We start from the raw sequence: 61,101 nt of genomic DNA on the forward strand, positions 1-61,101 counted from the left end.
ATCTTGGAGCTGGACCTCTGGAGCTCAGATCTAATTCTCCAGTACCATACAACGACTGGGTGAAGGTTGATGTATCGAGACGAGGATATGAAGTAAACCTATCTGTAAGTACAGAGAAGGATATTGGTAACATTGAGACGGATACAGTCAGCGACTACCTTCCTTATCTGGATGACAAAGGACAACCATTTGGATCCGTGTTCAACCTGCATCAGGAGTACTCTAGAATATTTGTTGGAGGGTTTCCAACTGAGAAGAAGGTTCAAAGTAAGATCACCTCCACAGATATGGAAGGACAGGTGGAGGGATTGAAGATTAACGGGAAACCTGTCGGACTTTGGAACTTGAAGAGCTCTAAGATGATATCTGGAGCTTCTACCAGGTAAGATATAAAATTCAGTGATGGTGATGGACCAAACCTCTGTAGAGTAAAAAAGTAGATGTTAGTTCCACATTTATTGAAAATATATTTCGGTCTGGGTTGACCCTCGTCAGTTCTAACGATATAATAACCATCAAAATCGATTAAAAAAAATACAAAAAAATGTAAAAATCACAAGAATATAAACAAACAAAAAGATTATTCAAAATAAAAATTTGGGCTGTCAAATGGACATAAGGGAAAAGAACTCAGATTATGAGATGGGAAAAAGATAATTTGCAAATATTCACTTTCTAAAAAAAATGTTTTTAGACAATTATTATTCCTTGAGATTGTTTCTTCACAAAGATTAAAAACAAACTGTGTAGATGTGTGAATATTAGATAAGATAATTAGCACGACATTTAAAATGATTTTTACAGAGGAGCGTGGCTGATTCCCACTGATACCCTTAAACCTCTATCTGATCAATAATGCAGAAGATATAATTTTCATAGATAAAATTATGGATATCCTATGTATCCTTGATCAGTTTTTTTATGGTACCGTTGTGAATCAGACATACCACTCTGTCCCTGGGGAATCGCTTAAAATTAAGTCTTTTGTCCCTGCAAGGATATTTTGATATCTGATTCCTGATAGTCATGAAAAAAACATCTATATCTATATTTCTTTTATGGAGATTGTCATTCACAGTGGTACTGAAGGAAATTCAAGCCTTTTTAAAGGGACTGTAAAGGAAAAATATAAGGGTGTATAGGCTGAAATCTAATCACTTTAGCTCTTGATCGCGACCCATGAAAGTCATATCTGATGTTCCTGTCTCGAGAAATTGATATAAAACTGTGTCAAATTTATATGAAAATTCAAATATATACAATTTTGTATAGAAAGTAGGTTTAAACAGATCATATTCAGCAAATACATGACCAATATGAAAACGAAGATATCGCAGAGAAACCTAATTGTAACTTAGGTTTTCTCCAATTACGATTTTATAGTATTTATTTCTGTTAGATATAATTGATAATATTATTTAAAAGTCCATCACCAAGAAACAGGAAAATCAGATATAACTTTCATGAGTCACGATCAAGAGCTAAAGTGATTAGCTATCAGCCTATATCTCCTTTCATTTTTCTTTTACAGTCCCCATCTATATATAAATTTGGCTTGTCTGTCTGTCTGTCTGTTTGTATCCAATAAACGTCAAAACGGCTGAACCGATCGGGCCCAAATTTTTTGTGGGACATCAAGGGACCACAGGGAAGGTTTATGAATGATCAAAATTTCAAATATGTGTCTCCATCAAAATTCGATCTTCATTAAATTTTTAAAAATTTTGAAAATCCACGAAATTTTTTGTGAAAATCCGCGAACTATTTTTGTTTTGTTTTACGTTGTAAACAAAGAGAACATGTTCACAATTAATATATATATAAATTTGGCTTGTCTGTCTGTTTGTATCCAATAAACGTCAAAACGGCTGAACCGATCGGGCCCAAATTTTTTGTGGGACATCTAGGGACCCCAGGGAAGGTTTATGAATGATCAAAATTTCAAATATGTGTCTCCATCAAAATTCGATCTTCATTAAATTTTTAAAAATTTTGAAAATCCACGAAATTTTTTGTGAAAATCCGCGAATTATTTTTGTTTTGTTTTACGATGTACACAAAGAGAACATGTTCACAATTAATTTAGAAGATGGGAGCGAAGCGCCTTTAAGGCTATAGCCTTATAGCTAGTAAGGACTATATTTAAAAACTAATAGATTGTATCAAACAATGATAGAACAAAAAAAATTTTGGAAATAATTTAATTTATAAAATTAGGTCAAAATTCAAAACTGTTGGAGGATTTCAGAATTAGTGAATTAGTTTTATAGAGCTATGTAGTATTAGAAAAAAAATTCCCCAGGGCAGATGAAAAAAGTCCCCAGGGCCTGGTGAAAAAAGTCCCCAGGGCGGGTGAAAAAAGTCCCAATGGCGGGTGCAAAAAGTCCCCTGGGCGGGTGCAAAAAGTCCCCAAGTCGGGTGAAAAAAGTCCCAAGGGCGGGTGAAAAAAGTCTTGATGTCCTTCAATCCAACTGTGCAATGTTACTTCTAATACTCTAATACTCTAATACTGCTGTACAAATAAATCAGATTTGAATCGTATAAAGATGGAACCGAAAGATGTCAACTTTTAGATAAAATATCAAATTAATTTTTGCGTTATTAGTGTTCTTTATTATAAAATCGTCAAAGTTCTGTCTTTCAAAGGTTTCCGGATTATTTGTCAACCAAAAATTAAGATAAAACATCCTAAAAATAATAATGTATGTAAAATGTTCGTATAAAGTTTATTTAATATAATTAAAGTGGGTTTAAAGCTTGTGGACGGGGAGAGGGGAGTAATTATAAAAGAGTACAAAGTTGTTCTAAAAGTAGGGAGGGGCAACAATAAAAAATGTTTACATTTTTATTAATTTAGGAACAAGTTTAACTCTGTGAAGGAGAATGAGGCTAGGTTTAGTGGAGATGGATACATATCTCTAGACCCAACGAACTACTACACAGAAGGTGTCACATCCTCTATTTCCTTGAGAGTACGACCTCAGAGCCTCAACGGACTAATCTTCGTCCTGCTCCGAGAAGGTGGGGATCAATTCCTGGCACTGGAGCTCCAGGACGGATATCTATCCTTGAAGTTTGCAATGGAATCAGTTGGATCAGTAGATATTAGGTCTCCTCTACCCTTGAACCTGAACTCCTGGTACACCATAAACCTAGACAGGACAGGGATGATCGGATCCATCAGTATTGATGGTGTCCCTGTAGCACAGAACGGTTTGTCTGATGAGGACGGAGAGTTCATGCTGATGACTGATCTGTTCATTGGTGGAACACCACCTGGATCCAGCTATCCTGTTCTAAGCCAAGGATTCTCAGGTTGCATTTCTCATGTAAAAATTGAACCAGATCATGTGGACTTAGAGAGAAACCTGGACTCTGTTAATACATCTCCGTCCTGTAAGGTTCAGAGTAAGAACACAATATCCTTCCTGGAAGGAAGTCCAGGCTATGTTAGAATGCCGGATACTGAGACAAACGGATCCATCAGCTTTAGTTTTATGTTTAGAACTTCGGCTGTTCAAGGACTTCTCTTGTACATGGTGGACGATACTGGTATGTTCTACGTGTCTTTGTCAATGGTAGATGGAGCTCTTCATCTTTACACTCATCCTGACAATGAGTTGGTCACCACTGATTTACAAAACCAACCTACAAGGTTTAATGATAACAAATGGCACATTGTCTCTGTATCTATCACAGCTAATCCTGAACTAAGTATTAAAATGCATATTAATGATTACTATGTAGTTGCTCCCTATGAGGTTCAGAATATACCTCTTGTGGTTCCAGGTACAGGTTACTCTGTGTACTATGGAGGACTACCGGAGAAACTCCGACCTCTTATGTCTGGAGTATCAGCTCATGAAGGACCATTTATTGGATGTATCAAGGACGCCATAATGATGAATATATACCAGAACTTCCATGATGCTGAGTCTATGACTGGGGCAAGCTTAGGGGAGTGTGGATCTATGGATATCATAACAAGGATTGGACCTGATGTAGCAACTGCTGTTGAAACTGTTGAACCGGTTGATCCTGAAGATGCAGGGTTGGACGAATATGATCCGAAGGAACTCTACAATGAGAGAATAAACACAAGTCCTGAAGTGTATGGACAATGTAAACTTCCATTATCCCCAGCCTACGACACTGATCTCTCTGCTGAGTCCGGAATGAGGTTTGGAATGAAGAGTGACAGTTTCATAGAGTACATGAAGAAAAAGTTACCAGAGCAGATGAAAGAGAAATCCAGATTTGATCTTGAGTTCAAGACAACACACGATAATGGTCTTCTTCTCTTTATGAAACATGAAGAGAGATCAGACTTCTTAGCGCTGTTTATCAAAAATGGAAAACTGATCTTCAGTTTTGATTGCGGATCCGGACCCTCACATCTGGAGACTCCTTTCACTGTAAATGATGGACAGTGGCATACTGCGGATATTAGTCGGGTTGGAAATGAAGGAAAACTAGTGTTTGATTCCAGGGAGGTCAAGGTTCCAGACCATGGTAGGTATTCATCTAGTAACACCAAGATTATGGAGGTTTCCCCGAACCTATATATGGGAGGACTGGATGAGGAAATGAGGACAAACGTAGATATTAAACGTAAGCTGGAGTTCAACAACTTGGACATTATCCCAGGATTCATCGGTTGCATGAGAAAGGTTAGGTTTGAGGTTACAAAGAGTAACAAGAGACGAATGAAGTCTCTAGGTAGGTGGCAGAAGAATAACAATGTTATTCCTTGCTCGGAGAAGGTTGAACCTGGATATTTCCTTGGACCGGAGGGAGGACGAATCAAGGGGTTCCGAAGATTCAGAGTAGGAATAGATTTCGACGCTAGTATGATGATTAAACCGAGAAATATCTCCGGTCTTCTCCTGGCTGTCAGAGGGAGAAGAGATTACGCAATCCTGCAAATGGTAGATGGAGCTATTCAGTTTATGGTGGATAATGGCCGAGGTCCTATTAGTGCTACTTTTAAGCCTGATGACAGGTTCCAGTTCTGTAACGGAGAGTGGCATGAAATTCATGGTAAATTATCTTTATAATTCTATTTTTCTATAAAGGAACTAAACAACATGTCTTTTCAACCTGCTGTTTTAAACCTTCGATATTTTAAGTTGCAAAGATATAAGGATGTGTTTCATACAAGTCTTTAGTTCCTTAAAGGTACTGTAAAGGAAAAATGAAAGGGGGTATAGGCTGAAACCTGAGAATCTCAGGAGTTGATCGAGACATATAAGAGTTCTATCTGATGTTTCCTGTCTCTAGAATTGATATGAAACTGTGTCAAAATTATACCAAAACGTATATGTAAGATTTTGTATACGATTCGTAGTATTAAACAGATCATATTCAACAAATACGCAACCAATCTGAATACAACGTTATCCCAGAGGAGCCTGAGAAACTCAAGTTTGCTCCTATTATTATTTGAATTCAATAATATTTCATTTTTAATAGATAAATTGATAATATAATTTATGCGTCCGGAACATGTCACCAGAACTCCAACCAATGGCAGTGCAGCATTTTTGTCACGTGTCTCCGTCAATATCACTTGACTGCCATTGATGTACGTGATACGGAAGTATATCTTAAATGGAATACTGCTATTAGAATTCTTTTTAATGTACCTAGAGATACGCATAGGTACTTGATTGAAAGTATTTCACAAGTTTTACATGTAAAAACTATGTTAGCTAGCAGATGTGTGTCTTTATATGAGACTATTGAAGCAAGTTCTAAGTTTTGCATTAGATTTCTTTCTAATTTATGTAAAAATGACCTTAAGACAGTTCTTGGCAGAATTTTATTTTCTATTGCAAATGATTGTTCTGTAAATCCTTCCGATCTTAGTAAAATGTTAGTTAAGAAACAAATGAAATATTTTGATGTCCCATTGGAACATGAATGGAAAGTTTCGGTTTTACAAGAACTTTTAAGTACAAGAATGAATAATTTATATGTTGAAGGATTCGATGATTACGTAATAACTGAAAAAATAAATATGTTATGAAGTGAGCAAAAATTTATGTTTTCTATTTGTGCATAATTTTGCATATTTTTTCTCTTTTCTTTTGGAAACCTGTATTTTCAAAAAAAAATTATTTAAACAAATTTTAACTACACCATTTATATATGTATTTATATCTTTGTGTGTGAATAAATCTTTATAATAATAATAATATACGTTTTGGTATAATTTTGACAAAGTTGTATGTCAATTTCTCGAGGTATGAACATCAGATAGATGTCCTAAAGGTATCGCTCAACTCCTGATGTTCTCAGATTCAGTCTATACCCACTTTCATTTTTCCTTTTTCATTTTTTATATTTTTCTACTTTATAATTATGAAATTATAAAATAGAAAGAAGGAGACAATCAAATTTATCTGGCATTAATGGAACGACTTTGTGGGGGTCACAAAGTCGTTCCTCTAGCTTTGATTTGATGGCCAAGGATATTTATCCGTTTAAAAATTCAAACATTTTTGTTTTTCTAAATTGCTTTTTAATAAGAGGAGTTATGATGGCAAACATGAGATTTCAATCTTCCGCGTAGTTTACTTTAGTTTCACGTGGATAATCTTAAGTTTTTTCAACTCATACAATTTCATACTATTTTTCATCCTTTCAGTTTTCTAAAATATCTAAAAACTTTCTTTAAAAACAAATATTTTAAATAAATGTTCTTTCAGCTGTGAAAGCGAAGAACGTGGTCACACTATCGGTTAACAAGATATTTGCCCAGCCCGGAATAGGTAAAATTAATTTTTTTTCTAAAAAAGTTTCAAAAAAAAAATGCAGTTAATAACCCGGTGTGAAATGTAGGTGTACCTGGAGTAAGCTCTACAGATACTAACAACCCGTTGTTTTTCGGTGGACACCCCTACCCTGCCCGTCTAGGATTAGACTACTACACTCCATTCGTTGGTTGCATAAAGGATATTAGTGTAGAAGGAAAACAATTGAAGATTACTGATGATATGCTCTCTGGAGATGTACATGCTAACGTCTGCCCTACTATTTAACACTGCCAATATTTAAGTTTAAAATTTGTACTATTCTACTTATGTAATTTGTACTCTACTACTCATGTAATTTGTACTCTTCTACTCATGTAATTTGTACTCTTCTACTCATGTAATTTGTACTCTTCTACTCATGAAATTTGGGCTCTTATACTAATGTAATTTGTATACTCTTCTACTCATGTAATTTGTACTCTTCTACTCATGTTATTTGTACTCTTCTACTTATGTAATTTGTACTCTTCTACTCATGTAATTTGTACTCTTCTACTTATGTAATTTGTACTCTTCTACTCGTGTATTTTGTACTCTTCTACTCATGTAATTTGTACTCATCTACTCATGAAATTTGTACTCTTCTACTAATGTAATGTGTACTCTTCTACTCATGTAATTTCTACTGTTCTACTCATGCAATTTCTACTGTTCTACTCATGTAATTTCTACTGTTCTACTCATGTAATTTGTACTCTTCTACTTATGAAATATGTACTCTTCCACTCATGTAATTTGTACTCTTCTACTTATCTTATGAAATATGTACTCTTCTACTCATGTAATTTGTACTCTTCTACTTATGTAATTTGTACTCTTCTACTCATGTAATTTGTACTCTTCAACTTATGTAATTTTTACTCTTCCACTCGTGTATTTTGTACTCTTCTACTTGTGAAGTTTGTACTCTTCTAAGTTCTACTCATGTATTTTGTACTCTTCTACTCTTGTAATGCGTACTCCTCTGCTTAAGTAATAAGTAATTTGTACTCTTCTACTCATGTAATTTGTACTCTTCTACTAATGTAATGTGTACTCTTCTACTAATGTAATGTGTACTCTTCTACTCATGTAATTTGTACTCTTCTACTTATGTAATTTATACTGAAGTAATTTGTACTCTTCTACTTATGTAGTTTTTGTACTTTCATGCACTGATGTAATTTATACTCTTGTACTTTTGTAATTTGTATCTTATCTTATTTGATTTTTTCTGAATTCAAATATACGTAAATGATTTTGAAGATATTTTTTTTCTCAGAAAAGGCGAATCCTTTCAGTCTTGTTATTCAGAATCTGGTAAGTACTTTCAGTCTTGTTATTCAGAATCTGGTAAGTGCTTTCAGTCTTGTTATTCAGAATCTGGTAAGTGCTTTCAGTCTTGTTATTCAGAATCTGGTGTTTTTAAAATTTTTTCAGATTAATTTGGGTTCGTCTTCGTAAAGGTCTTACGAAACCTTTCCTATAAAGATGTTGAGAATGATTGATAAAGCATTAAAAACTTTCGGGCGTTAAGGAAATAATTTCAAAACTTGGAAAATTATCTGATTTTTAGCTAAAATGAATAAAAAATTAATATTATGCCAAAATATTTGAACTGAATTGCATGTTTTAACACTTTCCCTTTATTAACTATTTCCTTCTACCATCAACACTGATAATAACTCTTTAAAACTTTATTTTTTTTTTTAATATTTATTGTGAACTACGACTTGTTTATCTCGTACATGACCTCGTTATTTCTGTTCCAGAACTGGAGAGGATTATCATAGATAGCTGTGTAATAAAATTCCATGTTCATTTCTCTCTTTTGGTACTCTCCTTAAACAGAGAAATATTAAAGAGGACGACATTGTATATCTCCTTAAACAGAGAAATATTAAGGAGGACTACATTGTATATCTCCTTAAACAGAGAAATATTAAGGAGGACGACATTGTATACTATTTACTAAAATCCTCCAAACATTAAGCGGTATATAAAAGAACTCTCGTCGTAATTTAAAACGGCCTACACTTGAAATCTCTAGCTTGCTTGAAGAAAAGAGTTTAATTTTGAGAAATCTTACTTTGCTTCCTAGCAGGAGAAATGCGCAAATCACTTGTATAGGGAACCCATAATGGAAAATAATCATAATTCAAAATTTTATATATTATTTCATGGATATTTAATTCATGCTTTAAAATATAAAGCTTTTAATTTTTTTATTAGTTATTTAAAGGGACAGTAAAGGAAAAATGAAAGGGGGTATAGGCTGAAAGCTAATCACTTTAGCTCTTGATCGCGACCCATGAAAGTTTTATCTGATGTTACTATCTCGAGAAATTGATATAAAACTGTGTTAAAATCATACGAAAGTTCATAAATGTAAAATTTAGAAAATCTTAAACTTAAATCACGTGACCAGAACTATCACCAATGGCAGAGCAGTATACTGATCACGTGTCTCTGCCTGTATCACGTGACCACTTTACTGCACTGTCATTGGTGGATTTTCTGGTTAAGCAATTCGGACTTGTAAATAATATTATGAATTAAATCTATCAAAAATAGAAATAACAAATATAAAATTAGAATTGGAGTAAACCTAAGTAATAATTAGCTTTCTCGGGGATATTATCGTTTTCAGATTGGTTGCTTATTTGCTGAATTTGATCTATTTAAACCCACTACTTTTATACAAAATTGTATATATATTAATTTTCGTATAAATTTGACACAGTTGTAAATCAATTTAAAAAAGGCAGACCACATTTTGGAAATGGCAGGACAAGGGAAATTTTGTGATTATTATCTCTAGAAATTTACTTCTAAAATTAGGTTGACAAATAAACGCAGCAAATTATATCAAAAATCAAGACGACATTCAAGTCGTCCTGCATACTGTCATGTTTCGTGGGACACCCTGTACTATATTACGTAAATTTTGGTATTTGCGAAAATAAATAAATAGCCATAAATATGCAGGAACAGTTTTAAAGAGTTCCATATAATCATTTAATTAAAAAACTAAATATCTGCAACATTCCATTATCAGAAAATGAATAATACGACATTTTATGAATTCTTTCGATGTATTCGTTATTTAGGGTTTCACTGTATTTAGAATGTTATTTTACATTTTTAATATAATTTGTGACTACAAAAATAAGGATTCTGACCCGCTATTTTGTAAGATATTTTTATGACAAAATAATGATGTCAAAGGTTGTGAATTTGAACAAAATATTTTGTCAAAATTAAATTCTAAATCGTATTTTCAAAGTACTAAATTATTCATGGAACTATAAACTGCAATTTTATAATAACGAATTAATGCAGTACGTCCTGTACTGTCCTGAAATTATAGTTTGAAAATTGTTTATGTTTGCTGTAAAAATTTTTATGACTGTTGTAAGATTATTGCAAAACAAAACAATAAAACGTAAATGAATGTTCCGTTTAAAAATAATATTGCTTCGAATGATAAGTAAACTAATGGGAAAAATAACATGTTTAAACCTAAATCCGTAACACTACGGTTAATGCTGATAAGTTTGCATTGTGTAAAGGTCAAATTGTAATTGGATAAGGTCCTAATTGTGATTTGGTCGGGTCCAAATATTAAGTGTGTTTGAAATAGTAATTGCTAATTTGGATTTAACCGGGTGCACTGCCGCGCTTATATTAGGTGTCTGGTTTCATATTAGAAATTCAAAGCATCTTTGATTTGCTTAAAAGCTTATTGATAATATGAGTTTTGATTGAAAACAGTTAAGTTAAGTTTTGGTTTTCGTAAAATTTGGATAAGGGCAAAATATATTATTAAATCCGCGAACTTGTTATCTATATAATATATATATAGATGTTAGGATTTATGTATGCATATATATATATATTTATAGGTCAGCTATTGCTGGCCAAACGAATGGACCGAATGGGCTAAAATTTTTTGAGGAAACCCTTGAGTACCCCGGGGGGTAACATAGGCTAAATAGAGACACAATTAAAAGTTAAAATATAAGACGGGCCCGAAGCGCCAAGAAAGCCAAGTAATAATAAATGGGTCAGAATATCATGTGTAGTGTGTACGGTAAATCCTTATTGGAAGGAGTCGTATTTAATGTTTCGGTGTATATGGTTCAGTTCAATGCAAATAGAGGTTAATACAGGGTTAAAACATTTAGTTTGGTAATTGGTTTGGGGTGTCTTCCGAAGATTGCAGAAAATGTTCTCCTCCCTGCAGGGTTGAGTCTCTAGGATAGTTAGATCCTCCTGCAGCGGAGTAGGTGGGTCAACCTGTACAGCTGGGTCCAGGTAGAAACAAGTCTCATGAACACTTGACTTATTCTGAAAAAAAAATATTTTTTGCAGTCTGTAGATCATTTAGATATAACGAACATATTGTTAGTGTAATGTTTAAGTGCCCTCTCATATGGAAAGATGATAATGTCCGATACACAATAGTACCATTAAGCACTTTGGTTTATTAAGTATGAATTAGAGATACAATGTTGATAATTCTCTAAACTAATTTTTTTCAATTGTGAGTTCTCTACAAAGGTGACTTGCGCATTTCTTCAGCAGGAAAACATTATCAGAACTAAACACTTTTAGTTAAGTAAATATTTGGGATTGTATTAGAAATGTAATTGATTTCAAGGCTTGCATCCTTTCACTGCACGAAATATTTCCATAGACTCAAAAAATACATTTAGCGATCAGGTGTGAAGATAAAATTGTAATATATTCTTACCTCCATCTGTGATATCTTACTACGAACTGGAATAGTCATTTTAATTTCTTGTTTGGCAGAATTAAACCCAGAAATATACCTTACAAACAGCAACAAAACATTAATCACAGTAATGTAAGCATTAATCACAGTAATCTAAATTGCGCATTTTGTAAATTAAATAATGAACACATGTCAAGCACCACAAAAAAGTATTTGTGAGTTAGTAATGTAAAATCAAAGTCGTTTCGGTGTTGAAAATCTAAGCATAATTTGCATAGGTCGCTGGATGTCTGTGTAGAAAATTAAAGTAAAATTTGCATGACTCGCTGGATCTCTGTGTAGAAAATTGAAGTAAAATTTGCTTAGCTTGCTGGATTTCTGTGTAGAAAATTGAAGCAAAATTTGTATCGATCGCTGGATCTCTGTGTAGAAAATTGAAGCAAAATTTGTATGAGACAGGAGACACATGATCCCAATCCCATTGCAGGAACAAGAACACAGATGAGACGAAAGGATACCTAGAGATGCTACATGGAGAGGTTATAGCTGGGCGAGCTAGCCTGAATACCTATGCAGAGCTGAGCAAAGCCAAGAATAGTTACGGAGAGAGAATACTAGATTTTAACAAGAGCACTCGAAAATAAAATGAAAACTAGGAGAAGGTTTGTGAATGGTGCGAAAATCTGGCATTTGTTACATAATGATTTTAAAATCGGTAATCTTTGTGAATTAAAATATTTAATTTAATTTGATTTAATATTATAAATACAAGTAAATTTACAGTATACAATTGTACAGTTTATCTACCTGAACAGTTTTATGTACATTTGTGAACTAGGCTGATCTTTCATGGTTTTATATTCATTTTCAAATATATTTTCATTTTCAGATATATCTTCTTCGTCGAATATATTCTCACTTTCCAATAGATCCTCCTCCTTAATTGTATTTTCATTTTCAGATTTATCTTTCTTTTCAAATATATCTTTAAAATTATCTTTGACTTTCGCCTAAAACTGCCATTGTTAAGAGATCATAATAATACTTAGTTAATTTATTTTTTTATGGCAATTCTATTATAACATTTTTGATTAAGGTCATACTTTTTACACTTGTTATGATAGTGAAAACAATACTAATGAAAATATTGATAATAATAATGTCTATGATAATAGCTGTACTAATATCAATAATAAAAACAAAAATAATAATGTTAATAATAAGAATAATAATATTGATAATATTATTAACTAGCTTCAGTGCCCGGCATTGCCCGTGGATATCCAGCTGTTTTACCAGCTAAAGCTAACATATATGTAATAATAAAATAGCAATAATAACAATAATATTAACAATAATACAATAATAATAATCCAAATTGGCTGAATTTCTTTTGAGGGAACTCAGGGGTATACCTTGGGGTAGTTTTTTTTAATATCACGGGCAACGCCGGGAAGGGTTCGTTTTATAAAACTATAGGATCACCTGAGTGAAAACCATTCTTGTACAAACCCACATTACAGCTGGATAATCTCTAATCTCGTAGCTCAGATCATCCTACGAATCAAAAATTTACATTCCTCTTTCATTGAATCCCGGCCCGCTAATCACAAAGCTCTGCAGGTCCTTGTTAAAGTCAGATCTTAACAAAGGAATATCATTTATTCCTAAATCTTTCAATAAAGACTCTTAAATGTAGAACCTCAAAAATACAAATAATTTTTTTTTATGAATTACATGAACCCTCTTTTTGGAAATGTTTCAGAACATAATAAAAAATTCATGTAAATTATTTAAATTCATTGGTGAACACAGTTTATTCTATATTTATTGACAATTTGATGAACATAAAAGACAATTTAGAAAATATTGCATAAAAATTAAAAAGGGTTTTCTTACGTAAACAATTCTTTCTACAACAGTGTACGGAACCTCAGCATATTCTTTATTCGTAATTTTGTCAACTTTTTCATTCTCAACCTCATCTACACTACTGTCAACAGCTTCTCTAAAAATATAGAATTTTGCTGTCCCCGAAATACTCTAGGGTTCACTTAAAAAATATCACCCATTTGGCCAGCATTGCTAACATATATATATATATATATATTTTTTCTCCAGCATATCCTTTCCCCACCTTGTACATAACATTCAAGTTATAAAAAATACATTAATTACCAGCGGATCATTTTTTGTTAATGTATAATTTGTTTTAAAGACTTTGATACGTTATTAACGTTGTAAACCACAGTCCTGCGAATTGTACATCTCCCGCCACGGGCGCCACTTTAATAAGTTTACATGTTAATGTTTAATATATATTATTTACTTACTAACTTACAATTATATATGAGCGATGAGCTTTTATTATATAGGTAACACTAGAAACTAATCTAACCAAATATTCTCTTCAATACTTGAGTGCGTGCAAGGTACTAATGCAAGGAAAGTTAATTGCGGTTGCGTATACTCTGCGTACATATTGAAACCAGTTCTCTCTGGGAGGTATTTGTAAACAAGAATAGATGCATCAGTGTTTCCGAGGAGGTTAAAGCATTTAATTTTAATAATTTTGATAATTCACACAATAGGTTCCTCTGACAAGAATATTTCATAGATTATTTTTGTGAAAATGGATTCAATGTCGTTGTATAATTTGTCTGAATTTTATAGTTTTTTTGATTTAGTTAGTTCGTTTGTTTTCAGACCTGACTTCTCGTTCAATAAAGTTTAGGTGAAGATAATCTAATTTTAACGTTTTTCGAGATTAAAATTCGCAAATTTCTTCCTTAAAACGTTTCAGAGCGGATGGTTATTTTACACAAATGTCCCAAGGGAACGTTATGTATTTTAACTTCCCTCTTTTGGAAGAATCTTAGGTCGGTAATGTTGCTCAAAAGGCGGTAAAATCAATAAATATTAAATAAAGTAAAATAATATTTACAGCTGATATAACTGTGGAGCAGCGAAGGTTCCCACCAATCCAAACCCAGCAATAAGCACAATAATCTGAACCATACAGAGATAAGAATTTATGAAAGCGAAAAGTAATTGAACCGCGAGGACGTATTTGAACCACCAAGTAGAAGGAAGACAAGTTCAACTATATCCCGCTATTTATTAAATCTGGTTACAAATCTTTAATAGTTTAAAAAATTCGGTTAAACACTATTTTATGAAAAAAAACTGGTTTTAACTAGTAAACTTTTTAAAAGTCTAAGTTAATAAAAGAAATTTTAGTTTACAAATCAAATAAAGATATATTTAGTTTATATTGGTATAGATTTACTTTATAATCTATTTATTGTTAATTAAAGATCTAAACTAAATACTGGATTTGAACTGAGTTTCATCAGTTATTCACAAAAATGTATTCTTTAAAAATATTAGATTTTAACTTTTTATCTGTAGTATATCAAGGATGAAATAAATAAGCATTCACTTAGAATTAAACTAAGAAATTAACAATATTCTTTTTTTTATTTATTTTGGCAATTTATTTTTAAAATTTTTGTTCACACATTATATTATGCACCTGCATTTGGGTGCAGCTGCAGTGGTGAAGCTACAATGTCTTATATATACTTTATTTACTGCCCATACGCAGTTTAAATTGTGTTTACACTAATTAACAAAGACAAATAAATAAATAATGAATGAGATGTCTGGTTTATCTGAGCATACGTATTACATAGTACGTACACAACAAATTGTCGTATTATAAATCTTTAAAGGAATTGAGTCTTTGTCACAAACTCTGATTTATTAATCCCTTTATCTTCCCAACCCAGTGTCGTAGACCTTAGATATTTCAAACCATGAATTCTGATGAATCAAATATCTAAGTTTGAAATATCAAAGGTTTACATTATCTGGTTGTAGAGATATAGCTATTAGAAAATTTGAATTCGTGGCAAAGACTCAATTCCTTTCTAAAAAAACACTATACAAATAATAAAAGGAAGCTACCAATAAAAATTCTACACACAAAATAACTTCACTTCTAACATGCTACATTAGATAAAAATATCTACTTTAGAAAACGGGTCACAATAAAACTGTATCAGAATCACAGTACTTACAAAATCCATGGGCCACGCCGGGCACTTCGACCAGTGTATTATATTATAGTTTTAGGCTTTAGCTTTAATTTGTTTTAATAATAAATAATCAAGTTGTTCAATAAATCATTACTTGGTTTGTGACTTTAATATGTAGTTCAAAAACATATTTTTTTTCAAAAAAATCAAACACACCTTGAAAATCCTATGTTTTTTGCTAAATCTTTTGATAACCATTTTTGCGAAATTTGATTCTTATTTCACGAACATTATTTATAAGATATTAATAGATTTCAAATGTTTGACTACAAAAATTAGAAACGATGATACAGAAAAGAAATGGTTTATGTGGTTTGAAATTATTTGGTATGGTTTGGCATGTTTTGGCATTGTTTGGTATTGTTAGTATGACTTGTTTTTAATCTGCAAGGCATGATTTTGTTAAGTTTGTTTTGTTTTGGTATGATTTGGTATAGTTTGGTATGGTTTGGTTTGGTTTGGTATGGTTTGGTATGGTTTGGTATGTTTAGTATGGCTTGTTTTTAATCTGTAAGGCATGGTTTTGTTGAGTTTGCTTTATTTTGGTATAGTTTAGTATGGTTTGGTATAGTTTGGTATAGTTTGGTATAGTTTGGTATGGTTTGGTATAGTTTGGTATGGTTTGGTATGTTCTGGTATGGTTTAATATGGTTTGGTGTTGTTTAGTATGGTTTTCTATGATTTTGAATGGTTTGGTATAGTTTGATATCTTTTGGTTTGGTTTGGTATGGTTTGATATCTTTTGGTTTGGTTCTGTACTGTTTAGGACGGATGGTTTGGTTTAGAAAAGTTTGGTATGGTCTGAATCGTTCAGCATTGTTTGTTATGGTTTGGTATTGTTTTTTATTTTTTGTATTGATTTGTATTGTTTTGTATTGTTTGGTATTGTTGGTATGGCTTGAAACTAATGTAATGGTTTAATATAGTTGGTATGGTTTGGTATGGTTTGGTATGGATAGGATAGTATGTTAAAAGTGTGTGAAAGGGTTTATTATGTAAGGTATGGTTATGTTGGCATATAATGGTTGCTAGGATTTGGTTGGATTTTCTAACGATCTAGCTGGTTGGCAGTGTGGGTTGGATGGAAGGATTTCGTTGTTATAGAAAGAATGTGGTATCCATGTTCACCATGTTAACGTAACAATACAATACCTGTAATATTAATAAACGGTACTCTACCTACAGCATACAGGGCCCCTCTACCATAAATAATAAATGATTTAACTGAAACCAAAGCTGAGGTTTGCTCAAACCTGGCAGGGAGGTCGGGGGAAGGTTTAAATGATTTATGAATAATTTATCATAGAGAGTACCGGAATAGAGTTTTAAATAAAAATAGAAACTTCTGAAACTGGAAAGTAAAGAACAGAACTGGAAAGTAAAGAATAGAACTGGAAAGTAAAGAACAGAACTGGAAAGTAAAGAATAGAACTGGAAAGTAGAGAATAGAACTGGAAAGTAAGGAATAGAACTGGAAAGTAAGGAATAGAACTGGAAAGAAGAGAATAGAACTGGAAAGTAGAGAATAGAACTGGAAAGTAAGGAATAGAACTGCAAAGTAAAGAATAGAACTGGAAAGTAAAGAATAGAACTGGAAAGTAAAGAATAGAACTGGAAAGTAGAGAATAGAACTGGGAAGTAGAGAATAGAACTGGAAAGTAGAGAATATAACTTGAAAGTAGAGAATAGAACTGGAAAGTAGAGAATAGAACAGGAAAGTAGAGAATAGAACTGGAAAGTAGAGAATAGAACTGGAAAGTAGAGAATAGAACAGGAGAGGACAGAACTGGAAAGTAGAGAATAGAACTATAAAGTAGAGAATAGAACTGGAAAGTAGAGAATAGAACTGGAAAGTAGAGAATAGAACTGGAAAGTAGAGAATAGAACTGGAAAGTAGAGAATAGAACTGAAAAAGTAGAGAATAGAACTGGAAAGTAAAGAACAGAACTAGAAAGTAGAGAATAGAACTGGAAAGTAGAGAATAGAACTGGAAAATAGATAATAGAACTGGAAAGTAGAGAATATAACTGGAAAGTAGAGAATAGAACTGGAAAGTAGAGAATAGAACTGGAAAGTAGACAAAAGACCTGGATAATTGAGGATAGAACTGGAAAGAAGAGAATAAAACTGGAAAGAAGAGAAAAGAACTGGAAAGTAATGAACAGAAGTAATAAGGAATGACGAAAGGAAAAATATTTTTAAAGGATTAACACTTGCAAAATATTAAAACTGGAAAAAGGATTAAAAGGAAAAAGATAATAAAGAAAAAGGTTTAGAAGGAAAAGAAAAAGAAAAAAAGGAAAAGTATTAAATAGAAAAGGAAAATAAAAAAAGTGAAAAAAAAATAAAAAAGGAAAAGAATTAAAAAGAAAAAGGATTAAAAAGGAAAAGATGAAAAAGGAATAAAAAGGAAAAAGATGAAAAGGGAAAAGGATTAGAAAGGAATAGAATTAAAAGGAAAAGGATTAAAAAGGAAAAGATGAAAAAGGAAAATGAATAAAAAGGAAAAAAGGAAAAGGAATAAACTGACAGAGGATTAAGTTGTTATTGCTAAGATCTAAATTAAGCAATGATAAAGACGAATTGATTCCATTTCCAAAGAAGGGTAAAGGTTTAAAAAGAATGTATACACGATATGCAAAGCAAAAGTGAATGGAAAATTGGAATGGGAGAAGGATTAGAAGTTTTGTCTTGTTGAGGTTTCGTTGACTCTTTGGACTATGTGTACATTTAAGTTTTCATGTATCCTTGGATATTTCAAAATACTTTAAACTCCGCAGAGGAGTTTGCACCGTGTATCTATGTAGTCACCAAAACACAAATCAGGCTGGGCTGGTTGAACTCCAGGCCTAGATTTATGTAACGAGGCACAACCCAGCTCCAGGGTTGTATAATATGCCTGGAAAGGTTGGGTTGGGTTACATGGTGTTATGGTGACAACCACACACGACGTTAACATTTTAAACCTCAGCTCCTAACCTACTTCAATACAATTCAAACTTCAGACAAAACTGGTCACAGGTCAATATTATAACACTTGTTTCAACATTTTTCACTGCACCAATCTACATTTTACTTTTTTCTTTTATTTCTAATTTCCGTTCACAATCCAACTTTCTTGGTTTCCTAACTGTACAGGATTACTTTCCAGGCTTAATTTAAAGATTCTTTTTTCAGGTTCCTTTTTCTGGCTCCCTTTCCAGGTTCCCTTTCCAGGATTCCTTTCCAGGTTTCCTTTCCAGATTCCTTTTTTCCAGGTTCCTTTCCAAGCTTCCATTCCAACACCCTTTCCCGGTTCCCTCCCCATTTTCTATTTCCAGGTTCTATTTAGAGGATCCCTATCCAGGCTCCCTTTCCAGGTTACCTTTCCAAGTTCCCTTTCCAGGTTCCCTTTCCAGATTCCTTTTACAGGTTCCCTTTACAGGTTCCCTTTTTAGGTTCACTTTCCAGGTTCATTTCCAGTTTCCCTTTCCAGATTCCTTTTCTTGGTTTCCTCTCCAAGTTTCCTTTTCCAGTTCTCTTTCCAGGTTCTCTTTTTAGGTTCCTGGCCCATTTTCCCTTTCCAGGTTCCCTTTCCAGATTCCCTTTCCAGGTTCCCTTTCCAAGTTCCCTTTCCAACACCCTTTCCGGGTTCCCTTTTCAGTTTCTATTTCCAGGATCTATTTCGAGGTTCCCATTCCAGGTTCCCTTTAAAGGTTCCTTTTACAGGTTCCCTTTTTAGGTTCCCTTTTTAGGTTCACTTTCCAGGTTCATTTCCAGTTTCCCTTTCCAGATTCCTTTTCTTGGTTTCCTCTCCAGGTTTCCTTTTCCAGTTCTCTTTCCAGATTCCCTTTCCAGGTTTCTCCGTTTCCAGGTTCCCTTTCCAGGTTCCCCCTCCAGATTCCCTTTCCAGTTTCCCTTTCTATGTTCTCTTTCCAGGGTCCCTTTCCAGGTTCCCTTTCCAGATTCTCTTTCCAGGTTCCCTTTCCAGATTCCCTTTCCAGGTTTTATTTCCAGGTTCCCTTTCTAGGTTTCATTTCCAGTTTCCGTTTCCAGGTTCCCTTTCCAGTTTCCCTTTTCAGGTTCCCTTTCTAAGTTCCCTTTCCAGATTCCCTTTCCAGGTTCCCCTTCCAGATTCCCTTTTAAGATTCCATTTCCAGGTTTCCTTTCCAGTCATTTGAAGTGCCTTTTAAGGGTCCCTTTCTAGGTTTCATTCTTTCAGGTTTCCAAAATAAGGTTTTCTGGAAATGTTTCCGAATAAGGTTCAAGAAAAGGTTTCCTTAAAAGGTTTCCTGAAAAGGTTTCCTAAAAAGGTTTCTTAAAAAAGTTTCCATATAAGGTTTCCTAATATGGTTTCCTATAAAGGTTTCCAAAGATTGTTCCTATCCTAACAAGTAACTGTCCTAATAAATAAAGTAGTTTTTATTTCAGAGGTTTGGCAGATTTGATTCCAGAGATTCTACAAACTCGGAGCAAAGACAAATAAACTAAAAACTAAAATTAAAATAATCATTATTTAAAGTTTCTGCTGGAGAAATATCATAACTACGATGATATTTGTCGAACAGTTTGGCATGTTTAGATCTGTTATCCAAAAATCATAAGAATTATGATTTTTGTTTAACAGTGTATAGCGTATCAGGCATATTTTCAATAATATAATAAAAATAAATAAAAATAAAAATATTATTTATAATCAAAGGAATTGAGTCTTTGCCACAAACTCTACTTTTCTAAATCCTATATCTTTGGATTCCAATGTCAAAGACTTACGACATTGGGTAATAAAGATATAGGGATTATAAATTCAGAGTTTGTGGCAAAGACTCAATTACTTTTCTCTAATGAAATATTTAATAATCTAATTTAGTTCCTGATGAGGTTGAAACGACGACAATTGTTCTACCGACCAACCCGCCCTACGAGGTTGCTTGTTTATTTTTTTTCAGCTAACCATTCTTTCCCCAGATGTTAGCTTTGCTCTGGCTATTTTTATCCAGTCTCAGTAGTAGTCAGTTATTTTTTGCCTTTTGTCAAAAGTTATTGTTTCTCAGATGTTGTCGGCAATGTTTTTTAGAAATTAAAAGTAGTTTTTTGTTACATGTCTGATACACATTTTTCTCAGTATTTTCATATTCTCAGCATTATGATTCAGTTTTCCCATTTTATTCTTTTTTCTTCGCAGTCCATCGGTTTTCAATTGTACTTTTGCCAGTAGTCTGTCTAGTTTTTTTTACTGTGTTCGTCAGTAGTCTGTCTAGTTGTTTTACTGTGTTCTTCAGTAGTCTGTCTAGTTTTGTTTACTGTGTTCTTCAGTAGTCTGTCTAGTTTTTTTTTACTGTGTTCTTTAGTAGTCACCAGTATGTCATATATTTATGTGTTTAACTATTTGTTTATTTATGACTGATCTGTGGTCGGAGTTTATATAAATATAATGAAGACGACTTTTCTTTTTAAGTTTTGATTTATAACGAGCTTTTTTCAAATTACAAGCTTAAAGATAAACAAAGAGAAGCTGCTGATTGACAGCTTCTATTCAAGTTTCCATGTTTAAGTATCATTATCCATGCTGTTTGAAAGCTTGGTTGAAACACTGACTTCAAAAGTCGTCTTTGTATTGATTTATACGACAACGACTGTAGTTAGTATTGTAGTGATCAGTAGTCAGTTATTTCTGTTGGTTTGTTTAAAAGCCATTTTTTTATAATGTAATCAGTAGTCATGTTTTTGTTGTCTAAAAAGTCTCAAATTAAAATTTTTTGCCTAGGTTCGATTTCCAGAGACCACCGACTATTATTGGTCTCTGTTTACAAAAAAAGTCACGGAGAAGATTGGAGGGGAACCTCAAGAATCTCAAGTAATTTATCCATTAATCCATTCATCTTTTGATTTATTAATCCATTAATCCTTTGATACTTTAATCCATTAATCCTTTCATCTATTAATGTATTAATCCATTTAATCTATTGATAAATTGATACAGTAATATACTAGACCATTAATTGAATAATCCATTAATCCTTTGATACATTAATCCATTAATCCTTTCATCTATTGATTAATTAATCCATTAATCCTTTAATCTATTAATAAATTGATTCATTAATATACCAAACCATTAATTCAATAATCCATTAATCATTTGATACATTAATTCATTAATCCTTTCATCTATTGATTTAATTCAATAATCCATTAATCCATTAATCCATTTTTACATGGATAGAAAAACTTTTTTACATTTATTTAAATACATATCTAAAATGGACTTATTTAGGGTCCTTTTGGATTCGGTAATGGAGTTCAGTTAGACCAATCAGAATCACAGGTATTTTAATGTTTTTTCAGTGCGATACGTTTTTACACTTAAATATTCCTTATGAAAAGTAAATTCAATTCAAATATTGCATATTTTAATTGTGTGAAATATATTTTCTTTCAGTGTGTTGTAGACGATGATTTCCAAGATGAAGGTGACGAATGTGCCGTGAACCCTGTCAACTGTGCTGACGGGATAAGCTACTCAATGTTCTATAAGAATACGTTTAGGAAAACAATATAAATAATAACTATAATATATATATATATATATATATAAACTTTGCTTAGGTCGGTGTTTGTTTGTTTGTATTGTATCCAATAAATGCCAAACGGCTGCTTCGATCAGGCCCAAATTTTATGTGGGACCTCACTGATTCAAAGTTAAAGGATCAGAATTTAATGAATTTGAGCTGGGTCGCAGACCTACCTTCTGCCGGTGCAAATTTAAACCACCGATTCAAAATTAGATTAAGGAAGAATTTGGATCGGTGATTCAAATTTGATCCAGCGGTATTACGATAGGCATTTCAAATTAATTAAATTCGGTCCCGGGACGGATTTTTAATGGTGATTAATATTTGAATCGGCGGTAAGCAGTTCAATGATCCTTCAGCGGTCTCTGAAAAATCATCAAAACAAATTTTAACTCCCCCTAACTTCCCTAGTGTGGAAACCGTGAATGTAAAACTTGTATTTATTATTGTTTAAATACTAGTATAAACCCTTCAGACCTGGAGACTGGTGATCCTACTCAGTTTGATAGAAAGTATATACTAAGTACAGGTATAGTAATCTATATACATGAAGTAGTAATCTCTGTTTGGGTGTCTGTCTGTTTGTTTGTTTGGTTGTATGTCAGATTATAACACTCATGAACCCTTTCACAGATTTGCATCGAATTTTGATTAGGGAATATTCCTATCTTGGTTTAAAAGTTTTCAGCTGAGAGGATTCTTTTTTGGTAAGATTTTTATTTTCAGGCAAAACTGGGTTCTGTATATATATAAAGTTGTATTCTCTGTTTGGGTGTTTGTTTATGTGTACGTCGAATCATAACTGATGAACCCCTTCACCCATTTGCCTCAAATTTTGATTGAGTAACTAGGAAGAAAGACAGAAATGGATAAACGGCTGGAGTAACTATGAGTAACCAGGGTAACAATAGTAGCAAGCATGAAAACGTGTAAAATATGTCTTGGAATGTCATAATGTGTAAATCTCGTTTTCTCTTTTAGCTGCTGATCAATCTACATGTCAGTTGATATGTCTTATGACAGATATAGAAAAGTATAGAATGTCTATTTAGGAGGAGCTAAAGATACCCCAGGGGTTGGAATATTCCTCAGTGGACCTTTCCTAGGTTAAATTATTTTTGTTTTTCATTTCATTTTGATTTTTTTAAATATGTGGTTTTTTATGTCTCATATATAAAAGGTTATTTTTTACATAAAGTTAAAATCTTAACCTTGTTTTGAAAACAAGAAAACAATTTTATGTTATAAATGCTAGGAGCTGAGTTGAGTACTGGTTTGGAGACCTGGTCTATAATAATACGCGGCATACTTCCGAAGAACAACACGTGGAATAATATTGCAGTACGCTGGAAACAACCAGTAACAGACCAGACAGAATTTAATACCTTCAAGGATAATAATCAAATGGATATGATCGGAGGTCTAGAGATATTCCTCAATCTAGAGAAGGTAAAATATTATTTCAATAGAACATACACATGGTCCTCTTCTGTCCTTTTTTCTTTTAAATATCTATATAAATATATAAAGTTGTAATCTCTGTTTGTCTGTCTGGATCTGTTTGTTTGTTTGTCCAATCAAAACTCGGGAACCCATGGTCCGATTTTCCTTAAATTTTGATTGAGGAACTCGGGAGAGTCACGGAATTGTTCTTAGCTCGTGAATGTTCCTAGCCAAGAGAATGTTCTTGACTTGAGATTTTCAGTTGAGTGGGTTGGCTTTAATCGGGAAAAATAGCTTAAATCGTAATTTACGACAAGCGGCGGATACACGGTGGGACTAACTACGACTAGGATAGCTATTAAAAAATACATTTAGGTTGGGCACGCAATCTGGTCTGCGGAGGCAGAGGCTGCGGCACTAGCTGGCGAAGATCCACCAAAAGTAAACGAGAACGCTAAGGTAAAAATTGGCAACTTTTTTGTCTAAATCTTTTCGATTTAATAAATCATGCTTTTTTAGGAACCCCTGCCCAAACCAACATTGATTCTAGGATGTCATAAAACAAGCGATGATACAGCTTATAGGCAAGTAATTTTACTCAAATATTCCAGGATATTTTACTTAAGTATTAAAGGATATTTTACTCTAGTATTCAAGGATATTTTACTTAAGTAATCAACGATATTTTACTCAAGTATTCAAGGATATTTTACTTAAGTATTCAACGATATTTTACTCAAGTATTCAACGATATTTTACTCAAGTATTCAAGGATATTTTTCTCGAGTATTTAAGGATATTTTACTTAAGTATTAAAGGATATTTTACTCAAGTATTCAAGGATATTTTACTCAAGTATTCAAAGATATTTTACTCAAGTATTAAAGGATATTTTACTCAAGTATTCAAGGATATTTTACTCAAGTTATTTATACTTTTATGGCCTAAATTTATTTCATTTTTTTCTTCAGAAATTTTGCCGGCGGTGTGTTCGATGAAGTAGCAATCTGGAGACGCCATGTGATGGATAACGAAACTGGAATATTTTACGGAGGATATAGTAAGTTAATTTGCATTTTTTTGTGTGATTTTGTTTTTAGATACAATCAGACCCATTTAACTTAGAAAGACGACCTTTCAACCTGTTTTCTTATCAAATGTTTCAAATATATTCTTCTTAAATGCATTTTCTGAAGGCTGAAATAATATTTGAATGTTTTGTTTAGATATAAATAAAAAAGGAAATCAATATTTCAAAAATAAATAAATTAAATATTGTAAAAAAAGTTCATTGTTTTGCAGAAGAGAGTTTCACTGGTATTTCCTCTGAAGAGCTGGTGAATATGATGAACGGAGTTGATCTAGCAGACCCAGCTCAAGCTGCTGTTGCTGTTGATGTGCTCAATGCTGTTGTTGGAGGAGGAGCTAAAACAACACCATTTAGAAACATCTTTCCAACCCAACCCACCACAACAACAACTGCAAAGTAAGCAATACTCTCCTTTAAATAATTACCTTGTCTACTATATTTACATGTTGGTCTCTAAACATACCCCTTCCAAAAAAGTAGGTCATTTAGCTCAGACTCAAACTTTAAACAAATGATCTAGACTCATACCATACTGTTAAAAAGTTTGTTAGAAACCAAATTTGACATCGAAAGTCGTCTTTGGTATATTAATATATACGACGAAGATTGTATAATTTTCAAAAAGAAGCTGTTGACAAAATCAATTTTTCTAGTCCGAACCAGCCTGCAGCTACTGTAAATCCGAACCCAGTTGTAACAACAGTTAGAACAACAACAACATCAACACCACCACCAGTAACGGAGAAAGGTAATTTAGGAATAAATAGTGGAATGATTGTCGTCTTTGTCACTGAAAATTTCAGGTTTATCTGAAATACCGGACTAACTCTCAGGCAGATAGAGCTGTATGGTACACATACAGACTAAGTACAGTACAAACTTTCTGGCAGATAGAGCTGTATGGTACACATACAGGCAGATAGAGCTGTACGGTACACATAAAGGCAGATAGATCTGTACAGCACACATTCAGGCATATAGAGCTGTACGGTACACATACAGGCAGATAGATCTGTACAGTACACATACAGGCAGATAGAGCTGTACGGTACACATACAGGCAGATAGATCTGTATGGTACACATACAGGCAGATAGATCTGTACGGTACACATACAGACTAAGTACCGGACTCACATTCAGGCAGATAGAGCTGTACAGTACACATAAAGGCAGAAATAGAGCTGTACAGTACACATACAGGCAGATAGAGCTGTACAGTAAGCATACAGACTAAAACAGCAAAGTGGTGAAAAATCGCTAAGGGTTTAGTCTTTTTATTTCTGTGCCTTGAACATTTTAAAACTGTTTCAAAACAATATCAAATAAAAACACAAAATAAAATAACAAATAAACAAGATAAACCTAAACGATTGGAAACAGAGACTAAAAATATAATATGATAGTTGGAAACCAGTCGTTCTAACATCAATGCAAGTTTTCTCTCCTTCATAAACTCCGACCTCTGAAAAATATATAAGAGTTGGAAACCAACCCTTCTAAGATCAAAATAACTTATCTCTCCTTCATAAATACCGACCTCAGTACAGATTGAATTCTTGAAATATTTCAGGAAAGAGTGAGAAGGATTTGATAAATTTCAAGAATATCCTGATGAAGCTGACAGCCGAAGCAGGAGTAGCTCACAACCTCACAGAATCACAATTCAAGAAAAATATGGTAAATACATTTTTTATACAGTCTTTCACACCAAATATGACAGCTCAGAGACACTTAGAAAATCGTCTCTTATCTTTTAAATAATTTGCGGCATTCTTTATAACTGTAAAAGTAAGTTATCAAATGAATGCTATACAAATTATTTTAAAGATTTTCTATATTCTGTTAACTGTCATTTTTCGTGGCACACCCTGCAAAATTCCAAGAATTGCATTTTTAATTATTTAACTTTCAATTATAGGGTCGAGTAGGTTTGGTGGGGAACTTTTTCAAATCTGCCAATCAGCCAGGTTGGGAGGAAGTGTCACAAATTGCCAGCGAGGGTGGATCTCATGAACTTAGGTACCTGTCAATCAGTTCACGGTTATATCCGGCATTTATGGTTTATTCATTATCAATTATATATTATAAAATTCTTTGATGTAGGACAAATAAAGTGCAGGACAAATTATGTGTAGGACAAGGATGTGACGGATGTGTAGGACAAATAATGTGCAGGACAAGGATGTGTAGAAAAATGATGTTTAGGAAAAATTGTGTGTAGGACAAAGATGTGACGGACAAATGATGTGCAGGACAAATTAAGTGTAAGACAAATAATGTGAAGAACAAGGATGTATAAGTCAAATTATGTGTAGACGAATTATATGTAGGACAAGGATGTTAAGGATGTGTAGACAAATGATGTTTAGGAAAAATTGTGTGTAGGACAAGAATGTGACGGACAAATTAAGTGTAGGACAAATATTGTGAAGGACAAGGATGTATACGTCAAATGATGTGAAGACACATTAAGTGTAGGACAAGTATGTGAAGGACAAATGCTGTTTACTCACAACTGTAGGAAAAATGACGTGTAGGACAAACTATGTGTAGGACAAACTATTTTTGGGACAAAATATTTGTTGAACAAATGACATACCGCCATTAGAAGCAAAGAAATTGAATCTTTGCCACAAACTCAAATGTTTTAATCTCAATATCTTTGCAGCCTGATGATGTAAATCTTGGATATTTCAAACTTATATTATTTGATCTAACACATTTCATAGTTTGAAATATCTAAGGTCTGCTACATTTGGTTTTAAAGATACAGTAAATACTAAATAGAGAATCTGAGTTTGTGGCAAAGATTCAATTCCTTTGCAGTAGTAATCCCTTCACAAAAATATTTCTATAACTTATATATCTTATTTTGTTCAGGATGAACTTGGAGAGATTTCAGATGCGAGCTCTACAAAGGCTTGTAATTAACGAGACTACTGGAATATTCGCTCTGGAACTTCACGAACAAAACAGTTTCCATCAAATGTTTAAAATATCTGCTGCAGCATTATCCACGTACGTTTAAAAATGACAAAAATTGTTTGGAAATATGGTTTTATGATTTTTTTCTGTTTTAGTTATTTCCCTGAGACGTTGGTTCCCATCACCTTCCCTAGACCTAGTAATGTTAGGATTAAGAGGGAAGTTGACAGGTATTTTTTAAATAAAAACTACACACATATTGAAACTAGCAACCAACTTAGACGACTTTACACCTTTGTGAGACGATTTAATTCGAAGAAAATCAAAAAAGTATTTTATCACTCTTCACAAACATTTTTTTTTTTTAACCGATATGTTTGACACGTGTACCTCATATTTAAATTTTGAGTTTTTAGTTTTGCAAAAATTCTCAGTTTTTAGTTTCAAAAGTCTACTATACATTGATCTGAGGCCGAATTTAAAGGATTTAAGTCGCGGCTTAAATCCGCCAAAACCCGGTTTAAATTGAGCGCCGGCTTTAACATTTGATACAATTTTAAGTTAAACCAACCATAATTAAGCCGCGGCTTAAATTTTAACCGCGGCTCAAATTCTTTAAATTCGGCCTCTGGAAAGATAAAAGGATTGGAAAGTTAGAGATTGTGGCCGAAAATATGTTTCCCTCTATAGATGTCAAAAATACGTGTTTTTTCAGTGCTTTCGTGGTTGACAATGTTCTTGATCAATGGACCCAGATTTTGGAATCTATTGATATCCCTCGAGTGATGTTCAGCGGCTCCTGCGCAGATAAAGATGTCAGCTATATTTTCAATATTATTGATGATTTCCCTGATCCTGGTTGGAAGAATCCTGTCTCGATCAAATCTAAGAATATCCAGCTGGACAGTAAGGTGATCCATGTGTCTGCTACAGCTAACAAGTATGATTCAGGGACGCATACCTTCTCCGAGGACTGCCAACCCGACTCTAAACTTCTCTACAGTCATAAAGTTGTCGCTCGTCTTTACACCAAGGTAAATATTCATGATCTTACAGAATTAAAACTAAATTTGTTGTTTACAANAAACTCTCTTTACTTAAAGGGACTGTCTATAAGTGTTCAAAAGTACCCTTAAACCCTTTATGTGATTAATAATGTGGAAGATATTGTCGTTTTTCTATGTTTTAAAATGCGTAATTAATCCCAATATCTTTTCCTGCAATAGAAATCAGCGAGTCACTTTTGTAAAAAACTCACATTTGCAAAGAATTAGGTTTCAAAGTTATGAACATTAAAATCTAATTTATACCTGATCAGATATCGTTGTGAAATGGGCGTGGCCATCTTTGTATGAAGGGTCACTTGAAATGACGCTTACTGCATTCCCTTTAACTTATTTATCTCTCTTTAATCTCAACTTTCTTCTCCAATAGAGAGTACGACTTTGCGCTTTCATTCATATTCATTTTTGTTTGTTTAGCAACCATTAACAAAAACTAATTGATCCACAAACTGTTATTTTCTATAATTTAGACCCAAATGCCGAGTAAGAGACAGCTCCTATTCCACGAGGATGAAGTTTATACAACAATACTTCGAAGATACTGCGCTATCTGGAACCCCATGATTGGGCCCTTTGGTGCCTGGGATATCGATGATGTTACAACTGTGAGTGTTAACAATGAAATGGGAACCTGTATGAGTGAGAAGCTTGGAGCTTTTGCAATCATAGCAGAACTGGTTGACCAGCCTTATGCTAAAGAAGAACTGACCTGGTTGTCTATAGTTAAGATCTTGGGCTATGTTTTGTCCATAATATGCCTAGTTATATTCATAGCTTTTATTCAGCTATCAAGGTAACAAAAAATAATTTAAATGGTTAAAATAAAAAATATATTTTTTTAAAAGTGACAAAATTTGAAATTTTTTAGTTATCTGTGGGAGCAGTTTAATATTATAAACATGAATCTATCAATATTTATGATCTTGGGTCATGTTTGTATGCTTTTAACTGATATTGAAGCTATACAAGTAGATAGACATCTTTGCACAGCAATAGGTAACTTTATAACTTCAACAAAAATAAGATAAGAATTGTAATATTATTAAGAATAATAATGATAAAAATAACGATTATAAAATGTCAATAATAGTATTAGTAATGATAAAGTTAATGATAATAATATTGATAAAAGTAATAATAATATTAATGATTATAATATATTCAATGATAGAACAATTGAGAATTGATATTATAATAAAAATGATGATGATATTGATATTATTAATCATAAAATAACAATATTAAACATTTCTGCACAGCAATCAAATTTTAAATAATAATCAAAATGCTAAATTTTTAATAAATTTATTTTCCAAGGTTGTATGATTCAATTAGCTTATACTTCTACCGCTCTTATACTGGCTGCTGAGTGTCATGCATGCTTTAAAGTAAGTTAATTATCCATAAAAAAAGCATTTTTACACAATTTCTGTTTTTAGGCCATCACTGCAGGCATGATAGGGGGTCGAGCTGTCATGTATGTATTGACAGCTGTAGGAGTTTCATTTATAGTTCTTGGTTATGATATATTTATGAACCTCCAGGTAGAAACTAACTATTTACAACTACTTAGTTCAGGAAATTTTACTTTACCAAGGATTCCCAAGCCTTAGCCAACAAAACATCCATTGCGTAGCGAGGGATATTGGTGGAGGGAACCCGAGGCTAAGCAAAACTTTTAATTTCCCGAATAGTAGCTGTACACAATTTTATCAGCTTGTAAGATGAAAATACACAAACTTTTTCATAAAAACTGCGCAAAGCGGTTTGTTATTTTATTTAATTATCCGAAGGAACGTTAAGTAACTAAAGTAAAGGAATCAGGGGTCGGTAAAGTTGGCAAATAGGTAGTTCGGTAAAACACACAAATGTAAAAATATACATTTAATGTTTTAATGTTCTTAAATTTTAGGATATGGGTACAGACCCTATGTGCATGGTGGGTTGGGATAATTTTGTTAAATGGCATTTATTCTCACCAATCATAACAGCAGCAGGGGTAGGTATTTTTTAAATAAAAGTATTAAAGACTCATTTATTTTATTTTATGTTTCCTAGGTTGGATTTATACTCATTCTCATTGTTATGTGTAATATAAACTATGCGGCCATCAGGAAATCCAGTCTTTTAGAAGATTTAAGGTAATTTTTACGATAAAACATTCATCATTATTTTAATTTTTAAAAATTATTTTTCTGATTCTCAAAAAAATTTTAATTCACATATAAAATTTTTTTTTGGTTCTCTAAAATTTTTTTATAGTTCCGTGGCGTACGGTTTATTAATAACCATGTTCCTTTTCTTCTTAACCTGGGGTTTCGGAATCCTGGCCTTTATCCGGAATCCGGATGCGGAACTTCCCGATTTCTATCCAGTCTTTCAGGTCAGTCGTTTGTTTTCTGGCTTGTGCCATTTTACAAGAAGTCATTTCTTCAGGGTTCTGTCAGTCATTTCTCTAGATATTTTGTTAGATATCCAGGACTTATATGTAAGCATTTTGTTCAAAGAGTTAGTCAGTTCTTTTTTTAAAGAGGGTCATTTATTTGGTCAACTCTTATGTGAACTCTGCATATGGCGTCCTGGTTGTATAGAGTATAGACAAAAGCTTTTTTCATTCTTAAATTATTCACAATTTTATAAATAAACTCAAAATCTGATTTCATGAAAAAATTAGTTAAATTAAGTATTTGCCAGAAACTAAAACTTTTTGATCAAATGTTGAAAATATCAAATGATTTACGGCATTAGGTTGAAAAGATAATTTGAGATTATGACAAAATCGGCGTCTTTAAAAAAACTTTTAAACTTTAAAAACAAACTAAAATCTGTTAAGGTGATGAACTCTTGGTCTGGTGTCTACACATTCCTGTTCCTCGGACTTACAACACCTAGGTTTAGAGCTGTTTTATCAGGAACAGTCAAGGAACGGGTAAGCTAGCCTTAGCTTTTATATCTTAAGCTAAAACACTGCTTTAACGGGACTGTATTTGTAAGCTTAATTCCATATGGCCCTCTCTGCAAATATTACAATGACTGATTCACAACGGTTCTCTTGAAACCTAAATCTTTTTAAAAAATTTCAGCTTTAAACAGTGTGTGATTCTGATACAATTTCTCCTCCAATACTTCTTAACAGCAAGGAATGTGAAGTCATTTTCGCAGAGAACCCGCAAATGAAAATAAACAAAAACATGGATATCTAATTCATACTTGATCAGATAAAGCTTTTAAGGGTACCAACTACCAATGTCATCTTTGCAATGAGGGTTACATGAAATTACGCTTACAGTCCTTTAAGACAAAATATTCCATTCGAATTTATGAAACTGTTCGGCCTTTAAATGTTTCACAAAACTAGTATTATTGATTTTTAACATCAACCAAAAAAGTTTAGAATTCAAGATTGTTTTATTTTCAGCAAACCAAAATCCTAACTCGAGAAGTACAGAGAAAATGAGAACCTACCGCGAATATATTGACAAGGAACAGAGTTAGTTAAGTTGGGTCAAATCTATCCAGACTAATGTCGTCTTCCAGACGTGAAATATCAATCATTACATCGATTCCAATAGTTTTAAAAGGTTTTGACTTAACAGTATCTAATATAAAATGTGTTCTATGATATTAAGTAAATAAAGTTATTGTATAATTATAATAATCTTAATAAATTGTTGAAGCATTGAAATTTTAAGAGTTTATTTTTGTTTATAGAGTAGAGTAGAGTAGAGTAGAGTAGATTAGAGCAGAGTAGAGCAGAGCAGAGCAGAGCAGAGCAGGTTAGGGGGGTAGGGTAGGGTAGGGTAGGGTAGGGTAGGGTAGGGTAGGGTAGGGTAGAGTAGGGTAGAGTAGGCAAAATTAAAAGTTTTATCTTATTTTTCTATTTAAATGTGTCCTACTATGATATGTATTGTGTATTCATTTAATGTCTGATTGGTTTAATAAAATAATTGATAAATTGGTCAAGAATACTCTAATAAGGGTTATATCGAGTGTCTAATCGTACAATGTCATGGCAATGCCCGATTCAAACTTTAACCGTGAAAAGCTTTGATTAAACTTGAAATTGATGGTAATGTTTATAATTTTCAAAAGTTTCTACTGCAGGGATAAACCTCGAAAAATGAAAATATCCTCCCCGTTATTGATCATATAAGGGTTTCGAACATTGATTAAGATCTGGCAGAATACATAGTTAAAAATATCAGAGGTTTACAATGTAAAGATTAAAACCAAAATTATTTTGTTATGGATTTTAACAGAAATTAAGTGGATGAAATTTGTTTGTTTTAGTTAAACACCAACACTTTACAACACCCTGCACATTTGATGTTATTGTAACTGTGAACCTCCATTTTATGAATGGCATGTCCGATAAACAATGGTACCCTTGAAACCTTTATCTGGTCAAAATTGTGGAAGTTAGCCTCGTTTTCTAGCTTGAAAAGTGTTTAATTTTGATCATTTCTTTATTGTTTCAAAAGCAAGAAATGTGATAGTCCCTTTTGTAGAATAAATATTTAGTTTTTTAAAAAAACATTCATACTTTATCAGACAAAGCGGTTGAGGGTACTATTGTGAATCTTGCCACCCTATCAATGGAGGATCAAAAATTAAGTTTAAACTTGAAGAACTCAATGACACAGGATTTTTTTCAAAAAAACACTTTTATTTAAATTCTGAATCAATAACTCCGTTTTACCGAACTCTATGTGAAGTTGATATATAGAAAATTCCTATAAATAATAAATAAGTTTGTGTATTGTTTACTGTATACCTAGATACTAAACCAACCAAACCTAGATACCCAGTTCATTTCAACACCTAGACCTCGCACAATCATCATGTTTATTTATATATAAAAGATATAAAATCTAGGATTCCAGGGCCCTTGGCGGCACTATAGTTAATTCTTTGCACTGCAGTCATTTTCCTTCAAAAAATAAAAATAAAATTTCGCAGATTTTTGTGTTTTCATTTGGGAATTTTCGAAAAAATCCAACTTAAATATTTGGAGACAATTCTGTTTTGAACGAGTTTGAAAGAGGAACTGATAAATCAAATCAAACTCTAATTATTAACACGATTCACGGTTTTTCAGAAATAAAAATTTTCTTTTTGGTGCTCTTTTATTGTGACGGACATCATCAACCTTTCAAGGGTTTGGGTCTATCCCACCCTCCCTCAAAATGAAAGGTGATATGAACATGAGCTGATTAAACTCTTTAAAAAATGCAAATTTGAATGTTAATCTATTTCATGTAAGATTTTCGGATTTCAATATTGTCTTAAAACTAAAATCAATAAATTAAGAAAATATATATTGATCTAACAAAATTTACAGTTTGGAATATTAAAGGTTTACAACATCGGGTTTCAAAGATATAGAGATTAGAAAATCAGAGTTTGTTGCAAAAACTCAATTTCTTTCTTTTCAACAATAATTGTACAGTGATTAGTGATTTCAGAATAGTCTGTTATTTCAAGTATTAAAGGAACTATTAACCGTCATTTTAAGTTCAATTAAAGAGTCCTGTTTCCTATTCAAAACCGGCCCCTTATACCTTAACGATTAAGATATTACTTACTTTTTATATTAAAACTGATAATTTTAGTTGTGGTTTCAATCTAAAAGTTACTTTTTAATTCATGCATTGAAGACAAGAAAGTAAAACAATGATATATTTCTCCTTGTTAATCAAATATATTAAGGTTTAAAGATACCGCTGTCAATCAAGAGGCTAAGTCACAAACTCTGATTTTCTTATTCCTATATTTTTTGCAACCAACTAGACTTTAGTTATTTTAATTCATATCATAGGATTACATCCTCAGGTATTACATGTTCGGTAAAGGCTCAATTCCTTTCTAAAAAGAGGTTCATTACATCCAATTTTGTAGCAAAGAAATTTTTTTTCAAACAATATATTTCTTTTGTTTTGTTTGTCAATGTTATTTCTTCCAGTAGGTTATTCAGTACTGTGCCTGCTGGTGTACAGTGTACATGAATGTGTAAGTGTTGAACTAAAAGGAACAAACTGTCTATGTCCCGGGGATCCTTTACTTCTCACATCCTATGATAAGGTACAAGTATGGCTTGCATGGGTATCGTTTTCTTGGTCCGTTTTTAGGACCGTTTTCAGGTTCGTTTTCAGGTCCGTTTTTTGATCTGTTTTCAGGTCCGTTTTTATTTCCGTTTTTAAGGTTCGTTTTCAGGTTCGTTTTCAGGTCCGTTTATAGGTCCATTTTCAGGTACTTTTTCAGGTCCGTGTTTAGTCCGTTTTTAGGTTCGTTTTGAGGTCCGTTTAGGTTCGTTTTAGGTCCGTTTTCAGGTCGTTTTTAGGTCCGTTTTTAGGTCCGTTTTCAGGTCAGTTTTCAGGTCCGTTTATAGGTCCGTATTAAATATTTAATGTTATTTTATTTTTAGAGGCTTTACAAAAATCTGAGTGATATAACGTATTTCAAATTTGTGTCCCTGATAAATTTACTCTTTTTACATTTTCAACTATTTTTCCTCTGGTCAAAGATATATATTAAGAAAACCAATTTTTCAAAACGACGCGTTTTTATTTATCAAACAAAGGATAAAACAAACCAGGGCAAACAACAAAGGATAAAAAAACCAGGGTCAAACAACAAAGGATAAAACAAACCAGGGTCAAACAACAAAGGATAAAACAAACCAGGGTCAAACAACAAAAGATAAAACAAACCAGGGTCAAACAACAAAGGATAAAACAAACCAGGGTCAAACAACAAAAGATAAAACCAACCAGGGTCAAACAACAAAAGATAAAACAAACCAGGGTCAAACAACAAAGGATAAAACAAACCAGGGTTAAAAAACAAAGGATAAAACACACCAGGGTCAAACGACAAAGAATAAAACAACCTAGGGTCAAACAACAAAGGATAAAACCAACCAGGGTCAAACAACAAAGGATAAAACAACCTAGGGTCAAACAACAAAGGATAAAACAAACCAGGGTCAAACAACAAAGGATAAAACAACATAGGGTTAAACAACAAAGGATAAAACAAACCAGGGTCAAACAACAAAGGATAAAACATCCTAGGTTCAAACAACAAAGAATAAAACAACCTAGGGTTAAACAACAAATGGTCAAAACACTACAAAGGGTAAACCACAAAGGGTCAAAATGAAAAAAATGTCTCTTTTAATTTTTTTTCAATATGTCAAATCACCATATAATAAAAGTATTCTTTGGTCCTTTATTTAAAAAAAATACATATTTTAGTTTAGGTGGGGCTGTGGGCCAGTCTTTAAAGTTTAAGTGACCGTTAATATTTTTTTTGCTTTTAAATTGAAAGCTTACAGTTTTTTCATTTTTAACCAAATTTTCTGCAAATTTCAAGAAAGTACTTTATGTAAAAGAATTAAAAATATACATGTATTATGTACATATGTAGAAATTTATTTACCTTTGAGTCTAAAAATTATTTAGGCAGAAATATCACAGATTATGAAGAAAATATCAGCTTTGAGAAGACATGACCATAAGAATATAACTGTAAGTATTTTTTAGATAAATATTACATTTTACAATATCTACAGACCCAAAAAAGGTCTTTAAGGTGCTACTACTCTCATCATTTTGCAAATTTTCCAAAAATTGAAAAAATCGAACCACGAAAAGACTTTTTTAAGAGCGTTTTTTGGAACCCCTGCATGAACTATTAAAAAAATTGTATCTCATTTATTTCAGAAACTTTACACCCCGGCAGAAGCAAAATCAGCAAATGAAACTGTAAGAACAAATCTACCTTCGTCAAGTCTTTTGATCGATATGTTTCCGTTTGAGGATATTAAAACTTGGTTGAGTGTTAACTCTATCACAGAGGCATCACTGAAGGTAAAATGAATTTCTGTCTATTTATGGTGATCAAATTTTACTATTTTATATTTTTATATTTTAAACTAGCTGAAAGGCCAGTGTTGTTTAGCCTTTGTCACCCCCAGGCTTCCCTTGAGTGTACATAACAAAATTCAGCTCATTGGGTCCAGCAGTTTGGCCGGCTATAAGGAACATATATACGAATGTCTTGTTTATTTATGTAGATAGAATATTAAAGGCTCAGTCAAAAATAGTTTGAATTTAATATCAATATTTATTAATTTGTAAATATTATTTTTAATTGTGGGTTCTCTACAGAAGTGATTTGAGCATTTCTTCTGCAGGAAAACATAATTTTTTAATTAAAAACTTGTCTACCTAGAAAAACGACAATATCTTCCACATTATTGGTCTGATAAAATTGTCAAGGGTACCGTTGTAATCTTTGCATAGATGGTCACTTAAAAATACGCTTTAATAATTGTTTCTTGGAAGTCTTGCATGACATTAACCCTAAATAGTAAAATTATATTAAGGTATACAATTCTCTTCCTTTTAATGCTTTTAATGGATGTTATGCTAACCCTTTTAAAAGCCACCTATTGCATCCCCAAAAGTTAGTTCTATGTCAGTTTCAATTTTTTTATATGGGACAGGAAGGAAAATGATATTTCAAGAAAAACTTTACCACTGCAATAAATGCGATCAAAACAGATGATAATATTTTCATCATATTAGGCTCTGAAAGAAAGTGTTAAAGCTAAAGTAAGTCAGAGGACCAACTTAAAAAATGAACTCTCTGCCTACAATAAAAAGTTTCCCAAGCCTACAACACCTGTTCCTACAACTTCAGCTTCAACTTCAGGTACAAATATGATATATATTTATATATTATAATAATAAGTAATTGAGTCTTTGCCACAAACTCTGATTTTTAAATCCATATATCTGTCGTAGTCCTTGAATATTTCAAACTAATGCTGTTAGATTAAATAATCTGAGTTTGACATGTTAAGAGTTTACACGATCAGGTTGGCAACGACTCAATTGATCTTTATCATAATTATCATACTATTTATCTTTATCATTTTCTCTCTTATTCTTTCTAGCAGTAAACTCCATAGTGGTCTCAGGTGCAACAGGATCATCTTCTGGGGTTTCAGGAGATACATCAGTTGGTGCCACAGGAGATACATCTGTTGGTGCCACAGGAGCTACATCAGTTGGTGCCACAGAAGCTGCATCAGTCGGTGCCACAGAAGCTACATCAGTTGGTGCCACAGAAGCTGCATCAGTTGCTGCTACAGAATCAACCTCTGAAGCTCTACCTGCAGGAACAAGAAGAAAAAGAGAAACTGTAAAGAGGCCTGATGTTCCAATGATAATACCAAGGTAAAATAAATGAGATTTATATTTCAAAACGCACTAAGATAAGAATGTATTTATAATCTTTTTTACCTAATAGCAAAAAATGGCATATAGTCTATTGATAAATTTCCAACAAGATTCTTTGAAGCAACATTTTGAATTTTGATTGGTGATACCCCAAATATAGAAGTATTCCATATTCCAGGTTGAAGGGAATGGGAATTAAAGCAGGAGAAAATGCAGCTACACTTGAAAACGCAGTCTCATGCTGGGAGTGCCAAGCTCCGTCAACAAGGTTAGATAACGATTACATGAAAGCTTTGAGCAAGGATATCAAGCTTTCTAAAAGAAGTGATCTTTATACAGGGCTTAAACTTCAAATTGGTACCCTCTCTTAAAAAAGCAAAAACAACATTAAATGCTTAATTTTTAATATTTTTATTTTGAAAAATAACCAAAAGTTGCTTTAGTCATCCATCTTGAGGCTAACTTGATTTAATCACCCTCAGCCTCTATCATGACCTCTAAACCTGGATCAGGCATTGATCATCAGGTCCTTGAGAGGGGGGTAAAGTACTCCTTGATGGATGCAATTAGTCTTACCTTGGTGGTGTGGGGACGTCTATTGGTATGTGCCTTGTGAAAGCCACAGATAAAACAATCCATAAGATTATGGTCGGGACTCCTGGGAGGCCATTGCTCACTGGTGATGAGGTCATGGAGCCATACCATGAAACTGTGGGGCACATGGCAGGGGGCAGAGTCCTATGAGTCCTATATTTGATCCTGGCAGACATTTTTTCATCTGAGAAGAACCAAATCATGTTGTTCTCCTTGGGTTGCTTGAGTTTTATCAGGAGTTTTGTTGAGTTCAGCAGCCTCCGACACAGCTCCACTTAGCCTCTGTAAACACAAACTCTGGTAGATCTGCGCCATGCACCGTAATGCAAAAATACACTGATTGAATCTGCATAGTATTTATGTTTTTGAGGGATTTAAACAAAAACATTTAGAAACTTTTGATAACCTATTTCAGAGTGAGAAAGATCTTAAAAATAACAAAAGATGAGTCTGTGTTGAATTTAAATTCTGATGAATTCCTGACCTTCAAAGAACTTATTGAATCTGAGGTATAAAATAACAACAAATGGAGAAGATTATATGAAAAAAAAATCAAATAAATTTAAACTTCAAAACTTTGACACTGCTTGATTGGATTAACATTGACTTTAGCCATATTTTAGATCGATTTGTTGTTTGAAACAGCTATTGCCTCTGAAGATATTGAAGTCGGTGGGAAGAAATTTTCCAATAGTATTGGTTACTATGGTGCTGAGGTGGTAGCATTGTATAAGAGTGATGCTGGGGCACGAAAGAAGCGAGCAACCTCTGACATAACCATTGAGGTTAATATTGCAACTAAAGATGCTATTGCTTCATCAGATATTGATACTGTTTTCGACAATGGAACCCTCGAAACTTTAAATCTGATTTCTAGCCAACCCTCTGCACCAACCACTTGCAGGTAACTTTCAGGAGAAACCATCAGAGGGGAGGGGGGTTCTTTTCACTCCTACATCTAACAAAGGTTTAGATATTTTTCCCCATAAATCTATGGAACCCCACTAGTTTTAACCCCTAAATTTTTATACTATTGCGAAAAATTTTATTTTGTTCTATTTTAGCATTGCAGATCTGCCTTATCCTACAGCATTACTTCATTTGATTGGGGTTTCATCTACTGATTCGATTACTGTTGGAACAAAAGTTTATTTTTCCTGCAATTCTGGAAATATCCTTAACTCAACATTAGACCCAGAGATGAACGGATATGAAGTAAGTTATTCATAATTATGAATGAATCTTTTTGCATATATGATATATGTATACTTGCATTCTCTTGTCTATCTGTTTGTTTGTATAAATATTATTATTATTAAGGATGCACCAAGAAATAGAATAATCCACATACTTTTTACTAATTCAGGTTATGTGTGGTATTGGAGGTATTTGGGAAGTACCAGGAGAATGGCCAGATGAAGTGACTGGGTGTGTTCCTTCTCAAGTATGCACAGTTCCAGACTCAGGCCAAATCCCATCAGCATCAGGTTGGAACTTATGCTTAAACAAATTTAAAATCACCAAGTTAAAAGAATTTTATCAATTGGGGGATATTTATTCATGTTATAATGCTTTACTAATGCAAAGCATCATAAAAGATCAACCAACCATGCAGGGCCATATTTGTGGGTGGGGGGCAATGGGATATGTACCCCTATGTAAGATCAAAGTAATGGCAAAATTAGTGGGTTTTTTTACTATTTAAAAACACCCCCCCCCCCTCCCATCCCCCTACAAAAACTTCCAGTAACATGCCTGCCACCCTGCCACCCTGCAACAATCCTTTGGTTATTGTTTGTCCTGTTGAGTTTAAACTGCAGAGCAAACCCCCATTTTGAAACAAATATTAATCCTGCTCAGGTCTCATCAGGTTGCCATATGTGGCAGCAGACTTGTCTGGTGTTGTTCTTGAAGGTGACAGTGTTTTCTATGCCTGTATAGAAAAAAATGCCACTCTAAATGATGGTTCCGGGATGGGCGTTTACCAAGCAAAATGTGAGAATGGTACTCTAGAACCCAAAACATGGCCTAACTGTGAAATAATGGTAATACCAACACTGTATCTTTTCAATGAGATTTTTATGAAATTGTATTTAGACTTCATGCTCTGCGTTTCCTACCCCTGATGCTTTGTCAGCTGGATCTGGTCTAGTTCTATCTACCGACAAGACCACTCCTCTCCTAGATGGAGAGTTTGCAGTGTACAACTGTTCAGATAAAACCCAAGTAACGGTTACAGGAAAAATCTACACTCTTGAATGCAAAAAAGGAAATATTTCAGCTCCTGCCAATTGGCCATTGTGCACAAAGCCCAAAGCGTAAGTACATTTATTTTGATTATTTATATTCTGTCCTTTTATTCATATTTGTTAACAGATGTGATGTCTCTGCTGCTCCTTCTCCTCCCCCTGCCACATTTTTACTTCCCAATATCACTGCAGGCATTGCGATTTTAGAGACGGATCAGTTGTACTATAAATGTTTAGCAGATCCTGGTAAAACATATCTTGAAGGGCAACCAAACAATCAGTTCCCGGTCACATGTCTCCCAGGAGCAGTTTGGCAGATTCCAGCTGATTCAGAATGGCCTATATGTCAGGATACAACTACAACTACAGAACCACCAACTACGACCGTTCCATCTATGAGTAAGGATTTATTATCACCGTCAAAAACAATTTTATGTATTTAGGTTGAACCCATCTTAGACTTAAAATACACTACTGGGATTAGAGATAAAATACCCAACTAGGATAAGAAAGAAAAAAACTAATCTAAGTTCAGAAATACAATGTCCATTAAGGTTTAGAAAAGAAAATATCCATCTGGATTTAGAAATAAAATATCCACCAGGGTTTTGAAAATAAAATATCCACCTGGGTTTAGAAAATAAAATATCCATCTGGATTCCGAAATAAGATACCCATCTGGGTTTAGAAATGAAATATCCAGCCAGGTTTAGAAAATAAAATACCCACCTGGGTTTAGAAAATAAAATACCCATCCAGGTTTAGTAAATAAAATACCCATATGGTTTAGAAAATAAAATACCCATCCGGATTTAGAAATAAAATACCCATCCGGGTTTAGAAAATAAAATACTCATATGGTTTAGAAATGAAATACACATCCTGGTTTAGAAATAAAATACCCATCGGGTTTAGAAATAAAATAATAATCCAGGTTTAGAAATAAAATACCCATCGGGTTTAGAAATAAAATAATAATCCAGGTTTAGAAATAAAATACCCAACTGAATTTCTAAATACAGAACTGATTTTCAGAAAAAGTTGACTTAGAAATACCAAACTTATTTTAGGTAAATCTTGTTACTGCCTTGGAGATATTGAACCCAGCAGTAGTGAAACATTTTTGATGACAATTTCAAGACATGAGGTATATATGTATAAATGAGGTAAATATGAGGTATATTTCAAGACATGAGGTATCTATGTATATATGAGGTATATATGAGGTATATTTCAAGACATGAGGTATATATGTGTTGATATCTATGTACAGTAGCAACCAAAAATAGAGGAATAAAATTGTTATTATTGTTATTATATATAAATCTTACAATATGTAACTAATGTTTTGTAATTTGAGAACTGATAAAGATCATTTTACCCCAACCCATGTGTAGTAAAAAATATTACTAATTACAAAAACCTTGAGCAACATTTCATGAATTAAAATGATTTCACTCTTATTGAAGAGCAGTTAAAAATCTAAATTAAACTGTTTCCTTGATTGGTTCTTTTAAATGGTTACAGGGACATATTCACATGGGAATATTTGTTATAAACAAAACACATTTTTTTTGCATTTTCCAACGTTCTTGAACTAGAATATAAATAAAAATGATAAATAAATTACTATACATGTTTTTTTATGTTTGAATAATTATAATCTTCTGAATTTTACCCAAAAATGTATTCTGTTTTATTTCATTTAAGAGAATTCTAGAAGTGTGTAGAAAAGTATATGTTACTTTTGGAACTCTAATTACAGAGGTTGACGAATATAATAATAGGTAAGGAAACCCTTTTATACTTTGAAATATAGACATGCCATTGCCCCCCCCCCCACTCTTCCTTAAAAGGGAAGTTGTTTACTGTGATCAATCTATCTTAACCTAACTAAACCTGAAATAGTAAAATCACTAGGGGTTGTTCTATTTCCGAAGAAAAGGAGAGAGGGTGGGTGGTGGGGGGGGGGGTTGACAAAAATCAATTTTATTTTCAAAAATAAAAAAAAAATAAAAAAATTCAACATTTTTTTTCTTCAAAATTCCACGCACAATGACGGGCACTTCAGCTAATTAACTGTAAAATAAAACCTATAATTCTGTTAGATACCTGGTCCCCATCAAGGAGCAGTGTGGTGTAAAGAATCCGTATATTGAGGAGTATGGAGGCCTTCAAGGTTTAAATCGAAGCTTTACTGAAGAAGATACATGTAGATGTGAATCTGCAAAGGGTAAGAATTATTTGTATTGTAGAGATATGACAACACCACCGTTTACTGCAGATCACTTTTATACAAGGGATGGACGCACTTTTACAGTTTTAACCATTGCATACATACTACAAAGTACCACAACGTACAAAATGAAATGTGCAATTGCATGAACCCTTAAAAATTGTTAATTAATATCATATTAAACACAATTCACAAAATACAATTAGCCCAAAAATAAATTGGAGCAAATTAAATCGTATAATTGTTCTACAGGTCGTCGTTTTATATCACTTTAATTTGTGGACTTCAACAATATGCACTGTTATAGTAACTGGATACTGGATTACAATGGAGATTATCAGTCAAAGCTACACACCTCTCTTTGCCCAGCCAACATCGAGGAGGTCTAGACTTATGAGGGAACATATTGAAGAGCTTGTAAGTATAAATGGGTGAAGAGATGTTTATATAAGATCCCACTTAAAGGGACTGTAAGCGTAATTTCAAGTGACCTTCCATGCAAAGATGGCAATGCACGATTTACCATGGTACCATTAAAGGCTTTTTCTGAATCAGATTAATTTTACGGTGCTGTTGAAAATCGAGCATTGCCGTCTTTAGTCTGAGGGACACTTATAATTACGCTTGCAGTCCCTTTAATATGACAATTTTAAGAAGAAAAAGACTAAATATGCTTAGTCGTCTTTAAATTGTCAATTATTGTGGGAACTACTGCATTTTTAAAAAATCAGTGGCCGAATTTAAAAAATTTTAACGGCGGTTTAAATTTAAGCCGCGGTTTCAATGTGGTTGGTTCCACTTAAAATTGTATCAAATGTTTCAAGATTTAAGCCGGCGCTGAATTTAAACCGGGTTTTGGCGGATTTAAACCACGGCTCAAATTCTTTAAATTCCATCTCTGAATGCTTATTAATAATTAAATATCTAGCTTACCATGTTACTGTAAGCGCAATGTTTAAGTACCCTTCTATTCAAAGATGGCAATGTCCGATTTACAACGGTACTCTTACACGCTTTGTCTGATCAAGTATGAAAAATATATCTATGTATGCATTTCTTTGAGGTGTTATTTTCATTTGCGGGTTTTCAGCAAAAGTGACTTGCGCATTTCTTATTTATAAAAAGTATTTTTTCAACTCATTTTGAAATTTATAAATAATGATGATTTGAAACATTTTTAGATGGATACAATTTACTTGAATGGACGTGGAACCGTGAACGGTCTGTTTAACAAGAAGTATGTTCGGACCAGAGTTATGAGATTTGATTCAGGGAACACCATCATCAACCTAGAGGATGTTAAATTCGACCCAACAATAGAAATGAAACAATCACTCAGGTTTAGTATCTACAGGGGGCCCAAAAAATAATAATTCAAAAACAATGTATGTTGAGCTCTTCAGCCCTAGATTTCTATGGTCCGAATGGAAGTCCAGTTTGTTGGGGCAAATCCTATTTTCCGGACAGATTTTAATAACACCTTGATTTCTTTGGTCCGAGTGGAAGTCCATATTGTGGTGAAAATCCCCATTTCTTTGACAGATTTTAATGAAACCTTGATTTCTATGGTCCAAATGGAGGTCCAATAATTTCACGTGGAAAATTCATCACCTGACTTATTTAAATAGTGTGTTTACAAATAGAAGTCCAATTTGTCGTGGAACAACTTGTAATCGTTGACAGACTTTAATAAAACCTTGATTTCTAGGGTCCAAATGGAGGTCCAGTTTGTCGGAGAAAACCCTATTTCCTTATCAGATTTTAATAAAACTCATTTTCAACTCATTAGTGTCAACACTACACTCTCAGGTAAACAGGACATTGTTTATTTAAAAGTTGTATTTTAAACTTTAAGCATAAACCTATATCGATATAGGAAGTCTAAAAATTATCTTTTATTGAGAAAAAATTATGTGTTTAATTATTTAAAGCACCATCAAAAATAATTTTATAACAAAAATTTCTTTTTCAATGCCCCCCCCCCCCCCACCCTTCCCGTCTTAAGCAACATAAATATGTTTGAAAATTGTATATGCCTGAATTAACCAATGTCCTATATGGTTGAGTCAAATAGATTTAATTTGAATTTGATGCTCTGTTTCCCCCGCACTGAAGTGTACCCACAGATTATTCTGAACGATTTGAGTTCTGAAAATGTATCACAAAAATATAAATAGCTTATTATATATTGAAATCTCTGGAATAGGAAGTCGACCTACAGACTAAAGTTAAGACTTTAAATAGTCCAATAAGCAACATGAGACACAGCAACATAAACTTGATAAGTTACTAGTTACAATATTTGATTTTATAACAACATCAAAGTCATAAAAGTATTAATATAATGTTGTATTCCTACTCTACAGTTCCATGGTTCTCACTGTAGTCTATTGTAAATGTTTTAGAGAAACCGTTTGATACTGGAGTTGGTATTAAAATCAACCTCAACTGCAATACTGTGGATAATCCACAAAGCTTGGACAGCTGCCCAATTAAAGGTATTTATCTTTTGTTTAAGGAATTGTTCATGTTTTTATATATGTAACCTTTAAAAACGTGACTTACAAACGTCGGACAGCACGAACGTCGGACCAGTACAAACGTCGGAATGGTATAAATATCGGACTAGTACAAACGTCGGACCAGTACAAACGTCGGACTAGAACAAACGTCGGAATGGTAGAAATGTCGGACTAGTAAAAACGTCGGAATGGTAGAAATTTCGGACTAGTAAAAACGTCGGAATGGTAGAAATGTCGGACTAGTACAAACTTCGGAATGGTAGAAATGTCAGACTAGTAAAAACATCGGAATTCTAGAAATATCTGACTAATACAAACGTCACACCAAACGTCGGACTAAGGAAAACAATTTTATTTGAATTTCAAGAAATTCTATTAAAAAGTTATATCCTTTCAACGAATGGTCTAATTAAAATCTACCCGAAGGAACTGAGTTCTCGCAACTAACTCATGTATGCTCATCCCTCTATCTCTGCAACCTGATAGTATTAACCTTTACTGCTTTCAAACTTACACTGTTAGATTTTATAGATTCCATGGGTTAAAATATCAAAAGTTGTAAAGATATAGGCATTAAAGCATCAAAGTTTGTGACAAGACCTCAACTCCTTTTTGATTTATTTCTTAAAACAATAGTCCTTTCTTTTAATTCAACCAAAGTTCGACGTTTTTGCTTATAAATGTACCCATTTTCTCACAGTCCGATGTTTGCACCAGTCCGACGTTGTACCAATCAGTTTGTAAGTCCGACGTTTGTAACGTCCGACCTTTGTAACGTCCGACGTTTGTGGTTCCGACGTTTGTACTAGTACTGTTTTAAGGTACCACTGTGAATTGTGTATTTGGGCGTGACATGAAATTATGTTTACAGTTCTTTTAAACAGGACTGAAAAAAGTGAGATATTTAAACCGTTAAAGAATAAGTTAACATTTTTGTATTGTTTGTAAACACTAAAAACAAGTTTAGACATTAATTGTAAACACTGAAAACCAGTTTAGAAATTTTTTGTAGACACTGAAAACCTGTTCAGATTTTGTTTGTAAACACTGAAAACCTGTTTGAATGGTTGGATGCTTCCACTTTTTTCCGTTTTTATTTTTTCAAAAAACGATCGCTTCTTGTTTAGATAAAATGATCGAATTTGAAAACAAACCACTGATTTTGAACTTTCACAAAACGAAAACGATCGTATTAGAAAACGATAGTTTTTTAATAAATTTTTTTAAACGTTTTTTATAACGACCCTTCGTTAAAGACCTTTTAAAGAGAAAACACATTTTTTTGTCGGAAAATTCAAAACATTCAGAAAACATTCAAACATTAAGACAACCTTCAGAACCTCAAATTCAATTTCATTAACAAATTTTTTTTTCAAAAACTAAAGATTTTCGTTTTTTTGAACGATTTTTTTTTAAGTTCAAAACGAGTGGTTAATTTTCAAAAGATTGTTTTTTTTCTAAAAACGAAATGATCGTTTTAGAAAAAAATAAAAACGAAACAGTCATCTTTGAAAACAATTTACAACCCTAATTGTTTGTAATCACTGAAACCATGTTTAGTTATTGTTTGTGTACATAAAAACCAGTTCAAATATTGTTTGTAAACTTGTCTAGATTTTGTTTAAAACACTGAAAACCTAATTAGATATTGTTTGTAAACACTGAAAACCTGTTTAGATATTGTTTATAAACACTGAAAACCTATTTAGATATTATTTGTAAACACTGAAAAACCTGTTTAGATATTTTTTGTAAACACTGAAAATCTGTTTAGATATTGTTTGTAAACACTGAAAACCTGTTTAGATATTGTTTTTAAACACTGAAAAACCTGTTTAGATATTTTTTGTAAATACTGGAAACCTCTTTAGATAGTGTTTGTAAACACTGAAAAACCTATTTAGATATTGTTTGTGTACATTAAAAACCAGTTTAGAAATTTTTTGTAAACACTGAAACCTGTTTAGATTTTGTTTAAAAACACTTAAAACCGTTCCGTTAAGATATTGTTAATAAGCACTGAAAACCCGTTTAGATATTGGTTGTATTCGTTTTTAAGACGACAAATCGAGACAACTGAATGTTTTCTGACTTTGAATTTTCCGACCGAAAAATGTATTTTTCTCTTTAAAAGGTCTTTAACGAAGGGTCGTCGGTAACGGTCATTAACGAAGGGTCGTTATAAAAACGATAGTTTTTGAAAAAGATATTGCTTTTGTGTTTAAAAAACTATCGTTTTCTAAAACGATCGTTTTCGTTTTGTGAAAGTTCAGAACGTGTGGTATGTTTTCAAAATCGAGCATTTTTTCTAAACAAGAAACAATCGCTTTTAGAATGAATAAAAACGGAACGAAAAAAAAATAGTTTTTCTATCGTTTTTTAAACCTTTTTACAACCCTAATTGATTTTAAACACTAAAACCTATTTAGGTTTTGTTTTAAAACACTTAAACCCGTTTACATATTGTTTGCAAACACTGAAAACCTGTTTAGCTTTTGTTTGTAAACACTTAAAACTTGTTTAGATATTGTTTGTAAACACTGAAAACCTGTTTAGATATTGTTTGTAAACACTAAAAACCAGTTTGGATATTGTTTGTGAACACTGAAAACCTGTTTAGATCCCCCTAAATGCCTGAACAAGGATTTTGATGGGGTACCAAAATATCTGACCCACCAGTATGTCCAGTTGGCTGATGATGGGTCCATGTTACCTTTCCCACACAACGTTACCGTTAATGGTAAGTTTTTAACTATTTAATTATGAAAAGGGTGTTAAAAACATAGTTCGTTCAGTAAAATAACATTCTGTTTTAAATGTATGTTCGAAAAAATTGTTCGTTAAAAATTGAAAAAAAATTCAAGCTCTTTTGAGCGAAATATTTCTGGAAATAAAAATGCAAATTCTTGAGATTTCCAATATTTAGTCTACCACTGCAGTATTTTCAAAGCCTTTTCTTTGGCACAAAATGAAATTTTCTAATCCCTTTATCTTTCCATCCTTATGGTGTATGGTGGATCAACAAAATTCATAGTCATGTCTTAGACATTGGGTTACTAATATATAGGGATTACAAAATGAGAATTTGTGGCAAAGGCTTAATTTCTATATTATTACCAATCATTAAATACCCAAAAGTTAATGATATTGTATTTTCAGGTCAATCCCAAGAGTTTGCACTTTTTGTGGGAGAAACAGTTGATTTTGTTTGCATCGATCCTAATAATGTCAAACATTTCAAAACTACAGAACCAGAACTTCTTGTAAGTACACTAAAAAAAAAAATTACGCCAATCCAACTTACAGAAATGGGCACATTATTAGAAATCATTTTGAAATTTTCTTCACAATTGGCTAAACCCCAAAACGGAAGAATTCTTTTTGGAAAATTTTAAATTTATTATTATAAAAGTTTGATCTTAAACCAAACTTCAATATAGGCATCAGCGGTAAAAAATGAGTTCTTGTCACACACATTGGTTTTCTAATCCTTTATTGCAACTTATTTTGTCGTAGACCTTCTGACATTTCAATCCATGAATTCTGTTAGTTCAATTAATGTATATTTCACTTTACAGGGAGTGGTCGGGAAAAATAAAAGGGGATAAATATAGGCTAACGTCGAATCGAATTCGATGGTGATCCCTACTAATCTTATTTCTATCTATTGAGTCTATAAGGAGAAAAGGGTTTGAACTACCTATTCCGAAGAACGTAGGATTCATACAAATTCACGAAGTTGCATTATTTCACTCAGATTGTAAATAACTAAATTAAATTTAAAACTAATCATTCAGATATTAAACCTGTGAATGTCGAACATAATTCGATGCATTCATACATAGTTGATATTTCATAATATTTTTTATTCTTTTAATATACGATAGACTTAAAACGACGATTTTTGTCTCTCCTACGTGGAACCCCTGTAATGTCAAGGGCAGAGACGCCTAGTTTGATATACCAAAAAGGTCAACGACGATAACAAACTGTTAAAGATGCAAATGTAGTTCCTTTTTTATAACAATTACAAACTGTTAAAGATGCAAATGTAGTTCCTTTTTTATAACAATTACAAACTGTTAAAGATGCAAATGTAGTTCCTTTTTATAACAATTACAAACTGTTAAAGATGCAAATGTAGTTCCTTTTTTATAACAATTTGTCAGAATCATACTTTTTAAGATCTTACATACATTATTATGTCGATATTTCCACGATTAATTGAAAGGAATTGATTTTTTGCCACCAAATCTGATTTTTTAATCTCTAGATTTTGGCCACAAAATCTGTTTTTCTAATCTCTAGATTTCTGCAAGCAAATTTGATTTTCTAACCTGTAGATTTTTTGCCACCAAATCTGATTTTCTAATCTCTAGATTTTTGCCACCAAATCTGATTTTCTAATCTCTAGATTTTAGAAACCTTTCAGTTTTTCTAATCTCTAGATTTTTTCCACAAAATATGATTTTCTAATCCAAAGAGTTTTGCCAATAAGTCTGATTTTCTAATCCTTAGATTTTTGCCACCAAATCTGATTTTCTAATCCGTAGTTTTTTTGCAACCAAATCTGATTTTCTAATCCCTAAATTTGTGCAACCAAATGCCGTAGACCTTAGATATGACAAACTTCGAATTTTGTTAGATCAAGTTCTCTATGTCTGAAATATCAAATTAAGGTTTACACAATCAGGTTGCAAAGATTAGAAAATTTGAGTTTGTAGCAAAGACTCAATTCCTTCTGAAGATTAAGTGAAATCAATATTCTCTTTAGGACAACAAGCTGACTGTTGTGTGTAAGCCTGATAAATACTACAATGTGCCGAATATTTGGCCGATTTGTAAAGCAAAATGTCCGGCCGAGAAACCAAAACCAGGAAATGGAACCAAACTTGAGCTGTGGACAACACAAAAAGAAATGCAAGGTAGAAAATGATTTAAAAAATAAACGTTTAAAATAAATTTATCAAAATGAGTTTGTTTGCTTTGTTGTAAAAGTTACAAATAACATGTATGTATTCATGCCAAACATACCTTACCGAGACTTTTTGTGCATTTTTAAATAACTCTCTGTTTACAATCTGTTTCAAGACAGGACAATAAGGATATTTCCATCATCTTTTTTCAGACTAAGAGTTAAAGGGCGTCCATTTAAACCGGAAATGTATTTTTTTCCTGGAAGAGTCATTTCAAACCAATCAAAAATTTGTTTTATTTTTTCTCCTATCTAACTTTTCTTTTTTTACACCATCACAGTCGTATGTTGGATTTAAAATATTTCATTTCCAAAAGCTGTCTATTTCGAATTGCATAAACCGAAAACAGGTCTTAAATAAATTATTTGAACTAATATTAATTTCTATTTTTTGTTTAGATCATTGGAAGGAAGAGTTCTGGGAGGATGACCTGCTGTATTACCGTTGTATAGATTATAGAAATGATGGAGTTGTTCTTCAACCCTTCCTAGTTGACCCATTAACCGGGGGGCAGGTCGGAGACAGAAGGGTCAGCTCGCAGGTCTTCAAATGTACCGAAGGAGGATTCTATAATACACCTGTACAGTTTAGAAACTGTGCTCCTAAACGTAAGATTAAAACTAAGTAAATTAAAATAAAAATATTAGGTCTCTCCGATTATATAACTATAAAAAAAAAATTAAGTGAATAAACGAAAAAAATGGTTAAAAAATTAAAATTTAATCCTAAAGCCCGTATCTTTTATACAAAATTATGTGTTATAGAAATTAAAAGCTTCACCACCGTGATCCCTGCAATTGTATGATTTTCAGCTGATGTTTGATTACTGTAATACACTTGTTTTAGCTGATGTTTGATCACTTTAATTCCATTGATTTAGCTGATGTTTGATCACTTTAATTCCATTGATTTAGCTGATGTTTGATCACTGTAATTCCATTGTTCCAGCTGATGCTTAATATCTGTAATACCATTGTATGATTTTCAGCTGATGTTTGATCACTGTGATACCCTTGTTTTAGCTCATGTTTTATCACTTTAATATCTTTGATTTAGCTGATGTTTGATCACTTTAATATCACAGATTTAGTTGATGTTTGATCACTTTAATTCCATTGATTTAGCTGATATTTGATCACTTTAATTCCATTGATTTAGCTGATGTTTGATCCCTTTAATTCCATTGATTTAGCTGATGTTTGATCACTGTAATTCCATTGTTCCAGCTGATGCTTGATATCTGTAATAATTTTGTCTGATTTTCAGCTGTTGTTTGATCACTGTGGGGGTTTTAGCTGATGTTTTATCACTTTAATACCTTTTATTTAGCTGATGTTTGTGAATGTTTGGGTGAACTTGATCCTAATCAATCCAGGGAGATTCTAGAACTGGTTTGCAGGTTCATATTTCATAATCTTTTATTGTCTGTAGGTTCATATTTCTTAAACTTATATTGTCTGCAGGTTTATATTTTTTAATCTTATATTGTCTGCAGGTTCATATTTCTTAATCTTATATTGTCTGCAGGTTCATATTTCTTAATCTTATATTGTCTGCAGGTTCATATTTCTTAATCTTATATTGTCTGCAGGTTTATGTTTCTTAATCTTTTATTATTTGCAGGTTTAAATTTCTTAATCTGTTAATGTCTATTAAGGTTCATATTCTTAATCTTTTATTGTCTGCAGGTTTATATTTCTTAATATTTTATTGTCTGCAGGTTCATATTTCTTAATCTTTTATTGTCTGCAGGTTCATATTCTTAATCTTTTCTTGTCTGCAGGTTCATATTTCTTAATCTTTTATTGTCTGCAGGTTCATGTTTCTTAATCTTAAACTGTCTAAAGGTACATATTTCTTAATATTTTATAGTCTGCAGATTCATATTTCTTAATCTTATATTGTCTGCAGGTTCATATTTCTTAATCTTTTCTTGTCTGCAAGTTCATATTTATTAACCGTTTATTGTCTGTAGGTTCATATTTCTTAATCTTTTATTATCTGCAGGTTCATATTTCTTAATCTTTTCTTGTCTGCAGGTTCATATTTCTTAATATTTCATTGTCTGAAGGTTCATATTTCTTAATATTTTGTAGTCTGCAGGTTCATATTTCTTAATCTTTTATTGTTTAAAGGTTCATATTTCTTAATCTTTTATTGTCTGCAGGTTCATATTTCTTAAATGCAAACATTTTTGCAAAATTTTAAATAACCTGATTTTTAATCAAGAAAAACTAAAAATGTGCAAAATTCCTTTGACAAGTTGTTGGCAAAAAAAATTGCAATTTTTTTCGCAAAAATTGTGCAATTCGTTTCCTTATGTCAAAGGCTTTCCAAAAAGCTAAATTTTATCAAAATCTGACAAGTGGAAGTGGGTCAAAACAAAGATTTAGTTTGTTACAGGAAAAAGTAGTCATTCAGGCAGTGTGCCTGAGGACTCAGGCAGTTAGTATTAAAGCCCGGTTTTAGGCCTAAAGGGAGGGCCTTGGGTATGTAGGAAAAGTCCTTAGACCAATACTTTTTGAGTTGTGTAAAAAAAACTACAGTTGGGGTCAAATTAACCCTCCCCCCCCTTGCAGGAATAGGGTTAATCGTTTATTGTCTGTAGGTTCATATTTCTTAATATTTTATTGTCTAAAGGTTCATAATTCTTAATCTTTTATAGTCTGCAGGTTCATATTTCTTAATCCTATATTGATTGGTTGCCCTCAGTAGTTAAATAAGTTTTAAGTAGGTCTAGTTACTAACTCTATTTTTTGATAGATTTTAAAGATCCAAACGATTTGAGATAACTTGAGGAATTCCTTGAATTTTATGAATCTTTAAAATATATAAAAATTTATATTAAAAACTTTTGGTTGAATTTAACTGAAAGGTATAGTAAAATTGCAGTTTTGAATTATCTTTAGCTTTGAGGCGTTAAAAGGTTGTCTAGCTCGGGTTCAACCCTCTTTTCCTGTTATCAAATAACAAATTCATTAAGTAGTTGCCAGTGTCACTAAAATTTTCTAATCCCCATGGTTTAAACCTTTGATATTTTCAACTAATATTATTTTATCTAACTGAACTAATGGTTTGAAATATCTAAGGTTTACGATATTGGGTTGCAAAGATATAGGTATTAGAAAATCTGAATTAATGGCAAGGACTAAAACTTTCTTTATAATTATTTAGAAATGATTCTCTGATAGAAGAAAACTACTGGTATAACTGGGGAGCAGACAAAGATGAGACGGGTCTCGTCATTCTACCAAACAAAACAAGGTCTAGAGTAAATAATTTTTAGACAAATTTGTTAGAAATATTATATTGGGTTATCTCAAATCTTTAACGACTGTGATCTTGCCAATCTTCATGTGTTGCCTAAATCGTGCTGGGTTAACTCTACGCTGTGTAGCCTGACTTGACAGTATGACTGATCGAATGCATACACGTACCGTACGTGTGTACTGGCACGGATTATGCAACTGTGTGTACTGGCACGGGTTATGCAACTGTGTGTACTGGCACGGATTATGCAACTGTGTGTACTGGCACGGATTATGCAACTTTAAGACGGGGTGAACTAAAATTTTCGCTTAAGCCCCAAACTCTGTTCGCGTCTAATATGATAAAGTGCACATTTAAGTTAGATGCAACTAGCAGCGTAACAAAGTAACACATGTCATACATCATTTCTGTATGGATTATATTTGGTTTAGTCTTTGTTTTAATGTAACATGTAAAATGAAAATAATTCAAATTCTCATAAAATTCATAAAGGTATTGAATCTTTTCCACAAACTCTAATTTTCTGATCCCAATATATGTGCATCCTTGTGTCATAGACCTAAGATATATAAACTATATCAATTCTGTTGGATGAATTAAGTTTGAAATTTAAAAGGTTTACAACATCATGTTGCAAAGATATATGGATTAAAACATTTGAATTAGAAGCAAATACTAAATTTGTTATTAGATGTGGTGTGAAGAAGGCAGATTATCCATCTATTGACGAGAAATGTTATTGCTTTGAAAGAGATGCTCAAGGTGTAAAAAATGGGTTCTGGCATAAAATGGAGGTTTTATCTATGCCCTGGCATCCTGATCTATTTTGGCCAAATACAACACTGTTTAAGCAGCGTAAAATCGAGCTTGAAAGAGAACTGGATGAGATGTACTTGAACAGTACAGTTATTCATGAAAGGGGCTATGTACGAAGTATTGTTATCAAGTTTAAACAAGGAAAGTACGTTCTTAAACATCAAACCTCAACAACAACCACGACGACAACTACGTCAACAACAACGACGACAATACAGCTGCGAGGAAGACGATCTGTGCCAGATGACGAGAGGGATTATATACTGGACGGAACGCGAACATGGCGAGAAGATAAAAAGTATTTCATCGGAGCTGCGGGATATTGGCCATACGGGGAGGACGAGTACAGTACTCAGGCCTGGGTAGAGCATCAGTTCTATGGGGTAAAAAATATCATTTTTTCATAAAGTCTTCTACATACACACTTTACTTAGTTACAGACTTTGCTTGAATTGATCTGGACTTTCCTTAATCGATTTAATTTCCGACTTTTCTTTCTGCTTTATCCAAGGACTTTTCTTTACTTGATTTTATTTCAGGTTTTCTTTTCTTGACTTAATTTCAGGGTTTTTCTTACTTGATTTAATTTCAGATTTTTCTAATTAATGGACATAACTTAGACTTTTCTCTCATTGACATAATTTTAGACTTTTCTCTACTTTACATAGTTTTAGACTCTTCTTTACTTGACATAAGTTTAGACTTTTCTCTCATTGACATAAGTTTAGACTTTTCTCAACTTGGCATAAGTTTAGACTTTTCTCTCATTGACATAAGTTTAGACTTTTCTCTACTTTACATAAGTTTAGACTTTTCTCTCATTGAAATAAGTTTAGACTTTTCTCTACTTTACATAATTTTAGACTTTTCTCTCATTCACATAATTTTATACTTTTCTCTACTTTACTTAAGTTTAGACTTTTCTCTCATTCACATAATTTTAGACTTTTCTCTCATTGACATAATTTTTGACTTTTCTATCTTTGACTTAATTTCAGGACTTCTCCGTGCTTGACTTTGACAATGTTGATTTTGAAGAAGAGCATTTAACCCTGCTCGAGGAGAGGAATGGTCAATGGTTGGATTCTACTGGAAACTTGTCTCTCTGGTTAAGCCAGGGCTGCTATCTATCAGAGAAATGTCACATCGAGAGTGAGTTAAACCTCGCGATATTTTATGAATACTTTGCGTGTCCGTCTTTTTGTTTGTGTCCAATAAATGTCAAAATGGTTGAAATGATCCGGTCCAAATTTTTTTTGGCAACTCACATGATTACATGACTCCAGAAAAGGATTGTGGACATTCAAGTTGAACAGTTTTGCCGACGATCATTATTTTTAGATATTCACCAAACTAATGTAACCAGTGTGAGCTAAATTGCTTGGTATAAGGATAGTTCCACTGATGCAACCCCACTCAGTTCTCATACAGGGTGTCCCACGAAACATGACAATAGGAAGACGACTTGAAAGTCGTCTTTGGTATTTGAATTTATTTGTGACATTTAGTCTTCTATCTACTTTAACATGTATGATTCTTGAAACAATTATCACATAATTCTCCTAGCCCTGGCATCCACAAAGTGGTCTGCTTTTTGTGCTTTCAATATTACCTGAGATATAAAGAGTTTGGTTCAGATTTCAATTTTGTTAAATAAAAGCAAAATTGTCGAAATCTGAACGAAATTCTTCATATCTCGGGCAATATTGAAAGCACAAAAAAGGCAGACCACATTTTGGAAATGGCAGGACAAGGGAAATTTTGTGATTATTATCTCTAGAAATTTACTTCTAAAATTAGGTTGACAAATATACGCAGCAAATTATATCCAAAAATCAAGACGACATTCAATTCGTCCTGCATACTGTCATGTTTCGTGGGACACCCTGTATGAACCTGGAGCTAAACTCAGATTGGATAGTTCCATTAATGTAAACCCCTTCAGTCCTCATACGGACCCGGAGACAAGCTCAGATTGCAAGTAGTCTGGCCTATAAACAGGACAACGTATTAGCTCTTTTGTATATAGCTATAGGTCGGACAGAAAGTGAGGCGGATGATGATTTGCTAACGTCGAGAAATATTTGTCGTTAGAAAATGCTAACCCAGAAAACATGCTTTAAATGCATGTTTGAATGTGTGGAAAACCGAAGTCAAAATTGCCCTAGATCCTGGTTTAAATTCAAGCCAATAGGCATGAACCACAGCTTAGAAGGAGAAATAGGATCAGCCCGGGCTAAACCCGGAATAGAGTCAGTATTTACAAAGAGTCTGAAGACAGAAGATTAACTCGTTGTACAAGGCAAATAAAAGGCGGAGAGTCTGTCATAGAGCTCGGGCTTTCCATGATTCATTAGTATCATTTTTATTTGTTCATTTTTTACTTGTAAATACATTTTTTCCTAGATTTACTCACATCAGTTTTAAGGCTTTAGATTTCCTTTATTTCATACCACTTTTTTATGGTAATAAATAGAAGAATATCCGTCAAAATTTTTTAATATTTTAAAATTTCACTTTAGATCTTGTTGGAGACATTACGTGTTCAAGTTTAGTTATTAACAACCTACTAGCTAACTAATATTAAATCTGTGTTCAGATCTAGTTGGAGATATCACGTGCTCAAGTGTAGTTATTAACAACCTACTAGCTAACTAATATTAAACCTTTGTTTAGATCTAGTTGGAGTATCACGTGTTTAGTTATTAACAACCTACCAGCTAACTAATATTAAATCTTTGTTCAGATCTAGTTGGAGATATCACGTGTTCAAGTTTAGTTATTAACAACCTACCAGCTAACTAATATTAAACATTTGTTTAGATCTAGTTGGAGATATCACGTGTTCAAGTTTAGTTATTAACAACCTACTAGCTAACTAATATTAAATCTGTGTTCAGATCTAGTTGGAGATATCACGTGTTCAAGGGTAGTTATTAACAACCTACCAGCTAAGTAATATTAAACCTATGTTTAGATCTAGTTGGAGATATCACGTGTTTAAGTTTAGTTATTAACAACCTACCAGCTAACTAATATTAAACCTTTGTTTAGATCTAGTTGGAGATATCACGTGTTCAAGTGTAGTTATTAACAACCTACTAGCTAACTAATATTAAACCTTTGTTTAGATCTAGTTGGAGTATCACGTGTTTAGTTATTAACAACCTACCAGCTAACTAATATTAAATCTTTCCTCAGATCTAGTTGGAGATATCATGTGTTCAAGTGTAGTTATTAACAACCTACTAGCTAACTAACATTAAATCTTTGTTCAGATCTAGTTGGAGATATCACGTGTTCAAGTTTAGTTATTAACAACCTACCAGCTAACTAATATTAAACATTTGTATATATCTAGTTGGAGATTACACGTGTTCAAGTGTAGTTATTAACAACCTACTAGCTAACTAACATTAAAACTTTGTTTAGATCTAGTTGGAGATATCACGTGTTCAAGTGTAGTTATTAACAACCCACCAGCTAACTAATATTAAACCTTTGTTTAGATCTAGTTGGAGATATCACGTGTTCAAGTGTAGTTATTAACAACCTACCAGCTGGTCTAACCAATACTAAACCTACGAAGATGGTTCCAGTATCTAAGGAGGACCCGAATAAGGAAGAGGAGTACCGTGTCCCCGTAGGAGGGGAGGTCAGATATTAGATAATCCTTACACGTCGGAAGAATTTTAAAATATGTCGTCTTGCAGATTTTTACCGAGGTTTGCCGCTGAGAATTATATAATATGGAGGATTTTATTTGTAAATTAGCTCTCAACTATATGAAGCTGTTTGATAACATATTTCACGTATTTCAGGGATATTTATTTATCCTGACTAAAACAAATTTAGAAAAGTGTAGCTGCGATCGGAAAACTTTGACAGCTCGGGAAAATACAATTGACAAATTCTTTAAGACGACATTACATACTTTCTTTCGATGTCTTCTTATAAATGTGTTTAACTGTATATATATAATATGTATGACGTATGTCACATTTTTCTACGTTTACAATGTGCGTTCTTGACAATGTGTTCATAATAGTGCGTCCTAAATTTGTGGTCTTAAAAGTCATTATATAGAGATGCGTCTTTGATGTGCAACCTTGTTAATTTTATTATGCGCCCTCAAAATAAGCCTAGTCTCAATATTGTGTCAGGCGTCTTCGTTTACAACAGATGATTAAATTAAATGTTACAAGATTCAAATTTTTTTGTAATGATTATATATTTTTAATTGTTAGGTGAGTATAAAATGTAAGGAATATTACCAGAAGATAACCCTGGATAAATGGGATAATGATCCGAATGATATGCTGATGACAGTGAAATGTTTACCAAACTTCAAGTTTGATCTGCCCTCGGATGAATTCCCAAAGGTGAAATTCAAAAAGACGTGATTTTGTTTAATTTCAAATTTTTAATACAACTAATGAATTGTCTAGTGTCGAAGTTATTGTCCAGCTCCTCGAAGATTATGGAATGAATCAAATATGGCGAATGATATTCTCCCGTTACAAATGATCTACACCCTGGACTCCTCCGTGCAGATGAAGAAGGCTATGGACCCTGAAGTCGGATACAGGTACGTGAGAGTGAGTCATTATTACAGTTACACCTTTTGATTCGGAACCAATAGAAATTGCAACGGCGGTAACGTTTATCTATCTTTCTAGCTATCTATCTCACCATTCAATTTGTCCTAAAATCAGTGCAGAACACTAGTCGGTTGATCGGACAATTTTATAAATTAGAATGCATACACATATATATAGTATGTACGTGCACGTGTATGTATGTAGCATTAAATATTCCGATTAAGAGTTGAATCGATTTAAATCAGCAAACGAAATAAGTCTTTGCCACAAACTCAAATATTCTAATGCATATTTCTTTGCAACCTGATTATGTAAAACTTTGTTATTTCAAATTTAAACTTGATCTGACAGAATTGATAGTTTGAAATATATAAGGTCTACGACAAAGGATTTCAAAGATATACGAATTAGACAATCAGAATTTGTGGCAACGACTTAATTTCAAAATGTCTTAAGCTTTTTTAATTAAAAGAAGAAAATGATTTATTATTAGGAAGCTGCAGGCCCCCCTTTACTCCGGGTTGGATATCAACGTAAACAAGTCTGATCTTGATACAGAAATATGGGAGGGGGACAAGGTACAGAAAAATATTAAAGGTTTCTTCTTACATCTCCAACTATTTCAGGAACTGTTGGCTTAATTTTCTACTTTCATGGAAAGATTGCAAGTCCCGATTCACAACAGCTAACAGTACTCTTTGTCTGATCAAGTGTGAATAAGATATCAATGTTTATGATTTTGGCAAAAAATAACTTTCAATGCGGTTTCTCTCTCAAAAAAAACAAAAAAAAACAGGTGCATTCTAATAATTAAAAGCATAAAAAATTTATCCTAATTAAACGCTTTTAAAACTAGAAAAACTATTGAAATCACGCTATTAATCAACACGCAGAATTTACATCTTTTAATCAACACGCAGAATTTACATCTATTAATCAACACGCAGAATTTACATCTTTTAATCAACATGCAGAAGTTACATCTATTAATCAACACTCAGAATTTACATCTGTTAATCAACACGCAGAATTTACATCTTTTAATCAACATGCATAATTTACATCTATTAATTAACATGCAGAATTTACATCTATTAATCAATATGCAGAATTTACATCTATTAATCAACACGCAGAATTTACATCTATTAATCAACACGCAGAATTTACATCTATTAATCAACATGCAGAATTTACATCTATTAATCAACATGCAGAATTTACATCTATTAATCAACATGCAGAATTTATATCTATTAATCAACACGCAGCATTTACATCTATTAATCAATATGCAGAATTTACATCTATTTAACAACAGGCAGAATTTACATCTATTAATCAACATGCAGAATTTACATCTATTAATCAATATGCAAAATTTACATCTATTAATCAACAGGCAGAATTTACATCTATTAATGAACAGGCAGAATTTACATCTATTAATTAACAGGCAAAACTTACATCTATTAATCAACATGCAGAATTTACATCTATTAATCAATATGCAGAATTTACATCTATTAATCAACATGCAGAATTTACATCTATTAATCAATATGCAGAATTTACATCTATTAATCAACATGCAGAATTTACATATATTAATCAATATGCAGAATTTACATCTATTAATCAACAGGCAGAATTTACATCTATTAATCAACATGCAGAAGCTACATCTATTAATCAACAGGCAGAATTTACACCTTTTAATCAACATGCAGAATTTACATCTATTAATCAACACGCAGAATTTAAATCTAATAATCAACACGCAGAATTTACATCTATTAATCAACATGCAGAATTTACGTCTATTAATCAATATGCAAAATTTACATCTATTAATCAACACGCAGAATTTACATCT

At 32.7% G+C, this 61,101-nt stretch overlaps 4 protein-coding genes across 6 annotated transcripts in view; 3 read left to right on the top strand and 1 right to left on the bottom strand.

The window, feature by feature from the left end:
• LOC111710858 (laminin subunit alpha) overlaps positions 1 to 8,062 on the top strand; it is a 38,386-nt gene extending 30,324 nt beyond the window's left edge. The window contains exons 32-35 of the mRNA XM_023485025.1: positions 1 to 382; positions 2,858 to 5,040; positions 6,711 to 6,773; positions 6,844 to 8,062. The exon at positions 1 to 382 is cut by the window's left edge and continues 2,750 nt beyond it. Coding sequence (XP_023340793.1) covers positions 1 to 382; positions 2,858 to 5,040; positions 6,711 to 6,773; positions 6,844 to 7,043 — 2,828 coding nt within the window. The 3' untranslated portion in view covers positions 7,044 to 8,062. The remainder of the gene's footprint in view (positions 383 to 2,857; positions 5,041 to 6,710; positions 6,774 to 6,843) is intronic.
• Positions 8,063 to 10,776: 2,714 nt separating this feature from the next.
• Positions 10,777 to 15,163, bottom strand: LOC111710854 (uncharacterized). Its single transcript, XM_023485023.1, has 7 exons — positions 15,071 to 15,163; positions 14,480 to 14,544; positions 13,435 to 13,543; positions 13,021 to 13,092; positions 12,343 to 12,473; positions 11,554 to 11,632; positions 10,777 to 11,147 (listed from the first exon to the last, which is right to left on the bottom strand). The coding sequence occupies exons 1-7, from the start codon at positions 15,074 to 15,076 to the stop codon at positions 10,899 to 10,901; spliced, it is 711 nt and encodes a 236-aa protein (XP_023340791.1). The 5' UTR covers positions 15,077 to 15,163; the 3' UTR covers positions 10,777 to 10,898.
• Positions 15,164 to 20,403: 5,240 nt separating this feature from the next.
• On the top strand, positions 20,404 to 32,398 carry LOC111710855 (uncharacterized). Its single transcript, XM_023485024.1, has 26 exons — positions 20,404 to 20,540; positions 21,382 to 21,471; positions 21,892 to 21,942; positions 22,057 to 22,163; positions 22,651 to 22,718; positions 23,242 to 23,295; positions 23,445 to 23,638; positions 24,008 to 24,091; positions 24,152 to 24,216; positions 24,604 to 24,692; positions 24,935 to 25,118; positions 25,376 to 25,470; positions 26,295 to 26,401; positions 26,643 to 26,743; positions 27,605 to 27,742; positions 27,805 to 27,879; positions 28,365 to 28,683; positions 29,184 to 29,506; positions 29,582 to 29,709; positions 30,031 to 30,101; positions 30,153 to 30,257; positions 30,626 to 30,712; positions 30,772 to 30,854; positions 30,976 to 31,096; positions 31,547 to 31,642; positions 32,132 to 32,398. Exons 4-26 carry the CDS (start codon positions 22,141 to 22,143, stop codon positions 32,168 to 32,170), a joined length of 2,649 nt encoding a protein of 882 aa, XP_023340792.1. The 5' UTR covers positions 20,404 to 20,540; positions 21,382 to 21,471; positions 21,892 to 21,942; positions 22,057 to 22,140; the 3' UTR covers positions 32,171 to 32,398.
• A 1,417-nt stretch (positions 32,399 to 33,815) lies between these two features.
• On the top strand, positions 33,816 to 59,803 carry LOC111710859 (uncharacterized; the record flags this gene model as incomplete). 3 transcript variants are annotated; one of them, XM_023485026.1, is given in 33 exon segments in its annotated part: positions 33,816 to 33,906; positions 34,676 to 34,794; positions 36,177 to 36,242; positions 36,438 to 36,584; positions 37,305 to 37,431; positions 37,676 to 37,958; positions 38,140 to 38,229; positions 38,971 to 39,064; positions 39,179 to 39,459; positions 39,620 to 39,770; positions 39,922 to 40,042; positions 40,416 to 40,600; positions 40,653 to 40,873; positions 40,932 to 41,203; positions 41,875 to 41,951; positions 42,515 to 42,591; positions 42,913 to 43,037; positions 43,348 to 43,457; positions 44,222 to 44,379; positions 44,749 to 44,849; positions 45,446 to 45,538; positions 48,183 to 48,302; positions 48,722 to 48,825; positions 50,337 to 50,487; positions 50,937 to 51,146; positions 51,868 to 51,937; positions 53,713 to 53,802; positions 54,500 to 55,007; positions 55,623 to 55,776; positions 58,134 to 58,279; positions 58,872 to 59,006; positions 59,073 to 59,212; positions 59,719 to 59,803. In XM_023485026.1, coding segments are annotated over 33 exon segments (4,818 nt in total), but the record flags the coding sequence as incomplete, so codon positions are not given.
• Between the last annotated feature and the right edge of the window lie 1,298 nt (positions 59,804 to 61,101).

Source organism: Eurytemora carolleeae, unplaced genomic scaffold (assembly GCF_000591075.1).
Source record: "Eurytemora carolleeae unplaced genomic scaffold, Eaff_2.0 scaffold1106, whole genome shotgun sequence".
Taxonomy (NCBI): Eukaryota; Metazoa; Arthropoda; class Copepoda; order Calanoida; family Temoridae; genus Eurytemora; species Eurytemora carolleeae.

Coding starts and splice junctions, on each gene's coding strand:
- LOC111710854 (XM_023485023.1), bottom strand. Junction 13,544..14,479: donor GCTCCACAGTTATATCAGCT/GTAAATATTATT, acceptor CTATATTTTTAG/AGAAGCTGTTGACAGTAGTG. Junction 11,148..11,553: donor GTAAGATATCACAGATGGAG/GTAAGAATATAT, acceptor TTTTTTTTTCAG/AATAAGTCAAGTGTTCATGA.
- LOC111710855 (XM_023485024.1), top strand. CDS start 22,141: ATGTTCTATAAGAATACGTTTAG. Junction 24,092..24,151: donor AAGTAAACGAGAACGCTAAG/GTAAAAATTGGC, acceptor ATGCTTTTTTAG/GAACCCCTGCCCAAACCAAC. Junction 27,743..27,804: donor TCTGCTGCAGCATTATCCAC/GTACGTTTAAAA, acceptor TTTCTGTTTTAG/TTATTTCCCTGAGACGTTGG.